General features: G+C 36.5%; 1 protein-coding gene and 1 pseudogene across 2 annotated transcripts in view; one reads left to right on the top strand and one right to left on the bottom strand.

The window, feature by feature from the left end:
- Positions 1-23,874, bottom strand: part of LOC144252945 (1-phosphatidylinositol 3-phosphate 5-kinase-like) — a 28,353-nt gene extending 4,479 nt beyond the window's left edge. Inside the window, 8 exon segments of the mRNA XM_077794961.1 lie at positions 656-794; positions 8,432-8,521; positions 9,826-9,997; positions 10,000-10,032; positions 16,472-16,643; positions 17,565-17,683; positions 22,222-22,373; positions 23,705-23,874. Of these exon segments, the coding sequence (XP_077651087.1) occupies positions 656-794; positions 8,432-8,521; positions 9,826-9,997; positions 10,000-10,032; positions 16,472-16,643; positions 17,565-17,683; positions 22,222-22,373; positions 23,705-23,874 (1,047 nt within the window).
- Positions 23,875-35,140: 11,266 nt separating this feature from the next.
- On the top strand, positions 35,141-52,861 carry LOC144252943 (isocitrate dehydrogenase [NADP] cytoplasmic-like; annotated as a pseudogene). The gene is made up of 10 exons (XR_013343084.1): positions 35,141-35,273; positions 36,340-36,409; positions 38,817-38,954; positions 41,382-41,674; positions 44,470-44,575; positions 46,163-46,340; positions 47,476-47,627; positions 50,100-50,240; positions 51,053-51,215; positions 52,771-52,861. The product of XR_013343084.1 is annotated as an isocitrate dehydrogenase [NADP] cytoplasmic-like (transcript).
- The last annotated feature ends 19,228 nt before the right edge of the window (positions 52,862-72,089 follow it).

The following is a 72,089-nucleotide window of genomic DNA, read 5'->3' as shown; positions in this document are numbered from 1 at the left end:
CATTAAAAACATTTCTATTGATTTGATTTCTACCTCCTGAATTAAAAGTTGAGGATAGAAGCCATATCTTTCATTTCTTTGAATCACTCTGTGGATTGAACACATGATTTTATATATAAGCAAATGGAAGAAACTAAATATTATCTCACATAAACTGAATAAACTGTCTCAAAGGCTTCTCCATGTGTATAAGAAACTTGTTTCAGGGGGCTGGGGATGTGGCTCAAGCGGTAACGCGCTCACCTGGCATGTGCAGGGCGCTGGGTTCAATCCTCAGCACCACATAAAAATAAAAGATGTTGTGTCCACCGAAAACTGAAAAATAAATATTAAAAAAAATTCTCTCTATAAAAAAAAGTTAAAAAAATAATGCTTCAAATTTTAAACAGCAAGCTTAACCTAAGAGTTAAGCTCTCTTATATTATGTAGGAAACTGAATTCTGATCTTGCCAGAAGAAAGGGGTAAAAAAAATATTAATGCAATAAGTAGAGAAAGAATACTGACCAGTTTCTCAGGTGATCTGAGTAAAAAGTTAAGCTAATCATTTCTGTTTAACTGATATGCTATTTCATTTATGTTTCTTTAAAAAAAATCAATGAAATAGACATCCTTATGATCAAAACTAGCAATGGGTCAAAGACAGTGTACTAGTACCAGAAGAATTTTGCGTTCATCCTCAGTGGTCTCTGTCCTAACATATGTTCGGTTAGCCTGGGGACTGACAGATGTCTCATATGAAGGTACCATAGGAGAACCAGATCGATCCAATGACAGGTTAGTAATGCTGGCTGATCTGGAAACAAACAAACAAACAAACAAAAAGTAAAATAGCAGTTGTAAATTCATCTATAAATAGAATACAGTAAACATTCATATTTAAATAAATGCTTACTTGCCAATGTTAAGGGCAATTTCATTTTTTATTGATTCTTTTTAGTTATGTATACAAGACAGTAGAATTTATATTGATATAATTATACAAGCATGGAATATATCTTGTTCTAATTAGGACCCCATTCTTATGGATGTACATAATGTGAGATTCACTGTGGTATGGTCATATACGTATATAATAAAGTTATGTCAGATTCATTCCACTGTCTTTCTTTTTCCTATCCTTCATTCCTCTTTGTCTAATCCAATGAAATTCTATTCTTCCCCTACTCTCTCCTTGTTGTGGCTTATCATCCACATATCAAAGAACTTTGGTTTTGGGGAATAGGTTATTTCAATTAGCATGATAGTGACCAGATGAATCCATTTACTGGCAAATGTCATAAAGTCATTCTTCTTTATGGCTGAGTAATATTCCATTATGTACATGTATCATATTTTCTTTATCCATTCATCTGTTGAAGAGCACATAGGTCGGCTCCATAACTTAGCTATTGTGAACTGTGCTTCTATAAACATTAATGTAGCTGCGTCACTATAGTATGCTGATTTTAAGTCCTTTGGGTATAAACCAAGGAGTGAAATAACTGGGTCAAATGATGGTTCCATTTCTGAGGAATCTTCACACTGCTTTCCAGAGTGTGTGCACCAATTTGCAGTTCCACCATCAATGTGGGAGTATATCCTTTTCCCACACCGTTGTCAACATTCATTGTTACTTGAATTCTTGATAACTGCCATTCTTCCTAGAGTTTACTGTATTCTCAGTGTAGTTTTAAGGTGCTAGAGATGTTAAACATTTTTTTCATATATTTGTTGACCATTCATATTTCTTCTTCTGTGAAATGTCTATTCAGTTTTTTGCCCATTTATTAATTGGGTTATTTGATTTTTTGGTATTAAGTTTTTTTGAATTCTTTGTATATCCAGGAAATTAACACCCTGAGGTGCAGGTGACAAAGATTTTCTCCCATTCTATACGCTCCCTCTTCATGCTCTTGATTGTTTCCTTTGCTGTGAAGAAGCTTTTTAGTTTGATTCCATCTCATTTATGGGTGTGAGGACAATCCAGCTGTGACATCTGTTAACCCATTGATTGCCAGAGCTGATTCAGCTGATTTGGCTGCCTAGGTGGGTGCCCCCTTACTCGCTCACCACTTCTTGTATGTCCTCCCCACTGTGTGCTCAATTGAAGAGGATGACCTTCTCCAATAGTGGAGGACTGTTCTTTAGTCAAGGGTATATTAGTAGCTGCATTGCCCTCCTAGAACCTCCAAATAAGCTCTCAAAGGCACTTTTAAAAGTAGTTATGATGATTATGTACAATGTCATTATTGGGAAAAACTAGGTGAAAGATACTCAGAAATTGTACTATCTGTGCAATTTCTATGTGAGTCTAAAATCATTTAGAAGTAAGTTTAAAAGAAAGTAGAAAGTAATTATGGAAATATTACAGAAAAATAATTATATAGTTATATATCAGTAATATTTCAAAGGAAGTAGATATAAACACTTGTTAAAAATATTAAAAATTAGGAGGTTTTATAGAGAAATATAAAAAATGGTAAATAAACATAGAAATAATATTACAAATCAGGAAGGAAAAAACTATAGTTCAGAGGTCAAATCCATCCTGTTTTTGTATAGCTCAAGGAACACCAATTCTGAACCCCAACTAAGTGAAATGTTATGTTCAAAAAAAGAATTCCTCTTTTCTTATTAGCAGACCTACATTTAAAATATTGTCCCCAGTTATTATTAAATTTTCATTTCATGAGTTAAAAAAACTAGTGAATATTTGTTTCTTCTGATGACAAAAGTACTTATACATGATTTACTTAAATGATTTATAAGTGTATTATCAACAGCATCAAGCAAGCTATTTAAAAAAAATATGTAGCTAAAAATTTACTTTGCTTCTACCTAGGAAAAATGAAACCGAATTTTAGCTTCCAAACAAAGGATAAAAGGCAGAAGCATCTCTGTGTTAGATACTATGTAACCCATTCATTAGGGCAACACACACACACACACATACCTTATTTAATCCTCACTGTATTCTTTAGAGTAGGTATTTATAGTTCCATGTTATAGATAATGAAAGCCAGAATTAGAGCTTTAGTTAATTTTAGGGCAACTCAGTTAATAAGCATGAGGGCTGCCATTCAAAATTAGGTTTCAGCCGGGTACAGTGGCACACTCCTGTAATCCCAGCAGCTCAGGAGGCTGAGACAGGAGGATCGTGAGTTCAAAGCCAGCCTCAGAAAAAAGTGAGGTGCTAAACAACTCAGTGTAGACCCTGTCTCCAAATAAAATACAAAAAATAGGGCTGGGAATGTGACTTAGTGGTTCAGTGCCCCTGAGTACAATTCCTGGAACCCACCCCCCCCAACCAAAAAAAGAAACTAGGTCTCAAATGAAAATCATCTTCTTTCCAATATAAAGATTTAAAAATATTTTTAAATAATTTAAGAAATTATTCAGAGATTTAGCAGAAAGTCACTATTAATGATTAATATATCAAATAACCTTTAAGCAATATTTTTAAAAATAATCAGCTATTCATTTCTTGGCATATTCTTTCAGTTCAAAGATTGCCACTATGTCTTACTCAATTAAAATCTCTTTTCCAGTTGGAGCATTAGTTCATGCATTCTGCTTTGTCTAATGTTCTAACCATCCTGCATTTATGCTATTACAGTGGCAGTAAGAAAAAAGCAAATTGGTTAATTTTGTTGTCAAAAGCGCTAATGAATATGCTAGTGGCAAGAATGCTGATGAAAATTATAAGCATAGGGCTGCCATTCATTGAATAAATTACATCTCTCCTAAAGACCTTCATCAATCTTAGAATTACTTGAAAACACATGAAGATATATTGTAAACACAGCTATCTCTTTGAGTACATGCCCACAGGAATACTACAATTTATCTTATTTTTTAAAAACTTTCCACATCCCTCTGCTGTATTTCCTTCCTTCTCTTTATAGCAAAACTCCCATTTCCAATTATTCCTCCATCCTATTTTAAACCCCAACCAACCCACTGAAATTACCTAGTATGCTTTAACTCATCTTACTTAACATTTCAGCATTTTAATTCCATGAAAACCTTTCTTCACTTGTCTAGTAAGGCAAACACACCTGGCCTGGTTGGCCCCTCCATCTCCTTCTTTATTGGGTCCTCTTCACTTCCCCAATCTCAGTCCTTGGTCCTATCTCCTCTTTTCACACTCACTCTGCTGACGATCCCCATCCAGGTTTATAACCTTAAATACCATTCACATAATAATGAAACCCAAGTTTATATTTCCAGCCTGTACCTCTTCCCTAAATTCTGGACTCATATATCCAACTGTCTATTTGACATCTTCCTTGGATCTCTAGAAGGTGTCTAATTCAGCTTGACACCTGTTAGTCAGAACTGCATATGCCTATAATCCCAGCAACTCCAGAGGCTAAGGCAGAAAGATCACAAGTCCAAGGTCAGCCTCAGCAATTTAGTGAGACCATGTCTCAAAATAAAAAGGGCTAGGAATGTAGCTCAGTGGTAAAGTACCCCTGGGTTCAATCCCCAGTACCAAAATAAATAAATAAAATCAAACTGTTACTCCCTGTCTTCCTCCATCTCAATTAATGGCGATTGCAATTGCTCAAGTCAAAAACCTGAGTCATCTTTGAATTTTCTTCCTGTTGTGGCCTACATTCAATTGACTAGCAAATGTCATTATGTCTATACTCAAAATGTATACAAAGATCATTATTAGGAACATTGATAAAAACCAGAATACATACAACACATCAGATGACAGAAATTTCTTACCATTATAATTTCCAGAATTTATACATGATTATGTAAGGGACCTTAATTTTTTGTTCTAAGGGAACACACTTAAATATTAATAAGTAAAAAATAAGACTTCCTGTTTCTGGCCTGACATGTAAGAATCTTAGAAATTTTTACTCTGTCCTAACAACCAAAAAGCTAAAAAAACTGAAAAGTCAGCAATTCTTCATAGATCTGTCAGACAAATGAGATCACAGGACAAACTGCTACTTCAATCATAAGAATGAGACAGGTGCGTACAAAGAATAACAATTTACTGGAGCAGAAACTCACAAGTAGAAACCTCCCTGAAAAACAACTCATTTTAGGTAGAAAAACCTGAACTATAATTGACAAATTACAGATAGCTCAGTGTGAATAAGCCTGAAAACTCTAGGTGGGCCAAGTATTGGGGAGTGGGGCATGTATTTGTGAGTTTCATTTTCAGGAGTGCTACCAGGTCCTAGTGGTGAATGTCAAAGAAAAAGGCCCTCCAGCTCCCCACCAAGGGAGGAAAAAAATATAATTTTGAATATGCCAGATCTTTTTAATAAGGCCTTCCCCGAGAAGAAACTATTTTATTAGAGCCTAACCTAGTAAAATAGCAGAGCTAAACACTCCCCCCTCCCCAGGGGAAGAGAAATACCCAATACCAGCCCCCTCTAAACCAACCATGTAGGGGAGGAGAAATACACAACTCTAGCCTCTTCCAACCATCCTGTCCCACCTAAGGAGGGCAAAGGAGTGGGGACAAGGACAGAGGGATAGGGAAGTACTTAAAAAGTTTATAGTCCCATGGCACAGGCTCACCAAAAAACTGAGACTTAACCAAAGGAGTCTGAAGATACTTCCCCTCATCCATGCCTTATCATTACATGACTAAAGAAAGGCCTATTTACTGCAGTTTCTTTCACCTACTATATCATGTCTAGTTACCAACCCAGAAGGCATACTAAAAGGAAAAAAAACAGTTTGGAGATATAGAACAAATATAAGAAAAAATTGGGTACGGCACAAATGTTGGAATTAACAGTGCAAGAATGTTTAAGAATGTTTAACAAAACTTGTATGAGATCTAAATGAGGAAAACTACAACACATGAATAAAATAAAGAATAAATAGATATTTCATGAATAGGAAAACTCAATATTGTCAAGATGTCAAGTTTCTCCAAACTTGATCTGATTCATTGCAATACCAATCAAAAACCAGCAAGTTACTTTGTAGACATCAAAAAAGTAACTCTAAAGAATATAAGAGGCAGCAAAACATCCCAAATAGTCAACACACTATAAAAGGAGAAAAAGTTGGGGAACTGATACAACCTGACTTTAAGATTTACTATAAAGTCACAATAATCAAGGCAATGGTATTGGTAAAAGAATAGCCAAATACGTCAACAAAACATAAAAGAGCCCAGGAATAGACTCACATAAATTGTCAACTGACCTTTGACAAAGGAATAAAAGTAAAACAAAGGAGCAATTAATCTTTCCAAATAAGTTTCCAATCTGAAAACTCAACTGTCCATCCACATATTAAAAAATAAATAAATCTAGAAAAGAACTGATACCCTTCACAAATTAACTCAAAATGGATCACAGACATAATTGTAAAAGGCAAAACTCCTAGAAAATAACATAACAGAAAATCTAGATGATCCTGGATATGGTAATGAGTTTAAAAATATGACACTCAGGTCACAGTGCATGAAAGAAATAATTGATCATCTGGACTTCATTAAATTCTTCTGCTCTGCAAAAGACAATGTCAAGAAAATGAAAAGACAAGCCATACACTGGGAGAGAATATTTGCAAAAGACACATCTGATAAAGGACTATGATCTAAAACACAACAATATGCTAGGTGTGGTAGTACATGCCTCTAATTCCACCAACACAGGAGGCTGAGGCAGGAGGACACACGTTAGTGAGACTGTCTCAAAATAAAGAATGGAAAAACAGTGGGCATGGGGGCTGATGTTATAACTCAGCAGGAAGGCACCTCAGGAGTCAATGTTCAATGTGAGTAATGCCAAAAAAATTTTCTTTTAATTAACAATGAGAATTAAAAAACAATAAAGTTTTTTGCTGTATTAAAAAAAAATAAAACAAAAGTTTTTAAAACTCAATGATGAGAAAATAAACAAACTGATTACAGATGATTAAAGATTTTGACATCTCACCAAAGAAGATATACAAACCACAAGGCAGATAAAAAAGATGTTCAACATCGTATGTCATTAAGAAATGGCAAATTAAAACAATAATGAGATACCAATATACATCTATAACATTGGCCCAAATCCAAAATACTGGAAACACCAATGCTGGTATCATGAGGAGCAAGAGAAACTCTTGCTGGTAGGAATGAAAAATGATATAGACACTTTGAAGAACAGTTCGAAAATATCTTACAAAAATGTTTCTTACCAAATGATCAAGCAATCATGCTCCTTGGTATTTATCTGAATAAAGTGAAAATTACTTGTACACAGGTATTTATAGTAATCTTACTCTTTCAATTGCTAAAACTTGGAAGCAATCAAGATGCCCTTCAGTAGGTAAACAGATACTGTACAACTGGACAATGGAACATTATTCTGCACTAAAAATATCAAGTCATAAAAGATAAAGTGAAAACTTTAATGCCCATTACCAAGTGAAAGAAGCCAATCTTAAAAATCTACATATATTCAGTGAATATAATTCTGGTAAAAAGGAAAACTACAGAGACAATTAAAAAAATCAATGATTATCATGGGTTAGAGGGAGGGATGAACAGACAAAACACAGCAGATTTTTAAGGCAGTGAAACTACTACTCTGTATAGTACAGTGGTAGATACATGTCATTTTGCATTTGTCCAAATCCATACAACCTACAATACCAGTAGACCCTAATGGAAACTACAAACTTTGAATGATAATGTGTCAGTGTAGGTTCTATAATAAATATACCACCATGGTCCCAGATATTCACAGTAGTGAAGGGTTGAGCATATGGAGAACAATGGAAAAGGGCCTCTGTACTTTCTCCTCAATTTTGTTATCACCCTAAAATTGCCATGTAAAATAAATCTGATGAACTAAAGAAATAAAAGATAACAATGCGTGAAACATACTCTCAAATGGTTCAGGAAAAAAAATGTATGTGCATGTGTAAAATGACAGAATAAGCAAAAACATAAATAAGTAAATCTTAATGAATATATGGATACTTATTTTCCTATTCTTGCAAATCTTCTGCAAGTTTGAAAGTTTTTTAAAACAATTAAAAATTCAAGAAAAAAACACTCTCCCCATCTCATTCAGAGTAAAAGTCCTGACAATTAACTGTAAAACTGATCTACTTCAGACTCACGGGATTGTTTCTTATTAGTTGCTGGGAACTTGTCATTCCTGTTTTCTTGGTACACTCTTATACAAAAGGTCCACAAGGTTTCATTCTCTCACATCCTTCAGGTCTTTTTACTAAACTAGAAGACAGAGGATGGTGTAGGTCCCAATATCTTAAGCCATTGATGAATACTGGAAAGAGCTACTCAAAGAATGAAAGCAAGAGCTGACCAACAAAAAGAAAATGATAGTTTAATTCAGCTTTTAGAACTGGGATTATAACAAGCAATCACCCTTTTTAATGCTTGTTGTTATTACCATGACAGGAAATAAAAAACAGACACAGAATACAGTGTTTCCATTTAGCATTTACCTATTTCGAGCGGGGGATTTCCCAGCATCCTCCTGAACAGATACAAGTCTTGTTGACAGAGTAGTGTTGGAGGAGTCTGGATGAATCAAACTACAAAGAAAATAGGAAAATATTGAGATCGCTTGGAACAGTAAAAGACAAACCCAATTCCAATGAGATATTTTAACATTTAAAAGCAAATTAAATCTTTTCCCCTGAAATTGGGGGATTATGGGTCACTTTTGCACTTGCTTGGATTAAGGTGAAAACTGTGTGATTATCATATCAAATGTCAAAAGAATGATAAAGTTTTTTAAGTGTACCAAACATTAAGAACACCAATAGTCAAACACGGTGGTGCATGCCGGTAATTCCAGCAACTCAGGAGGCTGTGACAGGAGGACTGTGAGTTCAAAGCCTCAGCAATAGTGAGAAGCTAAGCAATTTAATACAACCCTGCCTCTAAATAAAATATAAAAATAGGGCTGGGGATGCGATTCAGTGGCCATGTGCCCCTGAGTTCAATCCCAAGTACACCCCCCGCAAAATAACAATAAAATAATGAAATTGGTTGGGTCAGTGACTTACATGATAATTTCCCAAATCACATATAAGATGTAAATGATTTGGGAAATATGAGTTCTAAAACTTTACTCTCTGTCCCCACAGCCCACTGGAATAGCAAAATAAAAAGCAAACCTAGGTCTAAGAGCAGGTTCCACCTCTTACTAGCTGTGTGACCAAATTCATTATTTAATCTTTCTGAACTTCAGCATCTGCATCTGTCAAAAGGAAAAAACAGTGCCTACCAAAGGGGTATAATGAATAAAAGAGAATGAATATTAAATAATTAGCACAAAGTCTAAAACTATTATTCTACCTTTGACATCTATCAAACACCTCTCAGGAAGCTATCATACCTGGTTTGTTTTATAAAATTTGTTTTATTAAATTGTACCTGCCAATTAAGGGCTCATATAGCCAGATCATACACAATTAAAAGATATTACTAATTAAAATAAAAAATCTAATTTCATTTAGAAATATGAATACAAATCTCATTAGTATTATCCCTAAAAAGACTTCATTAGGAATTATTAATCTCAGTGACTTCTATTGCCTATTCATCAAATATCATGAAGTTTATATACATGCCATGTGCTATTCTTGGTGCCAACAGTAAAACAGTGAGTGAACAATAAAGATATAGTCTCTCGTCTTACTGAGATTATACTCTAATTGGTCAATAACCTCACTACCCATAAACATCTATGATCCTGCTGGAGGTGAACCAAAGAGAAAGGAGAAAATGGTGAATTTGAAATAATTTGAATAAAAGTCAACCGAAAGCACTTATAAGTCAAGAAACTTAGTATTTCTCAAGTTTAAATAAAATTATATTCAAGTGCCAGTACCTTTGCCAGGCCAAATCATCCTCTAAGAATATGTTACGACTGGCTTTTCTACTCCCAACAGGTGTTCGGGGTTCACTGGGATCAAGTACAGACACAGAGCAAGCAGAATCTGAAAGAGCACTCAAATCTTCCCCAATGGAATTACTGTCTGTGGAATGAGCATAACTTAAGCTATTTTTCTACAAAAGGTGCAAGCTCGGAGGTCTCCTGGGAGGAAAAAAAATTCAATAAGTAAATAAACCAATGTAAATGTAAACAACACAATTTCCCTAGGCAACAAGTGAGGAAATTAAAGTTTCTATTATGAAGCCCTGAAGAGTGGCCTCTAGAAGGGTACACAATTTTGAAATAAACTAATAAAATGGCCTAAACACAATATGATATATTGAGATAAACTTTGCTGAAATTCTTATAACGAACAGTTAAAATAGAAATGAAATGTACTTGGGAGAACAAACAAGATTACTTAATACTTCTATTTTTTTTTTTTTTTTTAGGATGTAGTCCTGCGCAAAAATAAGTGTTAATTTCTACCTTGTTTTTCTAAAACATTGGTTTGTGATTCCGTAACAATTTGGTGTATTAAAAATGGAGGTGAAATAGTCATATGCCACATAATATTTTGGTTAACAAGATCACATAATACAATAATTGTCACATAATGGAGCCGAAAAACTCCATTTTGTTCCCCCCACCTGCAGTACTGCGGATCAAACCCAGGGCCTCACACTTCTGAGGCAAGAATACTACCACTTATCTGTAGCTCTGGCCCTTGAAAAATTCTTATCACCTGGTGATGTTGTAGCCATCATAATGTTGTAGGGCAACACATTTCTAATGTTTGTGATGCTGTTATAAATAAATCTACTACTCTGTAGATCTTATAAAAGCATAGCACATACAATTACATATATTACATAAAAGTTGGTAATGATGATAAATGACTATGTCACTGACTTATGTCATTATGATCTACACTTTTTATCATTATTTTAGAATGAACAACCTTTTACTTATAAAAAAATTTACCATAAAACAGTATACCATGTTGGATCAGTAGCAGTCTCTCAATTGTTCAAAATGCTATGTTGATACCCAGAAGGCTAGATAGAAGGAACACCTGAGGCCAGAAGTTCAAAACCAGCCTGGGCAACTGCAAGACCCCAAAAACCCAATCCACCCTACCAAAAAAAAAGGGGGGCCATAGGGATCTATTAACCAGCACCATCCAGGTTGGTTTAAGTATATTCCATAATGTTCACACAAAGATAAACTCACCTAAGTGATGCACTTCTCAGAACTTACCCATCATTAAGCAACACAAGACTATATTTAACTTTACATGTAATTTAACAATTCTACCTTAATTATTTATTACCACTACTACTAAAAATCTGAAGTGACAGAAAAGATTTCTAAAAGTTCACTGTACTGCTTTTGCCATAATTTCACCAACTATAATAATACCTCTGTTTTATTTTAAAACTACTATTATATAATACTTAATTTTATTAAACTATACATGTATCTTAATCAAAATAAAATGTCAGTTGTTGATATACTAATTTCTGTCATCACAATTTAAAAGATAAAATCTATTAAAACTATTAAGAAAAATAGATCTGCATCCACTTCAATCAGGACCCCAGAAAACAGTAACAACAAAGTGAACACCAGTCTAGGATAATCAAAGCACTAGGATAATTACCATCAACTGACCAAGGCAGAATTTCAGTGAGGATGTGAAATTACTTCCTTCCTGAAAGACCTACAGTTTACCATTACAAAAGCGGGTTTGTTTCTTACACTATTAAAGGAAATCTCCCTGAACCAGTCAGCTCTCAAAACTAAAGTTATCAAACCAATAAAGACAGTCAAGCCTGACCAGGAAAGTTTCATTTCATTAGAGCATTCATCAGCAAAGGCCACTACACATATAAGTGTATTATATGATGGAAAAATTAAGGCTGATGAGACACAGTCCTGCCACCAGAGAACTCACAGTATACTGGAGATGATGGACATATATAATTTAAAATGCTACATGATGAATGCATAGATATTACTTTTACTATTACCATAATAATTGCTTAATATTCATGGATCCTTTGATATGTGCCAGACATTGTTCCAGGTATTCTACATTTATTCAGCATCTCAATGTGCAATTGTGCACTAAATATATTATTCCCATTTGTGATGGTTAATCTCGGGTCAACTTGGCTAGACAAGGGGTTTGGTCAAGTAATCTAAACAGTTATCTGGGGTTGAGGGGTGCAGGGAGTATGATTAATATTTACAAATACTGAAGTAAAGCAAATTATTCTCCACAAGGTAGTGAGTCTCATCCAATCAGTTAAAGGTCTGAGGAGGTAAGACTAAAGTTTCCAGAATAAAAAGGAAATACTGCAAGGCAGAAATCCTATAGAAGTTTTCAGCCTGCTAGCCTCCTTGAGAATTTCAGACTTGCCAGCCCTTCACAATCATTAAATCACTTGAGCTGATTCCTTAAAATACAGATAAACTTCTCTCACTCATTTGCTCAGTGTGTGTGCATAACTCCATTCATTCTGTTTCTTTAAAGAATTCTCACTAATGCAGATTTTGGTACTGTTATATTTGAATATGAGATGTCCCTCAAAAGCTCCTGTAGTAATGCAGTAATAAGGTGAAATGACTGGATTGTGAGAGCTGTAACCTGATCAGTCTAGCCTAGTTTAAATGGACCTCCTGGTATCTGTAGGTAACTTGTATGTGGCTGAAGGAGGTGGGTCATTAGGTTCATGTCTTTCCTCTCTGCTTCCTGACCCCACCATAAACTAAGCAGCTTTCCTTCACCACTCCCTTCTGCCATGAAGCTCCATCTCATCTCAGGCCCAGAGCAGTGGACTCAATTGACCATGGATTAAACTTCTGGAACCAGGAGCCAAAATAAACTTTCCCTCCTCTATATTGTTTTTGTCAGGTATTTTTTGTCACCAGACACACAAACATAACTAAAACTGGTAAAAAGAATGGTTCCAAAGGAAAAGAATTTTAAGGATAAGGTTCCTGAATGGGCTTTCATGTTTCTAGAACTGGTTCTCTGATTGGACTGAAAGGCACTAATGATTTTATTTCTAACAGCAAAGAGAATATTGATAATCTATGGTGTGCTTAGCAATACAAACATGCAAAATATCACCTATGTATGGATACTCCTAATCAAATACTTATAAGAAGCAAGATTATGAGTTACTATGTATTTAATCTTTGAACATTTTTGTCAAACTAATAAGTATATTAAGATAAACTTATTGTTCCTAATTGCACTACACAAAGTAGAGAAATAAAAGAATAACCTCAGGATTCAAATTCCCAGTTCAAGAACTGAGCTAATTAAAAGTTTCTGTCTTCCCTGAAAGAATCCCTTATCTCCTATGGCCTCAGTGCTAAGATTGCTGAATATCTAACCAATTCTCAAAATACAAGTGGCTGAATTAATACACATAACAACAAAGACAGAGACAGGAGTGATGGTTCTGTTCACAAGCCAAAGAACATGAAGAACTACCAGCAACCACCGGAAAATAGGAGAGAAGCCTGGATGAATTCTCCCTTGGAGCCTCCAGAAGGAAGTAAGACTGCCAACACTTTGATTCCAAGCTTTTGGCCCCCAGAAATGCAGAAATGGGAGAACAAATTTCAGTTGTTTAAAAAAAATACCAAACCCATAACTTCAATTACCAATCTTGCAGTATGTCTGCTAATAAAGTGAGGACACTGATTAGGAAGAAATGGGATCCTGAAAATTAGAATGAAGATATATGGGAAAAGCCAAAAGAAGCTAAGGATATTAAACCCCCAAATCTGAACCTCCTGTCGGAAGTAGCCTTTCCAAGTCATCCGAAATTAACTCTGCTTTGCTTCAGGAATTTGTAATGCCCTCCCTCGAGTTAGGTGCCTTGCAAGACACTTCTAATTCCCCTCAAGATCTATTCCTAGTACCTCCAACCCATAGTCAAGTCCTGTCAGGTCTTAAAGGTAAGGTACAAAGTAAGACCAATGAGGATGTATGTGGTATACCCGAAGAACCAAATGACTATTCCAATTAATATAGACAAAAACCCAAGGAATGTGTGAGATGGCTATTGAGGGTATAGGATAAGAGTGGATAGAAAATTGGCCCAAGTTGAATTTACTGATATGGGTCCATTAAATAGAGATTCCATATTTAATCTTGCAGCTTGAGAAGTTAAAAGAAGCTCTTAACTCTATTTAGTTGACTTGCTAAAAAATACGAATCTTTAAAAGGTGGCTTATATTAAAAATGAAGATAAAATGCCTGAACTTCCCTAATATACTACAGAGCAAGGAATACATGAGCTTAGGAAACAGGAATGAGTCAATTTTGCACATACATAACCACACTCCCTCTCTCTTATTATGTGATGCTCTGCATGACCTTTGGGCTCTGCTAGCAAGAAAGACATCACCAGAGGAGTACCCTAGACCTTGTACCTCTACAATCAACAAAAACAGGTATTTGTTTTTTTTTTTCCTGATGCCAATTATGAAACAGGGATTGGTATGTACTGGTTTGGCTAACGTAGCCAAACCTGCAGAGGAATTCAGTACAGCTCAATTCATTGTTCAACAGCTACTGGGTTTATTTGGTCAAGATACTCGTAATATGGAAGCAGAAGCTTCTCATACTTGTTGTATTTGGAGCTATCACCAGGAACTAAAAGCTAAAGTAAACAAAAGATTTTCTTCCTGATAACTTGAATAATCTGGATGTAGACAAAACCACTGGGACCTAGTTATGATTTGATTATTTATAAAGTAATGCTAATTGTGCTAATACTTGGAAAGCATAAAAAATCTAGTTGTAAGTGATAGTAGTGTTTGATTTGACAGAAAACTAAAGTAAACTTTTAATAATAGTCTCTCTTTACATATGACTTAAGGAATTTATCTATGGATATTAGTAACCTTTTTCTATGATTTGCCTATAATAAATCATACTTGGTCACACACATAAAATAGAGTGGATTTGCCATATAAAACCTGCTCCCTTATCCCTGAAAGATATACCTTTCAGCACAACCATGAAACATAAATTTGTGAGGGGAGACTCAGAATCCCTGAAGGGCTCTGGCTGCTATTGCTTTTCTTTTTAGATAAGAAATTACTGCTACCACTGAACCAAGAAAACCAAATGCAATTGGGATAACTGGATCCTCAGGTATCAGGGGCCAAAGGGATTTATGGCCTTTGAATACTGTGACTATACAATTAAAGCAAGGAAACAGTCAACTTTTTCAGGGATTACCAGCACTAACTCTAAACTGAAACTAATTCCAAGGACTCAAACATCACTGTTGTTCACCAGTCACAGCAGAGGCTTAGGGAGGCATGGCAACTGATGGGAGTTTTAGCTCAGGTACATGTGACAGTGAGTTTAGTGGATCCCCAAAGCCCATTCTGTGGTTATTTCATCAGTTCTAGAATATATAATTGATATAGACATATTCAGCAACTGGTAAAATCCATACATTGATTCCTTAACCTCTATTATGGTGCTTCTGGCCTCCAGAACTGTAAGACAATAAATTTCTATTGTTCTAAGCCATTCAGCCAGTACTTTGTTATGGTAGTCCTAAGAGACTAAAATGCCAGCCAGGCATGGAACACACACCTAAAATCCCAGTGACACAGGAGGCTGAGGCAGGATGATCACAAGTTCAAGGCCAGCCTCAGCAATTCAGCAAGTCCCTCTTTCAAAATTAAAAAAAAAAAGACCAGGGATCTAGCTCAGTGGTTAAGTGCCTCAATAAAAAGGAAAGAAATCAATCCTAACCGTATGAGATAGATTTTATCCTAAGGGTAATGGTAGCTCTGAAAAGGTATTTATCCTAAGAGTACTAAGCAGGGAAATAACCTGACATGATCAATTGGCATTCTACAAATACTGACTTGAATATGAAAAATGAATTCAAGATAGGGAAAAACTAGGAGTAAGAAAATCTCTTAAAAGCTCTAGTCAATCTGGATGAAAGATAATGAACTCTGTAGCAATTTTAGTTTCTTTTTTTTTTCAAGTGAATGAAAGCAAAAGGAAAATCTATACAATAACAAAAATAACATGAAAGAAGTCAAGAGCATTTTCTTGAGTAATTTTGGTCCACCTTCCACTCCAAATCACTGCATAAATCCACACACCATTGTCAGCTTTCTTCTGTTTCAACAAATAACTTGAATTTTCAGTATTGCTAAAATTTGACTATGTTCCTTATGGAAGAATAAGAGTAAGATACAATTTGCCAAAACATAGTGTCATATAAGTCAAGAAAAAACTTTAAAAATAAGAACTCTCATAATAATATAAATTAGAAATCTACTCTAACCATCTTGTCTGATAACTTTTAACATCCCTAGAGCTTTCTGCTAGTATCTATGATACACTGTCTTTTATTCTAGTTATTTTTTAACTTTCCATCTACTTTATCACTTGACTGTGAAGTGCTGTCGCCCTCACTATTGCATCCCCACGCCTTACACACAAGGCCCAAAATAAAAATTGGCTTATTGTTGGTCCTGTATTATAATTATTTTATACTTATGACCTTTAAAAATTGTAATACTGTCAATAAAATGCATTTACCTATATAGCCCATAAATTTTCCAGGGATTTCTTGATTACAGCAATGACTGCAGAAAATCTGCCCACATAGTTGGCAATGGTGTCTGCGCCTAAAGGTTGTGAATTTTTCACTACAGTCACAGCACTCTTCACATTGGCTATCTGGCATCCAGTATTGCTTCAGGTCACTATCCTATAACAATAAAAATGTGTGAAGACTTCTTGAAAATACTGATTTTTATATTGTAATGGCAAATAAAATCCTTGAAGATTTTTTTTACAGAAATGAGAAGTTAATTCTAAAATTCATAATAAATGCAAAAGACCAAAATGACCAAGAACAATCCTGAAGAATAAAACAGGATTTACATTACCATCCTTCAAGACTTATTCAAAAGCTATATAATTTTAAATAGTACTGGTGCAAGGACAAAAAAAATGGAGATATGGAACAGAAAAAAGTAGCTGAGCATACACTAATGTGTACATGATTTTTGTGATAAGATTTACAGCACAATCAATGACAGATGGTCTTTCAAAAACTATGGTGCTATCCTCATGTCCATTATATCCAAATAGACATGAAAATAAAAGGAAACTTGACCCTATTTATTCACACAAATAATAAAGCTTCTTAAAAAGAATCATAGGGGTATATCTACAGATCCTGGCCTGAAACTAGCCTTAAAAGGAGAAAAAAACACTAGCCTTAAAAGGAGAAAAAAAACTGATACAATTAACCACATTAAAGTTAAGAACTTACGTTAAAAAAATTGTGGTTTTCACAACTGAAATAAATAATAAATATACTATCATTTTATTCTTTATTTTTGGTACCAGGGATTGAAACCAGGGCACTCAACCTCTGAACCACATCCCCAGCCCTTTCTTATATTTCATTTAGAGATAGAGTCTCACTAAGTTGCTGAGGCTGGCTTTGAACTCAAGATTCTACTGCCTCAGCCTCCCAAGCCTCTGGTATTACAGGTCTGCACCACCACACCCAGCTTAACAAATACATTTTCATTCAAGTCATATTATGTCATTTTTCAGTGGGAATGGTATGATCCCAAAAAGTATGTAAGAAGAAATCTTCCAAAGCACTAATTATTACCTGGCTTTTTCCCTCCATGATTTCTTTGAGACGTTTTAATACTGTGCTGAGGCTTCGAAGCTGAACAGCTGTACGAGGATCATGACCTCCAAAGGTAGGTTCTGCCTTCCTTCTTGTATCTGAGTCATATTAAAAAAAAGAGAGAACAACAAAGGCAATCTTGTTAACGGTTCCTTGTGTCTATATAAAACACTGCATCTATGTGATGTGAAGTGCTTTTATTACTTGTATTCTCCCAACCAGTGACATAGGTTGAGAGTTAAGGGTGGTCTTTATAAGGGTAACAGACTGTTGAAAGTATTTCTTATTGCCATGTAAAATACTATTTCACAAGCAAGTAAAAGCCATCTAAGACAAGAACTATCTGAGCTGATGGTTTGGAGGCCTAAAACAGCAGCATTATCTACATGGTCAGAATTCAGTAATGATTTCTTTTGCTCTTTGGTCCCAACCTATAATAAATACCTGCTGGACATTTAACAGAAGAAAAAGCAACTCCAGAGGATTAAACACTAGCCATAAAAGGAGCAAAAAAAAAAAAAAAAAGAAAAAAAAAAAAAAAAAACTAATAAACCACATTAAAGTTAAGAATTTAGGTTAAAAAAATGTGGTTAGTTTAGCTTAGTCTCTATAGTCAAATAGGTAAGCAATAGGATCAAATGGTTCACTTCTGGGGCTAATCATCAAAAAGAAATAACTCACCCCTAAAGATTCTGATAGAGGGCTGGGGTTGTGGGTCATCGATAGAGCACTCACCTAGCATGTTTGATCCTCAGCACCACATAAAAATAAATAAAACAAAGGTATTGTGTCTAGCTACAACTAAAAAATAAATATATTTTTAAAAAAAAGATTCTGATAGAATTCAAAACATCTAAGAGAGTAGATTTGACCATGATAAAAATCTGACAAATGTCCAAGCATATTATAACTGCCAAAGAATTGCTAAAACTCTAGTCCTATCCTTCTCTATTGCACCCAACCCAATCCTGTAGTTCCAAACTGAAAGGGTCAGGTATTTTGGTCATAGTGACAAAAAGTTAAGATACTCCAGCTGTTTCAAAACCTAAGGGTGAACAGGAGGTGATCTGACAAAAAAAGATGAGTTATCTAACTATGGACTGACAACTCTGTAACCATGAACCCAAAATAAACTTTTCTTACAAGTTGTTCCTCTCAGGTATTTTGGTCATACTGACAAAAAGTTAAGACACTCCAGCTGTTTCACTGAAATGGCAATACTAAACATAAATCTATCTATAATAAAACAAGCCCAGATTCTAGCTTTGTAACCAGAATGGTAGATGCCCACCAAAAGTGCCACTAGTAGGTAACTGTACTTTTCTTGTGGACCAAAACTACTGCAGTTTCTATTCCTGGATTAGTGTTATGGTTTTGATATGAGGTGTTCCTGAAAAACTCAAATTAGTTAATACACGAATATTCAGAGATGAAATGTTTAGGCTATGGACACTATAATCTTATCAGTGAATCAATCAATTTAATGGATTAATAATCTGAGTGGATTACTGGGTGGTAATTATAGGCAGCTGGGACATGACTGGAAGAAGGAGGCCAGTAGGGGTATATCCTTAGGCCTTATATTTTGTTCCTAGCTACTCACTCTCTCTACTTCCTAACTGCCAAGAGCTGAGCAGCTTTCCTCTACCATGTCCTTCTATTCTAATATTCTGCCTTGCCTCAGGCCCAGTGTAATGGAGTTGGCTGACTATGGAGTGAAACTTCTGAAACCATGAACCCAAAGTAAACTTTTCTTAAAAGTTGTTCCTATCAGGTATTTCGGTCATAGTGACAAAAAGTTAAGACACTCCAGCTGTTTCAAAATCTAAGGGTGAATAGGAGGTGATTTGACAAAAAAGATGAACATCCAATTAGCTTAAACACTCTAGTCTTATAACCCATGGAGCTCCCACTAACCTAAACAGACTGCAGTTATTTCCAAGGTTTCAAGTACCCACAGGCAACTGCAGTCTAAAATTTTAACATTTGTCTTCATTCTTTCAAGAGAAAGAGACAACAATCACATGATTTTTAACATATTTATTGTCATATTTATTTTTGTTACTCTCTTTCTATGCCTAATTTACAAGTTAAACTTTATCACAGATGTGTACATATGGGGATAAAAAACATAGGGTCTGGTACTATCTGTGGTTTCAAGCCTCTACTGGTACAGAAAAGAAAGGAGGTTTAGAGTATATCCCTGCAGATAATGGGAACTACTATAAAATGGAAAATCTGGGGCTGGGGTTGTAGCTCAGTGGTAAAGCACTTGCCTAGCATGCATCAGACACTGAGCTCGATTCTGAGCACCACAAACAGATAAATAAAATAAAGGTCCATCAACAACAACAACAACAAAATAATAATGATTTAAAAAATAAAATGGAAAATCTGCCTCAAACTCACTATTTGCCAGATTTATATTAGGTGTGCTTTGTTTTAGTTGGGTGGGAAATAAAAGATTGCAAAGAAATGAGAGGTTGATATCTAAATCCAAATTTACAAAGAATTACCTAAAACAATTTAATGAAATAATCACTGTATCTAAACTGCACTTATTTTTAAACACTTTGAAAACTTTTTATCTTAATTTAGCATTAGTAATACCTCAGAGGTGGTACTAAAATGTAAGTATTAGAACGACCAAATTATTCTTGAGTCTCAAAATATAAAGCAACTATCCATGAATTATAAGTTGAAAAAGGAGACAAAGCTGTGAGAATTACAATGGCAATGCTCCGCATACTGGCAATAACAAACTGTGAAGCCCCTTGCATTTAGCTACTTAGAAATACAAGATAGTATTAATAACATCATCCACTGGAAAAGGATGAGTGAGTCTCTTCCTAGAACCATGAGCACTAGTGCCCTTGAATTAAGATGAACAGACACTGAGAAAATCTAGTCTAGCTCTTTGCTCTTAGGCAAATAATCTTAGCTGCTTCTTATAAAAGAGATACCAGGAAATTAAATTATTTTCCTAAGGTCTAAAGCCAGTACATAATTACAGTTCTTTAGTGAAGAAAGGAACTTATTTGGCCAAACAGTCCCAGGCTTTTGAAGTTCGAATGCATCTAAGGTAGAATCCAAGAATAAAGACAATAAAAAAAGGTAGAGGGGCTGGGGTTGTAGCTCAGTGGTAGAGCACTTGCCTGGCACATGTGGGACACTGGGTTCGATCTTTAGCACCACATAAAAAAAAAACTAAATTAGTAAAATAAAGATATTTTAAATTTTTTTTTAATATAGAAACTGCAACAAATGAGACATTAGAAGCTCCATCTAAAAATATTTAAATTCAATTGTATCATAACACGACAGGCAAAGTTAGGCAGTCTGTCACTACTAAAAGATGAGTTTCTACTCCAACTCTTCAACTGAACAAGTGAGGAAATCCTATGCTTAAAATGGAGACTGCTGCTCTCCTTGGTCTCCTTTTCTTCTTTCTGTAGCTAAGGAAAGCGTGGTATTTTGAAAAACTAAGATCAATAATTCTGCAAAGAAAAGGTGGTAGGTGAAATTTTCAGACAATAATGTCTTCATTCAATATTATTTAGTCAGAAGGGCTCCCTCAACAAAAACAGGCTGTTGGCCATGGGCCAGGTATAAGAGCTAAGGTTAAAGGTTAAAGTGGAGATGTTTTAAAATAAAAGGAGAGCTCCTTTATTTCTCTTCCCTTGCCCACCTTCCAATTCTTAACCAGGGGTTAAAGCTCACTGCCTTAGAAGTCCTGTAAAGATGACACAGCCAGCTCTGATCCAGTTCTTCAGCAGTACTTCTTCTTGATTTCTCTTGCCTCTTCCAATAAACCAAATCTCAGCTAGAAATAAAATATCCTTCTGCCAAACACCATTGCTTTCATCTATTTTTCATTCTCATGGGGAAGACTGGCCAGGGCCCACAGGATCTGGTATTCAGGGACACTTGATTTCTCAATGCTGTATCCCTTTGCCTCTATTACACCACTTCCCACTGCCTTCTTCTATCACCTTGATAGATGGTTGGGCAAACCATTCTACTGAGTTTAGCAATCTACCAGAAATAAAGCATAAAATATTTACTCTCTCCAGTTTCTTCACTTCACTGATGCCTAGCACGCACTCATTAGAAGAGCATGAAAATGAAGGAGGTGACTGTGTAATAAACCAGGATGGAGAATAAACAGGCAAGAAGAGCTCCGCTTATACAGCCACACTGATAGTTTGCACCCCACAAAGGACACAGGCCAAGAGCAAGTGGCAGCCCAGCAATGGAGTTGAAGAATTCTGCAGCCAGAGGCATGCACATCACATTTCACTAGCACCCAAATACATACACAGAATTCATTCACAAGACTGAAACTAACCTGTGTTCTCCTGGGGATGCTGCAAATTGTTCTCTGCTGAAACTCAAGCAAGTAATTAATCAAAAAGCAGCCAAGAGGTCTGTTGTTTGCCTAAATCAAAGTTTAGTGACATGTTTAAGAGCTTTTATTCAGATATCAACAAATTCTTTCACTAATTAAGTAATAGTTTTATTTATTCTGGAGAGTACCTGACTATTCCAAACAACAAGAAAGTTAAGTCAGTAAATAACTTGGGAAACAATGACTGTGGAAAAATCTTAGAAGAATGAAATAAGAACACTCTTTTACCTAACACTGAAGAGCGTCGCTGAAGTTCCTCATTAAGCTGTTTTTTATAAGGAACAGGTGACCTCACTGATTGTGTCCTTGAAGGGAGCTGAGGGCTGGACCAAATTCCACTGGGAGAAGGGTGCTCTCCTTGGCTCCCTTCTCCTCTCTCTGTAGAGCAAAAGAAAGGTTGACATTATTTGAAAAATTGAGACACAAGAATTCAGCAAAGAGAAAACATGAAATTTTCCAGACAACTATATTATATATATACATACATACACACACACATACATATATATACTTATATATATGTATGTATATATTACATGCATAATTTAAAATTAGGCTTTTGGATTTTTTTAAAAGAAAGAAATCCAAAGAGTAGAGCAAAATTATAAGCCAATAATCACACCCTTGGTATATGTGATTTTCTGTTTTACTTTTCATTTGAAATTTGAGGAAACAGAATGCAAGCTTTTTACACAAAGGCCCAGATTTTTTGCTGTGTTTATGGAAGAGATTCCTTGTACTATTGAAACAGCACCCAATATAGTAGCTGCTCAATAAACGTTTACTAAATAAATAGAGTATTATCTTATAAAGAGACTACATAATATAATATCTTAGATGGAATCTTATAACAATAAAAGGACATTATGTAAAAATTTTAAAACTCTGAATAAAATACATACAGTAGTTAGTGAAAATTGTAAAATCTTTACATTAGTGCAGTAATACTGATAGTATAGTAATACTAACCTAAGATGTTAATAATAGCAGAAACTGAATGTAAGGGTAAACTAAGTGCTCTGCATTATCTTTCCAATTTTTCTATAAATCTAATAAAACTGTTTTAAAAATTAAAGCTTATTTTTTAAAAATTATCATCTTAAAAATGTACCAAGTTTTTACAGTACTTTAAACCTAACCATTAATAAACTTAATTAGAACTATCAAAATTTCTACTGAGGGGCTGGGGTTGTGGCTCAGTGATAAAGTGTTTGCCTCCCACATGTGAGGCACTGGGTTCGATCCTCAGCACTACATAAAAACAAGTTAAACAAAATAAAGGTGTTGTATCCACCTACAACTAAAAACAATATTTTAAAAAAAATTCTACCTAGTCTGGGCTCAATGGCACACAATCCCAGCAGCTCAGGAGGCTGACACAGGAAGATCACAAGTTCAAAGCCAGCCTCAGGAAATTAGTGACACTGTAAGCAACTCAGCAAGACAAGCTCTTGCCCTGTCTTTAAATAAAATATAAAACAGGGCTGGGGATGTGTTCAGTGGTTAAGCACCCCTGGGTTCAACAGTACCTCCCCCCCCAAAAAAAAGAAATCTAGCTTTTTCTTCTTAAGCAGAAAAATCTGGTGATATATGAATTAAGCATCTTATTAATATTTCACTTTTTCACAAAGATACAACATGAAAGTTGAATAAGGGAACTATAAAGAATCAAAACTGTAAGTTTTCTGATGCTTAAGAGTAAGTCTTCCCTTTGTTAAATCGAAAAAGATTTACAAAAGAACTATATGCTGATTTAAAAGAAGGTTCATCCTGGTCAGGAGTCAAAGGTTTAAAGTGTATAAGATGAGAATGACTGGTAGGAGGTCGAGGCAAATCATTAGCAGAGTCCAGTGTTGAGGAAGTCTTATCATCTGTGGCCATTTCATGAGTCTGCAAAAGAAAAAAAAAAGTTACTGTTTCAGAAGCCAAAAGTTAATTTCAAACAATATGCATACATCTGGAAGATCCTATTCTGTGAGAGTTTTTACCTATGAAAACCAAAGAGTCAGTGAATTTAGCTTAGCATACTCAAGTGAAGGTTTAAAAACACTGCTGTCTAAATCAAACCTCAACACCTAAAACTGATGGTCAACCTAATTTCAAACATTACTATTAAAATCATTTTAAAATTTTTAAATTAAAAAATTTGCAGGTAAGGCATAAATGTGAGCAGGCAAAGAAGAAAAATATTTTCGTATCTGTAAAAATTTTGGGAAAAAAGGTACTTAATATTTTTTTAAAGTTATAGGGGGAAACTGGTTTTATGCCAACATATAAATTCCTCCATCTTACTTATTTCAGCTTTTCCCTCTAAAAATATAACAAAAAATTATCTACCTAAAGAAAGGAAATAAAATAGTCATCCTTTAAACATTTCTATATAAACTCAATAATTAGCTCAAGTTACACCTTATTTGAATATTGACAACTATTCAAATCAATAAGCTATGCTCCATCATGTTTCCTCCCAGGAACATGAACTTGCTATTTTCCCCTTTAACCCTATATAAATATTAAGATAAAGATCTTCCTAAAGGACTTTTTCCCCTAAATTACCAAAAATCATAATTCAGCCAAAGCAGTAAATCTCCACATCAGAGTTTACCAAAAAAGCACCGATTTATATTTTGCTATTCGGAGTTATATTTCAACCAGAAGAACCATGCATACCTCTAGTTAGTCATTAAAATGCTTTAGTTTCTAATATAATTTACACTTTTAAAAAGAGGACATTACACTCTTGTAAATGCTTTGCTTCTCTGAAATCATATGCACCATCTCATTTTATTTTTACAATCCTGGAAGGTACATAAAGCAGTCCTCATTACATTTTTATCTTCAAGGCAACCAAGGTACTCTGAATCTAAAATAACTTTCCTGGGGGGAGGTCACAAAGATAGTTTGGGAACCTGCATCTAATCTCACCACAAAATTCTTTAGATTGAAATTATTTTTGTAGCTTTTAACAGACCTCCAAGTCTAGCCTATAAGCTATTTTCTAGCTACTCAAGACTACTCAAGACTTTGCTTTATTTATAATTTAATTGACTTTTAATTAAAGCACAAATGAAACCACTAACTTAAACAGAATTTTGGCAATAAATATTTATTAGAAGCTGGGGCAGGGAGGAAAAGAAAAAGAGTAAGGGGGGAAAGTGAGAGAAGAGGAGGAGGAAGGAAAAAGGGAAAAGTCTTTAATATCATCTTCTATTGGGGAAAGTAGTTAATAATCCTTCCAAAGTATCATGACACTCCATATTCCAGCTTCAAGACTTAGAAAATAAGATGGTGACTGATTAAGTACAAACTCAAATTTTTGTCCTGTATTTTTTAAAAGAGTACTAGAGATGAAGGACATGATGACAATAGCAACCTCAGACCTCAGAAAACAACCTATATTCTACTTTCACAAAAGTAATATCAGAAGCAGAGTTAAAAACCTGCATAAAGAGCCTTAGAATTACCTTGAATTACTTCTAAAGATCAACTAAACATGAAACTTTTATTAGGTTTTGGAGATATGAAGATAAAAAATTACAATATTAAAATATAGCAAGTATTGTCTCTACAACATAAATACAATCACATGGAGTTATCAATAATAATTACATGATATTGGGATCCTGAAAAAACTACATTACAACTCTAATTTTTTGACAACTCAATAACTGCTTATTATAAAAACTAGGACTCCTTCCTGACAGGTAATTAGAAGTATTTATCTACTTACTCAAAGACCTCTGATGTATCACCAGCACTCCACCTCTTTCCATTTCAAGGTTAGTGTAGTATACGCATATTACCTTGTTAGTAAAGCTAATCAGTAGGCTATGGGGTATTAAACGTAGGAAATAAGTTGCTCTATCAGCCAATATCAAAATTTTAGTTAGAATATCCAAGTATCAGCCTAGTCATCTCTAAGTCGTTTTTTTTTAAAAAATACTCAAATTTTATCTAATAATGCAGGACAGTTTAATACTAGTAGTGTTGGCTTCCACCAACAAAGAGTTTTGTTGTTGTTGTTGTTCAATTTTTGCCAACAAAAATACTAAAGGAATACCAAAACTGATCCATATTACTCTTTCCAGAAAGAAAGAGGCAGTTCCCAGGAAATTAGTCTTGCCTCTCAGAGGAGTCAACCTGCCCAAACTCAAGAAAAAGAAAACTAAGAATATTTTTTGTAAGAATGACAGAGTAGGACCTTTTGGAGAGGCAGAAAATGAGATTCAAATAAATCCGAAATAAAATACTGCAAATATGCCAAAATACTATCTGTATTGTCATTGTACTAATTTTTACTAAATGAATGCACGGAATTAACATCTTAATAATTTAACATATTATACACAGATACACAGAAATAACCGATTCTGCTTGATACAGAATTCTAGCATTTTTCATATTTCTTGAATGTCTTAATAACAACAAACTCTAAACTAGGCAGAAGACCCCATATTCCTAAAAGTATCCACCCACTTCATTCTCATCCTTTTGTTGAGAACATTCTTTAAGAAAGGGAAGTACTAATTTGGAAACCAAGTCTTCCCAAAACACTTTGAGTTGAAATAAAATCGCCTTTAATGGCAGAAACAAGCTTTTAAGGAGATATACGCATATTTGAAAGCCCAATGTTGTTACCAGTTCTGTAGCTTATGAACTTTCTTTTCCAGCCTAATGATGTACCTCTGACACATGGACCAGAGCTCGTCCACTCAAAGGGAAGAGGAGTGGGCATTCCTCCTCCTAAATAAGTTCGGGCATGAAGGTTAAAAGAGGTGCAAGGGAACTTCAAATGTTTCAAGGAACCCTCTTCAAGAAGTGCCCTACTCGGCTCCCGTTCCACTCGCCAGACTTAGGGCAGCCTGGAATTAGGAAGACCAGCTAATGCTTGGGACAGGTTCTTGGCCTTTCCTGGCCCAGCCCAGCGAAGGAGCCCCATCTCTCGCCCTCACCTCAGCTTTCCCCCACCGCTCTGGCCCGCACAGCACCCAAGCCGGCCTTCTTCCCACTATCAGCCCCAGCTGGCCACACTCCAGGCCTCTCCTTTATCTGGGCCTCCCGCCCCGGCCCCGCCGGCCTCCCTCCACCCCAACCCCAGCTTCACCCCGCTCAGGTGCAGGGAGCCCGCCCCGGAGCGCAGCGAAGGAGTACTCCATTGCTGGCTGTTGTGGCAGGAAGCGAAGATGCTTACACGGTAGATGCGGCGTCTCCCTTCCCCCCCAAGGCTCCGCCCCCCCTTTCCTCCTCCCCACCAATCCGCAATCTTTCCTGGGGGCCGACTCCGCCCCCTCCTCCCCGCCCGCACGACGTTCGGATCAGACGCTCAGGCAGAAAGAGTCCAGCCCAGAGAGTGTCGTCTTGGACCACTTGGCCAAAGGTAGGCCTCCTCCGCCTTTTTTGAGGAAGCCAGGATCAGGGCGCACTTGAGCGTCAGACGTGTGGGTCACTGGATGCGTGCTTGGTGTCCTGGGCACCAGACGGGTGCTGGCTGGGCCTCAGTTACCGTATGTGTTCGACACCGTGAGCACTCTTAATGGGTTACAGTGCTCGGCGTTCTCGTGACCCGGACTTTGACTTATGTAGCGCTGATCAGTGGGTGAGAGCAAAGACGCCGGTGTCAGACTTGCAGGACTCCGACCATAGCTAGGCATATTCCCGTAGATAAATTGCTAACTTCTTCAGGCCTCAGACCTCTGGTGTGTAAAATGGAGTTAATAATAGCAGTACCCACTTCACATACTTCTTTTTTTAAGATTATGTAAAGCAGTTCATGAAAAGCGGTTGGCAGAGTGCCTGACCCAGAGTTAGTGATGTTGGCTCTAAGCTTTTCATTCAGGTTTTGAGTTGCAGATGCTAAGGCTAGCTGGATCGTCACTTTGGTTCGGTAGAAAACATACCAAAACCTGCTGACTGAAATTGTGGGGCTTGGCAGAGGAGCACAGAAAGGAAAGAAATATAAAGGGAGGTTCTATTTTTATTCAATTCTGGGGATTCTTTTCCTCAGAGAGTTTTGGCAAATCCTCATTCAAGCTTTCTTTGAGATGGTCTTTTCAGCTGCTAGAGAGTACCACAGAAATCTGTCCTAGTACAAAACCTGGTCACTACCCTCAACTGGGCCCTTCAGCAATCATTCTAGAGAGTATATTCAGCTTCCCCTTGTCATTCTTCATTACTGCGGTGCCACACACACACACACACACACACACACACACATTACCTTGACTAGCATTCTTTAGAGAATCTTATCTAACCAAGTGAAAAAGCCAAGGTTACTTTGGGTGCAATCCTTAACAACCTAACCTCCCCTGCCACAGCTTTTTCCTGCATCCACATACCCACTTCTACCCTGGCCTACCTGGATCCCTCCTCTCTGGTAGAGAGAGGTCTGCTCTTTCCCAGTTCAATCCTCCTGGCACCCAATCTACTCTCCTGTTCCTGGTATCTTGCACTGTATCTTCAACCAATCTTTTCCCAGTGACTCTTTGTTCTCAGCCTATGAACATGCTCAAGTCTCTGCCTTCTAGGAAGAAAAACAAAAAAACTTTCTTAAATCAGTCCACCATATATTAATATTTCATAAACCTAAAATAAAGTACAAAATAGACCCAGAGAGCATATGAATAAAGTAGTCATTCTAGACAAGAACACCTTAATGTATATAGAAACTCCATGTATGATTAAAAAAAATAATAAAACATCTATTCAACAAACTGTTTTTCCCCAGCATAGGGGTGCTTTACCACTGAGCTACATCCCTAGTCTTTTAATGTTTTTTTTTTTTTTTTAATTCTGAGATAGGAGCTCACTAAGTTGCCCAGACTGGACTCATTTTCCATCCTTCCACCTCAGCCTCCCAAATACCTAGAATTCTAGGCATGTGCCTCCAGACCCTGTAACAAACATTTTTGAGTCACCAACAATGTGTGTTGTTAAGTAGGCACTACTCTAGGGATCAAACTATGAACATGATTATAGTCCATGACCTCAATAAGTTTTTCAGTCCAATATCTGTATTCACTTACAGTTTAATCTGTGGGGAAAAAAAGATGAAAAACTGGTTACCATTTGGTGGTGGGGAGAGAAATCAGTTTAGATTCTGACCTCATACTAAACATCCAAAGTCATTCCAGATGAATTTTATCTGTAGAGAGATGATTTGTGTAAATATCCTCCCAGAAAACTCATCTGAGCCTCCATTTATAATTCTTGCGAAATTGACTATTGTTATAGTACTATATTTATATTTCTCCCCATATATTAGTTGCATTTTGCTGAAAATACCTTTTTCTTTATATTGATTACTATCAATATGGATGCTAATCAATTTTCTGTGCCTGACTCATTCCACTTAATGTCCTCCAGGTTCATCTTTATTATCACAAAGATTTTTTTAAGACTCACTGATATTCCATTATGCATATATACCACATTTTTTCTTTATCCATCCCTGCCTGATGAACACTTGGATTGATATCAATTTGGGTCATTGTAAATCATGCTACAGTTAACATAGGAATGCAGATATATCTTTGATACACTGATTTCATATACCCCAAAGTGGGGTTGCTGAATCATATGGTAGTTCTATGTTAAATTTTTTGAAGTACTTCCATACTGTTTTCCATAATGAGTGTACTAATTTGCATTCACATTAGTAATATGCAAGCTTCCCTTTTTTACTCATACTCTGCAATGCTTCTTATCTTTTGATAATAGTCATTCTAACAGGTGCAAGGTGGTATCTCTCACTGTGGTTATAATTTGTATTTTTTCTGATAGCTAGTTATATTGAGCATTTTTTTAAAGATTTTATTAGTTGTTGATGTCCCTTTATTTATTTTTATGTGGTGCTGAGAATCAAACCTAGTGCCTCACACATGATAGGCAAGTGCTCTACCACTGAGCCACATCCCCAGCCCCAATATTGAGCATTTTTCATATCTATGGGCCATTTGTATGCTATCTTAGGAAAATTCTATTCACATACATTCCCCATTTTATAGTTGTGTTTTTCATTTTTTTATTATTAAGTTGTTTAAGTTCCTTGTATATTTTGGATAATAGCACCTTATTGGATGCAAGGTTGCAAATATCCTCTCATTCCGTAGCTTGTCTTTTTGTTCTGTTGATTGTTTGCCTAGCTTTGCAGAAGCATTTTGGTTTCATATGTTGCTCATTTGTCTATGTTGCTTTTGTTGCCTAAACTTTGAGGTCATAACCAAAAAAAATATTGCCCAGGCCAATGACATGGACCTTTTCCCATACATTTACTGCTAGTAGTTTTACATTTTCAGATCTTATATTTGGATATTTAATCCACTTGGCCTACTTTCATTCTTGTGCATATGGACCTCCAGTTTTCCCAATACCATTTATTGAAGACACTGCCCTTTTCCCATAGTGTGTTCTTGGTAACTTTCTGAATAACCCATTTACCATAAATAATACTAAACATCCAAAGTCATATATTTCTGGTCTACCTATTCTGTTCCATTGGTCTTGTGTCTGCTCCTTTGCCAGTATTATGCTGTTTTGTTACTGCAACTCTGTAGTGTATTTTGAAGTCAGGTAGTGTGAAGCTTCCAGTTTTGTTCTTTTTGCTCAAGATGACTGGCTATTCAGAGCCTTTATGGTTCCATGTTCAATACAAATTTTAGCATTGCTTTGTTTTTCTATTTTTGTTTTTTAAAAAAGTCATCAAAATTTTGACTGATATAGATTGACTCTATAGATCACTTTAAGTAATATGCACATTTTAACAATATTAAAATCTTTCAATCCATGAACATGGAATGTCTTTCCATTTATTTGTGTCTTCTTTAATTTCTTTCATCAATGTTTTGTAGTTTTCAGTGTGCAGGCCCTTCATCTTCTTAAGTAAATTCATTCCTAAGTATTTAATTTTTTGTAGCTGTCATAAATGAGACTATTTAAATTTTCTTTTCAGGAGGGTTTGTTGTTAGTAAATAGAAACGCTAATGATCATTGTATGTTGATGTATCCTACAATATTGTCAAATTTGTTCATAATTCCTAACAGTTTTTTAATGTCATCTTTAGGGTTTTCTACATGTAAAATCAAGTCATCTGCAAAGAAGGACAATTTAAGTCTTCATTTCCAATTTGGGTGCCTTTTATTCCTTTTTCTTGCCTAATTGCTCTATCATATTATGTTGAATAGAAGTGGCAAGAGTAGGCATTCTTGCTTGATCTTAGAAGAAAAGGTTTGAACTTTCCACCATTGAGTATGATGTCAGCTGTTGTTTGTCATTGAAAGCACTTCCTAATTTTTGACCAGTAGGCTTATCTTGAACTTCCCTGTCCAGTGGCCTGGAGTCGGTCAGTTCTGTACAAAGAGCTCTAACTCACTTCAATAGGTAATGCAAAGATGTTTTTGTTGTTTTTTTGCAGTACTAGGGGTTGAACCTGGAGCCTTGTGCATGCCGGGGAAGTGCAATCATTGAGCTACATCCCCAGCTCTATTTATAATATTTATTTGTTTGTTTGTTTGTTTTGGGGAGGGCTGAGAAAGGAGAATTGCAAGTTCAAACCCAGCCTCAGCAAAAAGCAAGGCACTAAGCAATTCAATGGGACCCTGTCTCTTTTTATTTTTTTAAATTTTGAGATAGGGTCCCCATAAATTGCAGAGACTGATCTCAAACTTGGGATCCTCCTTCCTCAGCCTCCCAAGTCACTGGGATCACAGGCATGCACCATGGCACCTAGCTGCAAAGATGTTTTTTTAAAATTATGAAATTCAGTTCTGGCTAGGATATAATAAAATTAGCTCCCTTTTACCCTTTATATAACTATATAAATTGTTATATCCCTCCTATAGAATGATTTGGTAGATCTAACAAGCCTTAAAAATTCCTTTATCCATTCATTCCAATTCTAGCAATGTAGCCTAAAGAAATGATTCAACTGTTTTTAAAAAGGTAAGTTAAAGATATCTGTCATAGTTATTTAAACAATAAAATGAAGAAATAAAAGGAAACAACACAACTAACATAAATGACAAGAAATTAAGATGATCTAATCTGTTCTAACCAAGACAAATGATATGTAAGTAATATAGGTAACAGAAAATTATGTTTACTAAAACTTTATAAAGCATTTTGAATAGAAGTGGCACAATCAACTTCCTTGAAAAGTTTTTTGTGTCTCCTTTTTTATACCTCCCATTCATACTTTAAACTCTTTTATTATGATTTCTATCAAAATCACTCTTAGAATCATTCTACTAAATGTGCATTCATGAGGTCCTTCTGCTTGCCAAAATTATTCTCAGACTGTCTTATCTCTTTGTGGTATTTCCTGCTTTTTGCAAACATTGCATGACATGAAAACCTCTGCTGATTCTCTTACTGCCCCCCAGATTTTTCTTCCCATTTACTTTGGGAACTCCTTTTCTTCTATATGGCCCTTAAAAATGTGAGTATTCCTCACAGTTCTCACTGAGATAGGCTTTCTTCTGATTCTGTACTCCTGAATGATCTCATATGCTGTTTTCAGCTATTATCAGTATATGCTAAAGATTAACAGATTTCCTTCCCTCTTCAACTCAGACATCCCTCCTGAACTCCAGATACAGATGACTGCCTCCTAGACATCAACATGTTGCTGTCCCACAGGCATTTCAAATTCAAGAAACTTTAAACTTAACTCATTATATTGGTCATCAAATCTATAACTCTATCTTTATTTCTTCCTTGTTGAAGGGTATCCTGTCACCCAAACTCTAAATCAGGAAGTCACCTTCACTGTTGTCTCTCCCTTAATCTTCATGAATAAGCAGTGATCAAGCCCTACTCATATTCAGATTCTCTAAGATCAGCAAAATGAAAAAATAACAGCTTTTGAATATTTACGAGAATCTCATTATCTTAATGATAGTCTCATAACCAAATCCTAACAGAGATTTCATGACGCAGATTTCAGTTTGTATTTATGACAGTATTTGGCATTAGATATTATTAAAATATTTAGATTCTTTTATTGATCAAATGAAAGGCAAATGATGTCAAAGTATGCAATAATAACCAAATTGGGGAAAGTGGTGGGTTAAATTAATCATAATGTGGCATCCAATAGAATAGGCCAGTTCAATTCAAAAGAGCCTGCATGTAAGCAGGGAGCTTCAAATTCACATTTCTATCAGCAATCTAATTTCAGTCAAACATCCATTGTTAAATTTAATTGATTTTATTAATGGTAATTTATTGTTTCATAGTTTTATTTCTAACCATTTTGTCTATAGAGTTATTATTTTAAAGTTGTGTAAGAATTATCAGCATATGGTGCATTACATTTAATTTTTTTCAATATATATTTAATAATATTTTAATGTAAGTCAAACTGAAATCTACAAGAAAATAATATTTAAAGTCAACCTGAAATCTACTCATTCCTATATTAGTGGCCTAAGAAACACTGTTTTATGAGATTTCCATGTCATCTTTCCTATCACATTGACTTTGAGACAAATTTGCAGCCCTTCTCTAGCAAATGTTTATGATTTAATGGACTATTTTTATGATTAAACTCACCGTGGTTTTGAATAATATCCTATATTTATTTTATTTTTACCTCATTTTTCTCATATGTTACCAACATTTTTTTAGATACCTTTATTTTTATTTATTTATTTTAAAGAGAGAGAGAGAGAGAGGATTTTTTAATATTTATTTTTCATTTTTCGGTGGACACAACATTTAATTTTTTTTATGTGGTGCTGAGGATGAACCCAGGGCCCCACTCATGCCAGGAGAGCGCATTACTGCTTGAGCCACATCCCCAGCCCTGTTTATTTTTATGTGGTGCTGAGGATGGAACCCAGGGCTTCATGCGTGAGAGGCAAGCACTCTACCACTAAGCCACAACCCCAGCCCATTACCAACATTTTTTATGAAACTATATTTTAGGTAACTTGAAGGATGCCCTGAATAAGAATGGGTATGATTGCTTACTTTTAATAATCAGCAAGGGATAATAAACCACGTGAACCAGATGTGATATGGAGTAAAATTTACAATCTCAGGTGACCAAAGACCTGAGATTTGAGATGCAGATACACCCTTACACTCTTCTATAACCATTTTTTTTCAGGAATAAGTAGACGTGGATGCTAATATCCGTTAATCCATATTAAAAAACTAATAAATTGGCTGGGTTTTTGTTTCTTCTCCCTTTTCTCGTGGGAAAAATGCTAGTGCCCTCTAGCGTCCAAAATGCACCTTGAGCATTTTGCCCTGCTTGTCAATTATAATCCAATGAAAGATTATTTTAAAAAATAAAATTTCGAACATTGACTCTTGATCATGCTATTATCCTACAAATAGCAATATAAAATACTGTTTTCCCATGTTTTCTAGACTAAGAAATACACATACAAAAATGAATCTCTGGAGGAAATGGAATTTTTAAAAAAATCCACTGTTTTCTAAGGCTTCACATCTTTAGAGCAGCTACCTTGGAACCCGGATAATCATCTTTTTCATTATGTTTTAATGCAAATTGTAAATTCGGCTTATTATAGTATATGATAATAACTGAAATTATAGGTGCATAAAACCCTAAAGATCTCGTTATTGGTTGTGGTGGAAATTATTTACTGAGGCAGGCAGGGTTGCTTTTATATCTGTTGCATCCTTTGCATTCTGGCATCCCCAAAGCAACCCCATGTTGGCTGGAACACTCTCCTTCCAAAGGCACATTACAATCTACAGACCAACCGGCAGCAGCGGGTAGGGAACCCGCCAAGGTGCTGGTCTGGGTGCCTTTACTGCGGACCTGAAAACACGCTTCACAGTGCTCAAGATTGGTACATGGCCGGGCTGCTGCAGCCTCAGCGCGGCCAGCTCCCCCGCCTGCAGGTGGCATTCACGTTCCTCGGCAGCTGGGCTTGGAGAGGAATCCCGGCTGCAAGGAAGCCCCTTCCCCCACCAGGAGGACACGGAGGTCGCCCCAAGTACTGAGCCCCAGCTTCTCTGGGCCCGCCCCTAGGCCCTGGCCCCGCCAAACCCGAGGAGTCGGCAGGCGGCGATTGGAGACAGGGGCGGGGCCCCGGGAGGTGAGCTGAGGAGGTGGGGCTTGGGAGGGGACAAAAGTCGGGAAGAGGAAAAGCCCTGACCCGCCCACTGGTCCCTGGATCTGTACAGAGGTGGTGTCACAGGCTGAAACAGCTGGGCCCAGTGAGGATTACCTGTGTGTGCGTGTGAGTTTGAGCGTGTGAATAACTGTGGCGCCTCCGGCTGCTCGCCAACGTACCTTCCCCTGCAGGTAACCTCAGGCTTTGAGGGGCGGCCCAGGTCCCTGGGTTCTGTGGGAGGCTTTAATTCATAAAAGGCTGGAATGTGGAAAAGAAAGAAAGCTCGGGTCTTGGCTATGGAGGGAGTAACTTAGCGGCAAGGCCTAAGTTCAAGTAGGGACAAATCCAGGTATTCAGCATGGGAAAGGGAAAAAAGGAAGAAGAGGGTGCTGGAGGTAGGGAAACCTGCTCTTGGGCATGGGAGAAAGAAATTGGGCGCTGAGGAAGTTGGATGCAGTGACAAGTGGAAGACCAGATCTGCATACGGAAAGGAAAATCTTGCTGTAGGAGGTTTCAAAGATGCTTAGAAGACCGTCTTGGATATAATAGGAAGAAAACATGCGACAGTGGGGAACTGGGTGCAAAGAAGGGTGTAAGCTGAGGACTTGGGCGTGGACAGCGAACTCAGGCTGCGAGGGACTGGCAGTGGCACATAGGCTGCGTCCGCCTGGGGGCGCGAGGGGGCGGAGCTCTGGTTTGAATTCAAAGACTGTTCCCTAGGACACCCCGGGGCGCGGTGGGGGTCGGGAAAGCATTCCTCCCTTGAGACGGGATTTCAAGTTCTAGGAGGGCGTTACTCCGCCAGCTCCAAGTGTCTGGGTGTTAAGGTCCGGGCACCCGATAGGGAACATCAAGAGTGGAAATCTGGAAAGAGGAACCCGTCCAGATTCCGTTGGAGCCATCTTGCACAACGTCCACAGGGACATCTGCAAGCTCACAGCGTCACCCGAGGACTTACAAACCCCTAGGCCAGCTAACAGACTACGGACCAGGGACACACCCTCGGACGCATCCTCAGATGTGTGCACGTAGAAAGATTTGTACTCCCTCGACCTTTATTTGGAAGGTGGACATGGACCCAAAGCTGCCCTTTGCTCCTCTGGATACTCAGCACTGTACTTTAAACCAGATAAATCAGGCAGCCTGACTGGTATTAAAAACAGCTAAATCCTCCTGACGTGTGTGTGTGTGTGTGTGTGTGTGTGTGTGTGTGTGTGTGTTTTAAGACTTTCTATTCCCGGTTTTGTTGTGTTTTAGGAGATAAACTGCAGTTGAGTCCACAAGATTGAGAGGAGTTGGTGTGACTAGAAGTCCGTTCACTGTAAAGGTGAGAATTCATAATTTCTCTTCTTCTGTACTTTCTTTGATGTGGCGATCCTGCCTTTAATTAGTTTTGAGGGCAAGCTAAGATACTGCAATGGAATGAGTCAAGAATATTTCCAATGATAAATTGAAACCGCTTTATTTCTTTTAGCCTAGCGTCTTCTCTGATCTGCAAGAGACTATATTTGGCCAGCAATTATTGTAGTTCTTAAACATAGCCTTTAAAAATTGGCTAAAAATTTGAGGTTAACAAAAATAAAATAGAGCAAGTGGCTCTTTTTACTTGAACTACCCTGTATTATTATTCCAAGTTTGTTTTCTGGAATTACACCAGTATGTCAGGAGATTGGAATTCAACTACCTTCAGATTCAATAAATGAACTGGTGGCTGTTCATTTATTGGGCTTGAAACAGCCCTTCTTTCAGAAGTTGGGGTTGGATGGAGACAGAAAACCAGAGAGGTATAAGAATTCAGTGAATCCAGTGAGATCTAAAGCCCAGGGCATTAAAATCAAATCCAGAAGAAACACACTAATGCCTTACATTGTAGTAACAATAATTCTTTGTTGTTGTTGTTGTTGTTGTTGTTGAAAGATGGTAAAAATTTAATAGATAATTAATGCAGGGAAAACTTAAATTGTTCAGTAATGCATTATAACACATAGAAAAATTATTGCAGAGAGTATGTTTGCATTCACTGAGAAGGAAACTAAAAAAAAAAAAACTGTTACTTAGTTTTGACATTTTAAGTACAGAGTCTGATCTATTAACTGTATTTGCCATTAAGGAAAAATAGCCCAGTCTTAACTATTGCATAATACTGTGTAAGATCATGGCCATGAAAATGTACTATCAAAACCAAGATAAGCTTGCCGCTGCTTTTATTTGTTATGTTTTAAAGCAAAGACAGGTATGAAAGTAGGATTAAGCATGACAGATTCATACACTTAAAGCTATACTATAAAATGTTCTTGAAATTACTGATAGAAGTAATTAACTCATCCACAAGTTTGCTCATTTCTTTTATTCTAGTTGAGTTCTAAGTTCCCTGGTAAGATATAGGGAGCCTCCTGAATACTAATAAACAGGAATCTAGAACTACAAATTTGAGAAGTGAAAGTGCGCCTGGGGTTGGGATTATATCCTCATTTATCACAAGAAACTAAGGTTTACAGCTTACTAAGTATTAAAATTTTTTATTTAAAGGCCAGAATGCTTTAGCTCAACTGTTCAAGAGAGACTGTTTTTCAGCTTCTGATCTAATCTTCTTATTTATTTTTGTATTTATTTTTTTTTTTCAATTGATTTCTCCTGACTTTTCAGTTCTCATTCTAACTTAAGGGGTTAAAAGTAATTTGCAGTTGTGTTGCTGGGCAAAGTTTCTATTAAAGTGTCATGAGAAGGAACAGATTCTTTTAGCAGGCTCAAGGCCTGTGTCTCTTCGGGAATAAGCGTAAACCATGGTCTTCTTTGAAGGCTCACAGTTTCATTTCTTCCAAAGGATCCAGCTTTGTTCTTTATGGAATTAGATTAATTGGTATTTTGTACCCCCACATGCCATTTTTTAAAGGGCCATGCCTCCCTAAAACAATGCTGTTTCCCCCATCCCACCCACTAGTAGCTTATCCTCGCCTGTGAAGGGCCAGAGGAACCATGGAGGAGTTAGGATACTGAAGAACAAGACAGGGACATGCTTGGATCCTAGGCAGGGGACCTTTCCTATTCAGATTTCTCTAATTGAGAAGTCACTTTTGTATTTAGCTTCACATCTCTGAAGCCTGTGTTGTCTCTAGGAAAGCAGAGTTCTACCAGGAATTCTTTATCTTGCACAGTTCCACCAGGAATTCTTTGTCTTGCACTTCTGAAGTTATCTGGAATATGGGTCATAAGAACCAGTTGAATCTCCTCAATGGTATTTTCACCAAAATAGCCTTTTAGGAGAAATACTAGCACTTGCTGTTCTGCTCATCTTATGGGCCCAATAAAATGAGGAATTGAATTGGATAAATATGTTCAACTAGGATGATATTGTGAAAATAATCTCATTTCATAAGACAAACCAATAGTTGAGAATAGTGATTGCATTATTAAGGACATGTACAAGGTCAGACACCCCTACCCTTTAGCAAGGTGGCCTTGGGCAAAGCTAGTTTTCTCTAAAGGTAAAATGGTTAAACAATTTCCATCTTATAGGGCTAATAGGGCTGACACAAACCACATATAAAGAACACAACACAATGCTTTATACAGAGAAAATTCTCGATTCTGATGGTAAATATAATTGTTATTTGCTTTGCATGTAAGAACTATTATGAACTGTTCTTTTAGTAGTCACGTGATTGTTTATATTTCATTTCCACTTTATAATGAAATAATGACAAGGCATATATCCAATCTGTTCTTCTTTTTAGATTTATTGAAGTAAAAATGTCCCAAAAAATCCATGATGGTTCTGTGGTAGAGATGCAAGGAGATGAAATGACACGAATCATTTGGGAACTGATTAAAAAAAAACTCATTTTTCCTTATGCGGAATTGGATCTGCATAGGTAAATGAATTAATCGTCCATGAAGCTAGCAGATTCAGAAAGTTTAATCTAAGTTATTTCAGGGTGCAATTGGCTTTTAAAAATAGATGTAGCCATGTTTTGTGATCAGGCTTAAATATACCTAATGAACCTTCTAATTTAACATTCTAGTAGAAAAACTGGATTTATCATTATCTAGAACTCAAGAATCATAAGGGGAACAAATTTTGAGGGCTTTCTTACCTTGATTCCAGTGATGGTTTTATTTGTAATAAATCAGTGCCCATGAGTAGCACAATGTATTACTTGTGGAAGAGAAAAAAACGAGAGGATGTAAAAAATAGTAAAGTAAATTTTATCCTTTCAATCTCAATTTTCTATCATTCTCTTAATCAGTCAGTGGATGTTTCCTTTTCATTCTTGACCTTTCACCCTTTCATACAGCTGCTGCACTGAAAGAACCCTCATGGTTCTCTGAGACACCCACCTCAAGCCCCAGTTCCCTTAGGTCATCTTTGTCTCTTTGCCCCGTCTTTACAGTGTTTGGGGGCAGATGTGAAAGTATGTTCGTAATTCTCTCATTTTTTCCTTGTGTCTTTTATAAGCAGCTCTTGTTTTTGAGCATTCAAACTAAGTAGAGGCAGAATGTTTAAAAAGGTGAAGTGGCTGAAGCCTGGTAGAGTACAATATAGAGCAACACGTTTCAGACAAATTGTTGGCAACAATTAAGTGTCTGCCTCCATCCAGAAGTATTCAGAATGTGTCCTGAGGACCCGTTAACTTGCTTTGGTTTAGACTTTCAGTTCTCATGCTGTCATTAGACGCCCTTTTTAATTGTTCTAAAATTAAGGTGCTGATAATGTCTGTATTGCAGCCACTATGTGGTGTAAAGACTGTGCTTGTAGGAGTCCACAAAACATACAGGGAACAGAGCATAAAAACAGTTTCCAAGTGGGTTGAAGAAGCATTTCACAAACTCTCTCCTTTTTCAGAACTTTGCATGACATTATGTGAACTTGCAGGGGTTTACAGGTTCCAGAATAATAATGCTAGCCTCTTTAGTATAGACTCATAAGGCCTTTTAAAGGGGTGTCTTTATGCCTAGGCAGAAAAAAAAGTCAGTGGCTACAAACTAAAGAATTCTTGCAAGTTCAAATAAGTTTTAAGTTGTTCCAAACTTGCTGTTATTTCTGCTTCTTTTTGAAAGAAGTGTAGTGATTGATTGTTTTTGATTTTGTTTTTTGATTTTTGGTTTTGTTTTTGTTGTTGTTGTTTTTATGAAGACTCAGTAGTGGTCCTGGCTATTTATTTCTTCTTTTCTTTTAGAAATGTTAAGGGAAGCAGGAAATCCACTAATTTTCTGGTAGATTCTTCTGATGAGAATCATACTTAGGAACATGAAAACTGTGGCCATCCATCTTGTGGAGTTGGGATTAGACGTTGTCTATATTCAGCATTTTCTATGCAGGAAGATAAGAAAGTATGTGGCTTTGTTAGATTTATGTGAATTATCTAAAGTTGAAGCATTAGACATTTTTTTTATTTGCGAATCAATCAAGATTGCTATTTCTGTGTTTGCATCAGCAATTGGGATATCTAAGGAAAGAAGATGTGAAAACTAAGAACAGAAATCTAGCGACTATTTGGTTTAGCAATTTTTGAGAGCTGAAAAACTTTAAATTCTTAGAGAACAAAATAAGTTATTCTATTATTTTGTTTTTACTACTTTCCATAAAATCATGTTTTTGTGTTCCATGAACAGCCAACATTCATTCAGCTCGGCATGACCTGCAGTATGGGTGTTGGTGTACGTTGAGCTAAAACTTTCTGGTGCATATGAAACTGTTGATGGGTTCTACTACTTATCCAATAAACTGCAGGCTTGTTTCCAGAACATAGAGACTTGCCCAAGAATTAGGGGAAGGTTCACCTTATGACTAACTGGCATAAATGAAGCAGTCATTAGTATTTTTTGCACAACAGTAATCTATATACCCTTCACCACTTTAATGTCAGAATACAAAACATCCTTTAAGCCTTCCACCCCTTTATTTTTCAAGCACAATATTTACTAAGGGAAAATTAGGTAGTGCTTAGGTTTAACTTGTATGCTAATTATATAGAGGGAAGCCATGCCAAAGGGTTGTTCATGTGTTGTTATTGCCTCAAGATGGTGAAAAATAGGGGGCAATTTGGCAGAGTTCATTGTTTTCCATTCAGTTTCTGGATAGACAGCTGCCCACTAGCCTAGTTCTCTTGACTCTTTACTTCCTTCTTGAATTGTCAGTCATCTTCTATGTTTAGGATACATCAGTGCTAAAACTTGACAGATTTAGGTGTCTTTGAGGCCTTTATGTTCTGCATAGCAACCTCTGACTGTCACCAGTGGGGTCATGGATTATAACTTATTTATTTTCCTGAAGTATTAATACATTTTTCCCTTTCTAGCTATGACTTAGGCATAGAGAATCGTGATGCCACCAATGACCAGGTCACCAAGGATGCTGCAGAAGCTATAAAGAAGTATAATGTTGGCATCAAATGTGCTACTATCACCCCTGACGAGAAGAGGGTTGAGGAGTTCAAGTTGAAGCAAATGTGGAAATCACCAAATGGCACTATCCGAAATATTCTGGGTGGCACTGTCTTCAGGGAAGCAATTATCTGCAAAAATATCCCACGACTTGTGAGTGGAATGGATAAAACCCATCATCATAGGCCGTCATGCTTATGGGGACCAAGTAAGTCATTTGGGCATAATTTTCCATATATTTTTACATGACCCAGCAATTCTGATTTATATGGGTTTTTATCCTTATCTTTTGGTGTCTACACCCATTAAGCAAAGTTGCAAAATTTAGAAATTCTAATATGTATAGCTGTATATTTACCCACATTTAGGTAGAGGTAAATACAGATAAACTTACTGTAGATACCCATCTCAACACATGATTTTTGCCAAACATGTTTTTTTCTTTCTTTATCCTTTTGTTAGTTATATCACACAAATGGCCAATTGTTTTTTATTTTTTTTATTTTTTAGTAGTATCATATGATCCAACCAGATCAGTGGTTTTCAATGCTGGCTGCATAATAAGATCCACTTATGAATGATTCATTGGTTTGGTTAGGTTTAGCTTTACCTTTTTGGTTTTTGTCTAATATCTGAGTCCCATCTCCACCAGCTGAAATCTGAATTCAGGCTTTTGAATCAGTTCCACAAGTGATTCTAATGTACAGATAGGGTTGAGAACCACCAAATATGATATTAAACATGATAACTGGCTTAGTATTCAAAAGCAATCTAGTTAGAACATTTTTTCCTACTTGAAAACCAAAAATGGATTCTGTATTTCTATACAAATAGACTCATTGCCAAGTTAAGCAGAAAAGCTGGCAATTAAACAAATTCCAAATTGTGCTGAGGCAGGTTTCAGATTTTCATAGAAAGAAGCTTATGTCTTACAAGAACCTTAAAAACAGGAATTCCCTAATGCTAAAATCCAAAATCCGCACTTCTATGTAGTCATCCCTGTAAACGGTGTGGCCAGGGAAGATATTTCTGGGGACAGGGTTGCCAGCTCAGTCCCCAAGGAGTTGGTTAACTTTGTTCCACCCTGTGGTTCATACTGTCCCTTCATCCTGGCCAGGCCCCACACAGGTACCAGAGTCCCAAGCAAGGATGCATAGGTGGCAGTTCTTACCAATTCAGTCTGTCTTTTTTTTTAATTGTAGCATCAGTCATTTGTAATAATGGACATTCTGTTGTTTAAAGTCAAGATTAAAATTTTCAAATGCCAGGTTGATTTGCTGTGTAAATGTGCATAAACCCTATGCAAAGCATTTATAGTGCCTTGATGTCTCAGTTCTTCCTTTTGAGAAATGGAAACAAATCAGCAACCCATAGTGAATGACTTTATATGTCATAAGTGTTCTTTGTAGAATAGATATTTAATCTTTTTTTGTTATCTGAATGCTCTTTTACCTACTGTTAGTATTACTATAAACCTATAGGTGTGGCTGGTGCTTGTTAATTCCTAACTCCAAGTCTCCCAATTAACCCAAGTCTTTGAGTAAGTTTCGGTGCACGAATGACTTGTGAACACTTCAGGTGTACCAGGCACATTTCTCCACTGGAATGGCTTATGCTCATGAGGGAGGTGAACAGGATTTGGGGGGGGGGGTCATCAACTGTCACAGCAGCTTCCAGATGATTTTTTTTTCATGTGGACAAGTGATAACTGGAACGACTGAGCCCTGAAAGTCTAAGTAATGATCCCAAGTCTCTGGACTCAGGATGCATTATTTTCATTATATCACACTGACATCTTTGTAAGATTGATGTGAGAATCAAATGACATCATCTTAAAGCATTTGATACATAGTAAGGACAAAGCATCAGCTCTATCATCATTTTCAGCACAAGTAGTATTATAATCCTCCCTGCAGCACAGCTTCCTCAGCCCATGGGCCAGGTCGTATCTCTTCATCACCCTGTGTGGTGAGCCGTTTCTGTGAACTGTGGCCGCCATTACAAGATGGCGCTGGTTTCCCCTGTAGTCTGTGACAAACAACTCCTTATCAGAATGAGTTGGCACGCTGTGACTTGGCATCCTATGACAAAAGTCCACGTGGCAGTTGTGCATTGGGGCTTTATCTGCTTTATTAAGGCTGGGGCACACGGGAGTAGTAGTAGTGGCAGTAGGAGTAGCAGTAGTAGTGGCAGTAGGAGTAGCAGTAGAAGTAGTAGTAGGAGTAGCAGTAGAAGCTAAAAGACATGTCAAAACAAAGGCATGAATAAACAGCTGAAAGAAGAAAAAGTATCAAGGACCTGAATAAACTGCTGAAAGAAGATTCCTGAGTTGCGTCTTCCTTGCGGGCAAGGGGTCGCGACAACCCTGCAGCGTTTTTATTGATTTATAGGTTTATGACTCTTTCTGACATTTGAAAACTCTCTGTCACTTCTCACTTAGTATTGTCTTTATTAGGTTGGTAAGCTTCCTAAAGAAAGTATCTTGTGTTATTCTCTGTGTTCTCTGTATCAGTGCCCATAAAACTGTCACATACATGGTAACCTTCTAATAAATACTGACTGACTTTTTAATGTGCATTACCACTAACTAGAGGAACTCTGGACTATCTTCGTTTCTATCTCTTTAAAGATCTGCCAGATGTGGTAGCCTGTAATCCCAGCAACTCAGGAAGCTAAGGCAGGAGGATCCCAAGTTCAAGGCCAGCCTCAGCAACTTGGGAGACCCTGTCTCAGAGTAATTAAATAAAAAAGACTGGGAATGTAGTTCAGTGGTTATGCACCCTGAATTCAATCCCTAATAACAACAAAAAAAAAAAGGACAAGCTATATTCTCTTGTTTATCTTGGTGTGCTCTTGTGCTCATGTGTGTTTCTCTATCTCTCTGTCTCTCTCTCAGATATATATATATATATATATATATATATATATATATATATATATATTTCCTTATAATTCCTATTGGGATATTTTTCTTTTCTTAATACCTTTTTCCTACTTATATAGTACAGAGCAACTGATTTTGTCATTCCTGGGCCTGGAAAAGTAGAGATAACCTACACACCAAGTGATGGAACCCAGAAGGTGACATACCTGGTACATAACTTTGAAGGTATGTATGAGTCCATCATAAGCTACATCTTCTTTTTTTTAAAAAACAAATGATTTAGAAACATTATTACTGTTTTTTTTTCAAAATTAGTATGTGACTGCCTAAAAATATAACCCAATTCTACACTTCTACGGACCAAAAATCTAACTTAAAAAGTAGTTGGTTCCATACCCTCCCATGCCATGAATAAGGCATGAAGGGGTTAGTCACTTAACTGGAAATGCATATAGGCAATGACAAGGAGACATTTATGCATTTGTCTTAAAATATGGAGGGAAGATTTGCAGGAATATCTTATGCACAAATGGTATAAATTAAACATTAATAGCCCCAAATCATCTGTCATGCAATCCTGCCCTTTGCTCTGGTGGGGTTTGTATTTAGAAATGGTTGCATTATTTGCTAAGATTTTCTCCTTGCCCTTCTGGGAATTTATCCTGTGAAAGTGAAACATTTGTTTTTTTTTTTTTTTTCTTCCCTGGCAGCTTCAAAGTTTCATTAGGGCAATCCCACCCAAAGGTTGCTGAAAGTACTCATTGAAACAAACAAATTTAAAAAATTTAAACAAACAATTTTTTTAAAAAGATAACACCTATATATCTTTTTTTTTCTTTTTTTCTTTTTTTTTTTAAAGAGAGAGTGAGAGAGGAGAGAGAGAGAGAGAGAATTTTTAATATTTATTTTTTAGTTCTCGGCGGACACAACATCTTTGTTGGTATGTGGTGCTGAGGATCGAACCCGGGCCGCACGCATGCCAGGCGAGCGCGCTACCGCTTGAGCCACATCCCCAGCCCTCTTTTTTTTTCCTTACCTCCTTTAAATAATGTCATCTTAATAGAATCTACTTCTGTGAGTTTCAGCACCCTGGGAGTTGGTATGGGTTCAAGTTTCAGTAATAACAGAGTTCAACTAATAAAAGTTGTGAAACATGAATAATTACATGTAGCGTAATTATTTCCACCAATTGCAGTAGGCATGCTCAGTATCCTTCTGGAAATTACAAGAATTTTCATTTCGTATTTAAAATGCAAATCTTTCTCAATAATTATGGGCTGAGTACACCCTTAAGTTCAAAATACATGTTGGAAATTGTTAAAGTACATAAAAAACAAATTCAAAATTATTTGCCCATTTGTGAGTATATTTCTGTCACATTAGCAGGTTTTTTAAAATATTTTTTTAGTTGTTGTTAGACTTTTATTTTATTTATTTTTATATGCAGTGTTGAGAATCGAACCCAGTGTCTCACACATGCCAGGCAAGTGTGCTACCGCTGAGCCATAGCCACAGCCCCCATATTAGTAGTTTTTGGTATTTCAGTATCTTTGGGATCCTGAAGACCATATGTTTTTCTTATTTCCGTGGTCCTTCCAAAACAAGTTAGACTATTCTTATCTAGAACTGATTTTCATCCTATCCTGTCCCTTGAAAACTCCTGAACTGTTCAGTTTGGAAGACTGCCAGGGACTTGAAGTCTAGGCTCAGCCAGGGGAGCCAAGAATTGGTATTTTGGTTGTGGAGATTCCTTTAACCTCGTTCCAGCTATCCCACGTTTACTTTCTTTTTTTCTCTCATTGCTCCCTGCAGTGGGTGGTGGAGTTGCCATGGGAATGTACAATGAAGACAAGTCAATTGAAGATTTTGCACACAGTTCCTTCCAAATGGCTCTGTCTAAGGGTTGGCCTTTGTATCCGAGCACCAAAAACACTATTCTGAAGAAATATGATGGGTGCTTTAAAGACATCTTTCAGGAGATATATGTCAAGTAACTGCCATTCTTTATTCCTTTTTCTTTCTTTTGTTTCCAAGTAAGCTGGCATTTGTGGTATAGAATTTGCATTTCCTTATCCCTTTGATTCTGTGACAAATCAAGTGAAAATCTTCAATAATCCTTAAATTAGATAAGAGCAAAACTAAGATTTAGCAGGAGTGAAATAAAACCACTCTAAATTGCTTTTGGAAAATAAACATGTTCTAAAACAGGGCCCATCCTTAATTTTTCAGAGCCAGGATTGTTTAGTATTTGACTAAAGAACCCTGTTAGTGATAGAAAGTTCTGATTTGACAAATATGTCAGTTTATGAGTCAGGCCCATTTTCGTCCTTCTAAAAATCATTGTAATGATTGAAACTCTACCTTACATGGTCTTTTGAACTTAAGTATAAATTTATAACAACCTCGGGCCCAACAACCTGTGAGGTGAGCCTGTGTTAACTCTTCAGTTCAGATGCAGTTTTTCTGGGTAAAAAAAATCTTTCCAAAGGCATTTTGATTCCCTCTTCCAACTATCCATCTGTACTAAGCCTAGAAACTGTCCCATAGTACATCTAGTTTCCTGAATGATATCATGTCATTGGAATATCTTTTATTCCCTTTGTTATATTATTTTTTCTTTTCAGCACCAAGATTGAACCCAAGGGTGCTTTACTAATAACCTATACCCCAGCCCTTTTTATTTTTTATTTTGAGACAAGGTCTTGCTAAGTTGCTGAGGGTCTTGCTAAATTGCTGAGAAGTTGCAATCCTCCTGCCTAAGCCTCCTGGGTTGCTAGAATTATAGGAATAGACCACTATACTCAGCTTCCTTTGCTACATTCTTAAAAGACTCTAAGTCTCAAGAATATGATCAGTACTATATTGAAAATTAGAAATTAAAGCAATAGTTGGGTCAGCCTACTGTATCACACCTTTCCTGCAAGGTGTGACAGGTGGCCAAATTGGGGTTTCATAGCCAGAGAATGCTTGAGCAGAGATTTAGCCTGTGTTAGAGTCCCACATTTGTGCTCTGTCTACTGAAAAGGCTGCTCCCTGTCCCCTTCTAAGCCTTTGGGAGAAGCAGATGACAGCCCTGAAAAGCCAACTTCTTTTTTAATTGTTCTAATTTTTCTCTTTTTTCTTAGGCAGTACAAATCCCAATTTGAAACCCAAAAGATCTGGTATGAGCATAGGCTCATCGATGACATGGTGGCTCAAGCTATGAAATCAGAGGGAGGCTTCATCTGAGCCTGTAAAAACTATGATGGTGATGTGCAGTCAGACTCCGTGGCCCAAGGTAAGGAGCCAGAGCAGCAGGTGAAGGTAGATGGAGCCTGCTAGCCCTGAGGTCATTCCATGGTAGATCTATAGTTTGGGAAGAGGGATTTCGTAGTCCTTAGTTGTAAAACTATGAAATGGTAGTGCTACAAAGCACCCGGATCCATCATTCATTTTCTGACACATAAAGAAATTAAGTTTAGATGGGGAAGTGGATTATTCAAGGTCACAGAGGAAATAAGCAGGGGTTTAACACTGCTGGCTCCAGTCTTAGGTTAAACTCACCTCATCCTTTTTTTCCTTGAAGTTTTAAAATGTCCAACAGGTAGCCAACTACCTGGTCCAGAAGTCACCCCCTTTTCCTGCATTCATTTTCCCTCCGGTGATATTATGAAAACCGAGTGTACTCAGGCAAGAAGGAACAATAAAATGAGTGGCCTGGGTTGTCGGGCAACTGTGAGCAGTATCTCCAGGAGCTCATTCACCTGGCAACAGGTCCTGATCATGCCCCTACTGCCAGCCTTGAATCAGGCTGCTTTGTTACTGTGTGTGTGTGTGTGTGTGTATAAATATATATGTGTATGTGTTTATGTCTGTGTGTGTGTGTGTGTGTGTGTGTGTGTATATATATATATATATATATATATATATATATTTTTTTTTTTTAATTTAAGCTTACTGCTTAGCTTTTAACAAAGGGGATTGTACAAAGAAATATTGAGCAAAGAAGTCCAGGGCCATTCACAGAAATTCCAGGAACCAGGTACTTCATGCCAGGGGAATTGGCCAAATCAACAGAAATTCCCCTTTCCCTGTTTTCCTCAGCACCAAGTTGCTGCTCAGTTTCAGTTACTCTTGGTAGCTGTAGGAACTTGATTCTCCCCAGATGAATTTTTGCATAGGCTTTAATTATGTTTATTTTCTCTCAGGAAGTACTACTTTTTCTCTTTGAAAGTTAAACATCTCTAATCAGTTTGAAAATCAGTAGACCAGACCCAAGATTACTTTTATATCAGATAACTGAATTACACAACTCTTTACCACCACCACTCCCACCTCCTCTGTCTCCAGATCCTTGGTGGTTGGTACTAAGTACATACAGAAAGGTGCACTGCTTAGTGGTGACTCCACAGAAGATGAGGAGAGCTATTCCTTGTCATCGGAGTTCTGGGAGAGGGACCCAAAGTTATTCCATGTTTAAAGGTTCTCATGGCAATAAAAAGAGAGTATCAAAAGAAATATTTCAGATGTAAATGACAAGTTATAAAAGTTTAAAGGACTATGAAGCAAGAGATCTGAAGTACCATGGGCCCTGGTAAAAGACCTACTCAAGACCAGAGTCTGGTAGATCAGGTGATCTCAGCTAAATGGATGAAAACCAGCCCAGCTATCTTTTTGTTCATTCTTCTCAAGAGACACAAACTACTTCAGACTCAGGCCATTTCATTTATGTCCTCAGTTTTGACAATCGCATAAGCTTATATCCTAATATTAATAAATAGACAAATTCCCCATGGTAGGGTCCTGAATTCTCTATTCAACTTAATTTGAGTATCTATGAAGCCTCAAAGAAATACAGGGATATGGAAGAAACTATTAATTCCACACAGAAATTTCTTAACTGGGCTTAAAGATGACCAAAAACTAAAATGAAATTAGAGTAGATCCACTTGATCTCTGCCCACACAAAAGTAACCATTTGTTTATTTATTGGCAGTTTACATTATTAACTTAATGAGAACTCATAGGTGGTGGCACAAATGTGGAAAGGGTCCCTTGAATTCAAGTGAAAAAGTGTACATTAAAAAAAATAAGTGAATTAACTTAACTGCTAGAATATGGTTCTCTGAATAGGAAACCATGGAAAAGAATTGTTTTGTTGAGGGTATTACAGAGAACAAGGAAGAGCAATTAGAATGTTCTTGGATCTAACTCATCCTGTATTTATGAGCCTTTTTCCCATCCCCATGAGTTTATAGTAAATTGAAGGCAGGAGACAACTCTTTAATCCTTATTCCCTCAGAATAGCAGAGTATCTGCATATAATAACAACAAGATATTGAGCTCTTACTGTGCAGATATTTTTCTAAGAAATATGAATATATATTCACAAATTATATGTATATTCATCTAATCCCACAACAACACAGTAAAGTAGGTCCTTTTATTATTCTCATTTTATAGGTAGGAAAACTGAGTCACAGCAGATATGAAGTCACAGAATAGGGTGAAAAACAGGCAGTCAGACCCCAAACCCTCCATCATGAAGCAGGTACCAGAGATAAATGAGAAACAGCTCAGGTTCTCAAGATCCTTTGACTCTGAAATCTGGATACTTCATTTTCTGAAATGCAAAGGAGCTACCAATGACTCCATGTGCTCATGCTTACTTTGCTTACCAAGACCTGACAAGATTGAGTCTTTTGCTCTCAATGCTGAGAGACCAGTCTTCTCGCAGATGGACCAGTACTTAATGCTCTGCCACCTACAGGTTATGGCTCCCTTGGCATGATGACTAGTGTGCTGATTTGTCCAGATGGCAAGACAGTAGAAGCAGAGGCTGCCCATGGGACAGTAACACGCCACTACCGCATGTACCAGAAAGGACAGGAGATGTCCACCAATCTTATTGGTAAGATGGTGTCTACTCCTACATCGATTTCTGACAAGAGAGTGTTCTCCAAAGGAGATCTCCAGAGGAACTCAGGCACATTCCTTAGGCTACTCAGTGTTTTGTGTGAAAAGTCATCAGCAAGTAGCTAATGAATTCTACTAATAGGAGCTATTTTAACATGCTTAATAATGTTCTCAAAATGTGCTTTTCTATTTTGTAGAAGAGTATACATTACAGAAAAGAATATTATCAACAAGTGTATCAACTGTCCCTAGAGCAGTGAAATGTCACTGGAGGCTACACATCTAAAAGTCACATGGATAGATGCCTCCAACAAGGTGTCAAGGTCAGCACTTTAAAAAGAGATAGCAGCCTAAAAAGAGGAGACCAATGTAGACATGTAGACAAAAGATATAGAGACCTTTTCTAAGACAGAAATGCCTTAAACATCAAGCTCTAGTACCATACCATTAAAATGTAGGTGTTTTTTCCCACACTTTTTCTTAGTGCATTATAGTTGCATAATGGTGGGGTTTGTTGTTACATATTGTACGTGCACAAAATATAACAACAAAACTTGGCCAATATCACTTCATAGCACATTCCCCCTCTCTCCTCCCACCACCCCCTGGTCCCTTTCCTCTGGGGTTTGGGGTATTGGGGGGGTAGTTTCTATTTGGGAAAGTATTTCCAGCTTTCCTAAAACTTCTGCCCTATATGGATATCATCTAATAAAACCCACAACCTAATTTTTTTTAAATGTTCTGTTTGGGGGAATTGTGAAAGATTTGGGAATTCTTAGACCTGGGATGGCTGTTTCTCTTTTTTAGCTTCCATTTTTGCTTGGACCAGAGGGTTAGCCCACAGGGCAAAGCTGGATAACAATAATGAACTTGGCATCTTTGCAAAGGTTTTGGAAGAAGTCTGCATTGAGACCATTGAGGCTGGCTTTATGACCAAGGACTTGGCTGCTTGCATTAAAGGTCTACCCAAGTAAGTATAAGATGCCCTGAACTCTGTGGTCAGATTGCCATTTACCCTCACCAGCATCAAAACACCAGTGTTTTTTGTAATTATGTAAATTGATATTCATCATCCTTTTTAGGGGTCACTAGACATTATCTATGTAGTGTCAGACAGTAAACATTTCAGATTGTGTATGTGTATGTGTGTGGGGGGGTTCTGGTGATTGAACTCAAGAATGCTCCATCATTGAGCTATATCTTTAGGATTTTTTTTTGGCAGGGTCTTACTAAGTTGCCCAGGCTAGCCTTGAATTTGTGATCCTCCTGCCTCAATCTTCTGGTAGCTGGGCTTACAAGCATATGCCACCAAGCCCAGCTACATTTTAGCTTGTGGGACATACAGTCTTTTGGGAACTATGCAAATACTAAACTTGGCATCTACTGTTGTGGCAGGAAGGTGGTCATAGATAATACAAAGATGCATAGATACAGCAACTTGCCAATTATACTTTTGTGTACAAAACCAGACTACAGGCTAAATTTATTCTATGGCTGGGCTATAATTTGCTGATCTAGTTAACAGTAATTGAATGAACAACTTATTTAATTTTAAGAAAATGATAGTCAATTAGGAAAAAAGGGAACTCAGAGTCTAGCTAATTCCATCCCATTATTTTCTTTAATTTACAAATGAGACAAATAAGTAGCGCAAGTATAAGATGTTCATTGATTACTATCACTTCCTTAAGTTCCACTAACCTTCAGTACAGTGGAACTTACTGTGCATTGATTGCCTTGGGCTTTTCTGAGGACATGGTAACCAGTATTCCATTGCATTAGCTGCTAATCAGATAACTCTCTCAAAGTCAGAGTTAGTTACCAGGACTCATCTTAAGAAATTTTAGAAAAAATTAACACTAATACCAAGTCCCAACTGGTATATCCTCAGAGATTTCAGTACACCCAAATAAAGTGCATATACTCAATCACTGCAAATTTCTTAACTTGAATTTCCATCGAGAATACAATGTTTGAAATGTTCCAATCTGTATAGTGTATGTAGTATCTATAGGATCTTTGCAGCCTATTTGATGGGCATGTACCAGCAGGATTATGTCAGTTAATCCATTCTTTTTTGTTTTTCTTAAATAAAACACTGATAGAAACAAGAGAATTTAAGCTTTTTTAAGAACATGTAACGGTGAATGAGAATGTAGGTAAAGGCATGGCTATACTCTCAACAGGTTTTATTATTTCTAAGAATTAAGGAGTAGGATGAGTCTGCTCTCATTGGATTAGTCTAAACTGAAACTTTTGATAGTTTCAACCTCAAAGCTACATGGCATGGAACCTACTGTGAATGTTTTTGAGCCTCCACTGCAGGATGCCCAAGACTGGGTCAGCCCTATGAACTGGAAACATAGCCATTGTCTGTATTCTTGTAGCTTGGTAATATTAATCGGTTGACTTCTAGAAATAGATAGAATACTATGTTAAATAGTGTTTTTAGGAATTTTTTCTCTACCTCCTACAATATTAGAAACAAACTAAATTTCCATCTTTCCTTTTTTCTCTCCTTTTAGCGTACAGCGTTCTGACTACTTGAATACCTTTGAGTTCATGGACAAACTTGGAGAAAACTTGAAGATAATACTAGCTCAAGTCTGGGCTTAGGAGGATAAGTGGTCTTGGTAACTAGGTCCACAAGTTTACATTTTTTTTTGTATCACACTCACAGGTTAAAACAAAATCAATTTTATAATTTGTTTGTAAGCTGGAGTTGATCTTTTCTATAAGTATACACCCTTTTTCTTATATATACAGTAATTGCCACCTTCCTGAACGTGGCAGGGAACTCTTTTTAAATTGTGTTTTATTTTCTAGAAGCAGCCTAGGAGTTACTTTCATATTCAATGTTATTCCTTCACATGTTCCAATATAAATGACCAAAATCAAGAGTGCTCAAAAGGGTTAACAATAGCCACAGTATTGTTCCCTAAAATCTGTATAATATAGTACTTTACTCCCTTCCCCTATTGTCCATGACTGTGGGCACTGGGAATTTTGGTGTTACAGATGTCCCAGTATGTGAGGTAGCTACACATTGAACGTGCACATGTCTAGAACAAAGAATGTAAGTGTAACTAAAACATGTTGAAGTCACTGCAGTCATTTTATTTCAAGAGCATAGTGAATGTGTCCAAAGTGCTAAATACTTTTGAGGACACTGGAGAGTTCAGAATGCAAAATAAATACTTCCTAGGGGTTTATCTTCTGTATTTGTCTTTTCTTCCTCCTCCTCTGGCCTGAGGATTTTGCTACCCTAAATAGCATTTTATCCACGTGCAATAATGTAAACTGTACCTTTTTTGGACTTCTCCTGGCCTGTTTCATTTGTTTTATATAAATGTGATTTCTCAGAGGTTGATATTAAACACTATTCTAGTCCAGTCTTCATCTGAACTGTTAATTTTAATTAAAATCAAGTGCTAATGACTCTTTTCTGGGTTTTTATTTATGCTTATGCCCAGCACATTCTGCCTCCTTGCCATAGGGATTTGATCTGGGGTTGGGGGGTGGGGAAAATCTCTGCTCTCAAGAATTAACTGGGGGGGAGGGGGGATGGATAAGTAAACAGTGAGAGGTGGATCCCACTACATCGAGAGGAATGAGAATGGCCAAAGGTCATTACTAAAGGAGTAATTAGACAATAGATTCTGTCCATGCACCGCTGAGGAGTTCAGGCATTATCTTAAAGGTTAGTAGGGAGCCAATGAAGCCTTTTAAGAAGGAAGGGACATGATTATATTTTCATTTTTAAAAGTAGCACTTAGGGCAGCTCTTTAAAAAAATAGGTGATGAGGGGTAGAATGGTGGGCACATAGAGAGAGGAAAACCTTCTAGGAGGCTGTTGGATTACTGCAGGCAGGAAACAGTTAAGGCCCAGCTGGAGCAGTGGCACTGAGAACTGGATGAATCCCTTAGATAAGTTGAATGAATGGGTACTGGCAGGGCACATGGGGGCTGAGGGAGAAAAACAAGTAGAGGAGGCTTCCCTAGCTTACCATACTTAGAGAAAGGCTGTCCATATCCTAGCATCTTTGAGAGGGAGGCCCTGTGAGGTTTTGCACTCTCATGCCTTAGAATTCAGTAAGCTGGGGTGGATATCTCTTGGCTATTTCCTGACAAGCTTGGAGTCAGGCCACAGACACTTCCTTAGCATACCGTAAGCCCAATAACACAAGGAGTTTTTCAGACTCCTGTGGGGTAGAGCTAACTCAAGATGTTTGTTTGGCTTTGAGAGCATTGTAAACTGGTAAGTTATTTTTTGGCTAGTATTTGTTCCAATATAAAGATATATCAACAAATCAATTTTAACATTAACGCTTCTAAATCTTTTTTGTTTAATAGTATAAATTTGGATTAGAAGGACAAGGACAAGGAACATCAGTTCTTTTACATAATTCTCTACTTGCATTTAATTCTCACTGAAGTCTTAAGAGATTGTACAACTGTTTTTAATTAGAAACCAGAAAATTAGACTGATTAACTTAGAGTTGGAGCTGATATTCCCTTAAAGCCCCTTGATGTCCAAAAAACTGGTGAAACTTAAGTTCCTTCATATTATTGAACCTTTGGCCTTTCAAATTACTTCAACATTTAAAGTTTACATCTAAAAAAATTGTCAAATAAAATATATTTTCACTCTTCTCATCTAAGCCATCATAACTATTAGAGGACCCAGTTCCCCTTCCACTGATATGATTTGAATTAATTTAAAAAGCAGGACTGGGGATGCAACTTAATGGTACAGAGGTTGCCTAGCTTGCATGAGGCTTGGGTTTGATCCTCTATTATCCCTTTGCTCTACATAGCAGCCCATGTTTGTTCAGCGTTTCATGGGGAAGGTAAATGGGGCCTTTGATCAAGATTGCAAAATATATTGATAGCCACTAGTGCTCAGGAATCTATAACAGATCGGGCTCTTTCCACCATCTGCCTGTTTCAGGTTTGGGTAAAAGAAGAAAATATCGAATGTTTTCTTTTGCCAACAAATGATAGCATGGGATTGGATGATCTTTAAGTCCCTCCATCACTCACAGATCCTGGGAGTTCATGAGTGCTGCTCCATTGGCCACCAGGATCAGCATCTTCCAAAAATACTTAATGTTCTAAAATAATCAGATGAGCAGATGCTGACCAATACCTCCACAGGGTAATGGTTTATTCTGAAACAACTAGAGAGTCCAAATAGTTGACCTGGAAAATGTGCTCTTTAGCAAAACATTGATGGTAGGAAGATCCAGGGACAGAAATGAAGAGAGTTCCAGACTTTGAAATTCTCTAAATGTTGCAGATACTGTTCCTTAGGAGGAATTTTTTACTGAAAATATTTAAGTGTTAATCTTAACAATTAGAATCACAGCTATCCCCTGTGTTCTACATGAAATTTTTCTAAGACACCAACTCATGACTTCCTATTTCCCACTTCAACATTTTTATATAATAAAAATTTCCCTGAAATTAAGAGTTTGGATAAAGAGAGAGGATTAGAAGCTAATCTAAAAATAATAATGAAATCTTGATATTATGTCAACACTCAGTAAAATTGCTATAGACCTATCACTCCTCTCATATTGGAGGTTTTATTCCATAGTCCCTATTTTTTTAATGTTAAGGAAAATAACTTCTGAATTGCTGATTGCTCTGGAAAAAGAAACAACTTTGAATTTCCATGATATCTCAGGCTCTGCAGGAGTAGAAATTCGCAGGCATTGTAGCATTGTTTATAACTTTTAGTTTTGATGCTGTTCCAAACTTACAGAAAAATTCCAAGAATAGTATGAGGACATTTTTACTATTCCACCATTTGATATATCATATTCTCTCCACTGCCCCATGCATGCAAATATGCTCTCCCCCTCCTCCCCCACACTCCCTGAGCTACTTTAGAGTAGTTTGAAGATATTTTAATCATTTGCTCCTAAATACTTCAGTGTGTATTTTTAAAAAAAAACACAAGGATATTCTCTTATACAAACACAGTGAAATTATCCAAATTAGGAAATCTAACATTAATACAATGCAATACAGTATTAATACAATATTAAAATCTCAACAACTGCCCCAGTGATATTTCTGGCTTCCCCTGTTCACCTTCAGGATCATACGTTGCATGTAGTTGTCATGCTTCTAGTCTATCAATTCAAAACCAGAAACTAAAGAATACTTTATTTTGGATCTTAGAATCTGCAATTTGGAAAACAGCTCAGACAGTTCTAAATCATGGTTTCAAAGAAGTAGGGGAAGCAAGGAGCTTTCCTGGGCAAACAGTTCTGAATTATGACACAATGGCAAAAAAATTTTACACAGGAAACTTCTATTGAATACTGGGAAAGAACGGGCGCTGTTAGATAGGTAGAAGATAGAGAAAAGAACATATGTGCTTAGTAAGAATATCTGTGAAACTAGAGCTCAATAACCTCTTAACCCACATCTTGAGTCTCTGAACATGATATAATTATCTGGTCATTTCAGATGCCTGCACTCAAAGAGTGGAGGTGGCCAAAATTGACATTCCCAGGTTCTCAGGCATAATCTGGAGATGCACATGAGTGCTACTTCCTTAATGGTGTGTGCAAACTCGTGTGTTTTGCAGTACTCGGGACTGAACCCTGGACTTCCCATGCTAGGCAAGCTCTACTACTAAGCTACAACCCCAGCCTTCCCTCCACTCCATTTTCAAAAACTCTTCTGGTGTTGCTTTCACCTGATTTTCCTTTTTATTTTCACACTCCACTTGTCTTAAATAGGTCCTCAGCCTTTCTTTGTCTTCCTAAACCTTGACATTTTTTTAATAACATAGGCTAGTGTATGGTGAAGGAAAATTTTCTCTCTCCTCTTTGAAATTTCACTGAAATAAACAGAAAAAGACAGATTAAATAGGAGAAAAGGCATGCAAACTTGTTAACTTACAAAAGGAGAAAAATCACAGGAATGAGATAAACAACTCGTCCATTATTCAGAAACTTTCCATTATTCAGAAACTTATATACTCCCCTTGTTCTGGTATATAAGGTGATGGAGGTGAAGAATGGGTGATAGTGAAACATCTTTAAAAATCCATGGGCTTAGAGAACATGCAATATCCTGGGACCTAGTCCCTTGGCCCTGCAGAACAGACAATGGGTTGTAAATGATTCTCTGTGGGTCCAAAGTAGAGGACAATGCAGTGTGACAGAAGTCTGCCCAAGTGTGTTGACAGACTTTAATCTTTATACCCACCATATGTGTTTAGTTTTTTCTGGTTAATATTTCTGTAAAAGGACTGAAGACAATTATTGTGCTCTTCTTTTGGATGATCAGGTGAGGTAGATAAAGGAACTTTCAGAGTGCACCAAAGCAATATTGCACCCTTAGTGTGTAATAGTGGGGAGAAAGGGGGAAGTGTGCATGGTGTTGGTTTGCACCAATACTGGTGAAGTTATCTTTGCTCGATTGGTTAAGGTAGTTCTTATTTCCTCCACTGTGGATGGACTGTTTTCCCCTTTGTAAACACATAGTAGGCAGAGATGCCATGCATGCATCATCAAACTTCACTCATAATTTACATATGATATAATTATAATCAGTGTTTATATTCCACTGTAATGAACAGATTTTTCTTCCTCTATTTATCCATTTATTCCTTCATTGACATTAGTGTGTACTCACAGATTCTTATTTTATTCCATGGACTATAATCCATCACCATCATTATATATTTTGATGTTTCAATTGCCTCAGAGTTGGCCAGGTGTGAATTTCATCAAGTAGGGTCCTGAGAGAACTGTAACATTAAGTTTTTTGTAAGCAGTTAATTTGACAAGAGAAAAATACTTTCTGTATATATTAGAGCACCTAACATCACCAACCACTTTCTTAATTGACACTTCTTCTGAAAGGGGCTATCACACACAATCTTCTTTTTCTACCAGTAAAATGTCTCTGTCCTTGCCTTCTTTCTAGATCTGACCTCCCACCAGCCCCACCCCAGTGGCTCAGCAAAAATTGTTGTTGGGAGATTGCCATTTTCAAGATGGGATCTCCAGACTACAGACTTAAAAACTTAAAGGTAGCATTAAAAGTCAGGTCTGGATTAGAAACATAAGAGGATACTAAGGTGCTGGGACCACCAGTTCCTAACCCTTTGGAGAGATGTGGAATCTACTTTTTGTTGTTGTTGTTGGTACTGAGAATTGAACCCAGGAGTGCTTAACCACTTAATTATATCTCCATCCCTTTTTATATTTTATTTAGAGACAGGGTCTCATTGAGTTGCTAAGTGCTTTGCTAAGTTGCTGAGGGTGGCGTGATTCTCCTGCCTCAGCTTCCCAAGCCCCTGGTATTACAGGTGTGCACCGCCATGCCAGGCTTGGAATCCACTTTGAAAGTTCTATTTTTAAGAATGAATTAGAGGAGCTAGAGTTGTGGCTCAGTGGCAGAGCGCTTGCCTACCATGTGTGAGGCACTGGGTTTGATTCTCAGCACTGCAGATAAATAAATAAAACAAAGGTCAACTGACAACTAAAAATATTTAAAAAGAAGAGGAGGAAGACAAAGACGAAGAGGAAGAAGAAGGAGGAGGAGGAGGAGGAGGAGGAGGAGGAGGAGGAGGAGAAGGAGAAGGAGAAGGAGAAGAAGAAGAAGAAGAAGAAGAAGAAGAAGAAGAAGAAGAAGAAGAAGAAGAAGAAGAAGAAACAACTAACATCTGTGGGCTACATGATTAGATGATAATCCATGGAGCAGGGCAAAGTAGGATTGGGACGGGCCCTGGGGGGCTTCAGGGCAGCTATCAGTGTTCTATTTCTTGACAAGGGTCATGATTCCTGGAGTGCCTTGTAGTAATTTACTAAGTTCTACCTTTATTTTGTGTGGTTTACTGTATCTCTTTCTTTTGAACATGAAAAGTTTTTAAAAATGTACCAGGAAACCTATTCTGAATCCCTTTGAGTTAGCTGGCATATGATCATGTTCTCCTGGAACAAAGCCCAGAGCCTTCGCCCCAGCGCTGGCTTACCTTCCTGACAAACCTTTACTTTGCTATCAAGAAAGTGACATCATTTATTTCAGTCACATCATCCTCAATCTTTTCAAACATAAGTCAGAAAGTTGCTCTCTAAGAAAATGTTCTGCCATCCAACTGGAATATTCCCTAATCTTGATTGGACCATACACCAAGTATTATTTCTAGGGACCTCTGGGGCTTCTTAGTTGGTTTTATGGACCTTGATTTCCTCACCTTGGGGAAGCCTTGATGCTTTCTTGTTAGAAACATTAGGGGTTAAATCTTTCGTTTGGTTTCTGAATAAGAATAATTGTTTTCCTGGTTGGCCTTGCTTTGTTTTGTCTGGAAAAAAATTGTCTTGAACATTATTTATATGTTCAGAGGTTAAGCTTTAAGATATACTCTAACTGAACTGAATTTTCCTATTTTTCAAGACATGAAATTTTTAGATTGCAAATTTTTCTCATGCTTTTCCTACTACAAGAATTTTTGAGTCCTACATGGTTTCAATGCTAAAAATGTCCCAGGTACACTACAAAATGTCTAAACTATATGACAGAAACTGATAATTTGCATTTTTGTTCTGGTGTCCTAGAGCAGCTCTTGCCTATTTAAAAATTTCCATGGTTTCCAGTTGCAACTCCTTTTAGTAGAATTACTCAGTGAGTTCTTTTGGTCATATATCTACTGTTTCTTTTGGTCATATATCTATTTGTATTTACATGGACATTGGTGACTTATTTCCTGCAAATTAGTTGCCCTATCCTTGTACTATTCCATGAAGACTTATAACTTGGATCTCAGCCAAACTTTTGAGTATGTTTTTTTCCATCTTTATGGGATGCCCCGACCGGCAGGACACATCAACGTGGGCAGCGAACCTAGATGGGGAGGAATGAAGGGACAAGAGTCACGAAGGGTGACAGCAAGACAAAAGTTCTGATCAAGCTGCAAACTTTTATTGTTCACCCAGGGGTATTTATGGGCTGGGGATGGGGGGAGCTCTCTTATCGGCAGTTGCTAGAAGTCTTCACAAGGTGAGATAGCACAGGATGTTTCAGGAAGACAGATGGCCGCAGGATGTCTCAGGGAGATGGATGGCTGCAGGGTGTCTCCCAGGCGAGATGTCTCCTAGGGGGCTGTTTCTTGTAACTGTCAGGCTATTCTTTGAAGGAGAACTCCCTTTTGGTCCCTGGCACTGTCAGGCTATTCTTTGAGGGAGAACTCCCTTTTGGTCCCTGGCACAAATGTTAGGAATAAAAACCTTCATATTATAATATATGATAAAAATTGTTCAAAGATAAACATTAAAATAAAAAAAAAACATGATATTAAACACTGGATGGGATTGAACTATGTTTTTAAATAATCTGGTCTTATGGAACAGGGATGTAGCTCAGTGGTAAAGCACTTGTCCATCAGCATAAGACTGTGGATTTGACCCAAAGACCACACACACACACACACACAAAATTATTATGTAGAATCCACATAATAATTCTAAAAACTCAAAGTTTGCTAAGACATAAAGTAAAAATAATCCATGCTTTATAGAACAACTATTTGTGACTTCACTTTCTAATTGTAGTGTTTTATGTCAAATATGAAAAAAATAGTTCTTTTGAACTAGACAGAAAAATTTAAATTAATGAAAATCATTTCCTCAGGGAAAAGTACTCAACACATGATATAAAACCTGTCCCATCATTCCTGAAATGAAGCACCCTGTAATGTGCATCATACATGTCTAAGTGGGAGGGTGGACCAATAATCAATAGAGGACTCCTACCTTGTGATCTTCTCCTCAACCTATACAGCTTTCTCCTGCTCTATTACTAGCGTTCCTTGCTTTGGATTAGTTGAAATACATGCCTTTTGTGTTTTGTGACAATCCCATCTTTTTGTTAAAAAATGCCTCTCTATATCTAAACATGTATATATAATGTGTGTGTGTGTGTGTGTGTGTGTGTGTGTGTGTGTGTGTGAGAGAGAGAGAGAGAGAGAGAGAGAGAGAGAGAGAGATCTTCTTTTCCCAAGGAAATATTGAGAGTCTTCATTGAGATTTACATGAATTTAGAAAATTTAGTGTTGTCTGAGATTTCCTACAATCTATTGTATCCTCCTGAGCTGACCATAGTAAAGAGCAAGACGATATCTAACAAGAAGTTTCACATGGTCAAGGATGCATCAGGATCTCAATAGTGATATGCAGTATTATTGAATGAGCCTCCTCTTTGCAACGATAAAAGTTCATGGCTACCAAGCAATTCTTTATATTTTTAAGGCAGCAGTGCAACAGTAAAAGCATCTGCTAGTTCTGTGTTAGCTAGATTGACATTCCATTCAAAATTAAGCTGGGAAATCTGAGCCTTTACTCTGCTCTTTGTGTTCTCCATCAGAAATAGTAATTGTGAACAATTATCTTGAGTGAAAGTGAAACTTTATGTAAGGTCACTTTGCAAACTGCCCACAAAGGGCAATCATGCTTCCTCTGCTCTAAAGTATTTTGGGTCCAAATCTCAAAGCAATTTGAGAATGTCAGAGTATCATATGCTAACCTTTGGGGAACTGGAGGTTTGGAGCTAGTCCTGGGGGTTCACAGGGGCCAGATGCCAGTTCTACTCCTGGTAGAGTATACCCACTGGGCAACTAATGAGAGCCTCACTATCAACAGCCTTACCTCACGGTGGTCATGAGCATGATACAGAACAACACACAAAGAGGAAATGATACCCATCAATACTCAATTTGTTGTTCTTTTATCTCACTTCCCTACTAAGAATAAACCCAATTTTGCTAAATCTCTTATTAAAGTAGTATAGGCACTACCTCTTCAAATTTGTTTCTCACTGACTTGACTGCCCATTCGTGCCACATAACCTATCCTCTAATCAAACTTAATTCCTAAAATATGCCTATCTTATAGTATAATTTTCTATTATTTAATTTCTATTATTTTTATTATGTAGTTTCTTTTGCTAAGACACTCTCCCTGAAATGTCAACTTTATCCCTATTTTACCCATTCTTCCTCATTTGTACAAAATCTACTATTCAAGGAATTTCTTATTTCCAGAAAGATATGAATCTTTCCCCTCTGTTTATAGAAATGTTTTCTATTTCTTTGGAACAATTTTCACATAATAGGTCATGCTGATGCTATTTTTTTTTAAATTTTTAATTTAAGGACAGGTTTATTTTAATCTTCTACCGTAGATACCTTTGGTTGATATTCAAAAAAAAAAAAAGGTGTCTGGGGTAACACTATGTGAAATAAGAACTAAAAACTGTCAGGCATTTCAACCAATATTTATAAAACAAGCAGATACTTAAAGAGCTCCAGAGTATAAAGAATTTGAAAGCCAATGCTTTTTTCTACTTAAATAAGAAGCTAAAGTGTTCTGTGCTAATGTGCCCTTGTCAGAAAAAGGCCAAAAGTATGAAAGTACTAAAATACAAGTATAAAAGTACTAAGAACAACTTTTTGTTCCTGTAACTTTTGCAAATTATTTATCCCTTGAGTCTTTTTATGTAATATTTGATTGCCTTCCTCGTAAAAGAACTTATCTCTCTCTCTTTCCCTGTCCTGCTTATTAAAAATTTTTCCCACACACAAAAAATTCACTGCATGTCCTTGATGCTGTTCTTAACTTGACTGATAAAAGACATAAAGGTGTCATTTTGACAATTGGATTAAATTTAATTAAAATTATCACATACTGTATTATTATTATCTTCTTTAATTTCTGTTCACATTGTAGCAGAAACACGGAGATTAATTGTAAAACTTGATTTCTTCCAGTGCAGTCTTTACCCGAGTTAGTCCTCGTAAGTATATATCAGTTCTATTTCCTTTTACAACTAAAACTATTTCATATCTAATTTTATTTTCTCACAATCACACATGTCTAACTATTCCTTCTGTTGTTAACATATGTGCTCTGACTTTACTAACAGGGCTGATCTTGCTTGATTTTCTATTGAACTCATATCCTTGAGTTTTCTCCATAGATTGTTGGCCTTCTTAAGTCATTTATCAATTCTTATTAGCATAAATGTAGAAGTAATTGAAATTCTGGGTTATCACCAACTAAAGTGACATGAATTCTTCCCTTTGACACTTCTCTCTTTTTATTGTACAATGACTTTTGTCTGGTAATTTATGCATACTTTGAATAATCCAGTTCAGTTTTTTTGTGATATGAAGCACAAGACAGATTTCTGCAATGCAGCTACAAAATATTTTATATTAAGGAAGTATAATATATGATATCCTTTATACTTAGATGTGCTCCGATGTGTGGAATGTAAGATCATGGAGAGACTGAATAGAAAAGATTCACATTTATCTCTTTCTCTGCCTAAAAATGGAAAAAATGCGTCTAGCTAAACTTACCAAAATATATACCACATGGTATTTTATAGGCATGTTAGGCCTGTCACAGGCATAATAATTCAGTAACAAATAAAACAGAAGAGTTTTTCTCAGTTCAGCAAAAATTTCCTTATACATCCAGGATTTGTACTTCTAAGTACTTTTTCTCTCCTTCTCATCACTCATATAGAAATCATTACGCTTGGGGTTCTGAAGTCTTTAAATGTTGGATTTTCAAGTCCATTTAATTTGATATTATCACAACTTGGGTAGGCCTTTACAAAGAATAAGGGAAAGTTATGTTTATACGTTAGTCTCTTTGAGCTCATGTGTATCTTCTGCACTGCTCATTGGCTAGTTTAGCAGACAACAGAGTAAACACAAATTTAATCCCTATACAATATCTACATTATACTCACCAGTTTGTACATAAGCTGCATCTTTTACCTATATTAGCTCACTCAAAATGTACACTATTTTTCAAATATATGACATTTCATTACACCAAATCATAAAACTAAATAATTTTGAATCTCCTCTATTTTCAGGCATTACTGTTCTCTCAGTCTGTATTCACAAACTCTATCCTAGATAATTACAAGAGCCTACTGACTGTCTCCTCATTCTTATGCCACATGCTTCTGGACTAATGTTTATAAAAGAAAATCTCAGTAATGTAACTTTCATATCTAATGTGTTTAAATGATTCCCCACTAACCACAAATAAGTCCATACTCCATAACATCTCATACATTTTCTTGATTAGAATAACTGTTTTCAGATTCATTTCTTTTTACCACCCTCCTTAAAAATTACCTGCAACTGTTCTTTGTAGATCCCATAATGGAATGTTTACTCTTTAATATCCATATGCATCCAAGGCTTTCCTTCACCTACCATATGGTCAGCTTCTTACTGAAAAATATGATCCTGTTAGTCTCCAGTGTCTTAGACAAAATTAATTAATCTCACACTAAAAGCATTCATTATTATTATCTCTCCTATAACTCTAGTATATGTTTTAATGTGTTTTGAATTAGTGTCTTGAAAGCAATGGATGGTCTGTACTATCTTTGAAATCAAAATCTTGTAAAATCTCCTACACTTAGTGTATATGCCATGAAACTTGAGTGAAATCAATTTGATTTAGCAGATTTTTATGTATGGCCTACTGTAGGATAAGATTTATTTTATGAATATATTACATTTTCAAACCATGGTGTAGTATGGTTATGCAGTGTGGTTAAGAACTTTTATATATCTTGTGTATAATATCATGACATCTAATTTGTGCAGAGCAGCTAATCTCAAGAAATGTTCCCTTTTAGAAAATGCTGCTTATGCTTTAGATCTCTTACAATGGAATTCCTCAGATTTCATCCCATCTTTATCCTTCACAATTGAAGCTCTTTTTTCAGATTTCATTTCTGGCTGATGTTCCCCTTCTCAGAGTTTCTTTCCAATTACTTAATATCAAACTCCTGTTTTATTCTTAGTGTCTCCATTATCAGTTCAAATGGATAATATTAAATTATAGTTTTATTAAATGGATAGCATATTAAATTATTAATGTATTAATTATGTGGGTAATATTAAATAATGGTACCTTCTAAATTATAGTTCTTCTCACTATGAACTTTATTAATGCTTGTTGTTTGAGGAGGAAAAATCGCCTTGAACTCTATTCTTCTATTAATGAAAACATATTTCGAGGGCTGGGGATGTGGCTCAAGCGGTAGCGTGCGGCCCGGGTTCGATCCTCAGCACCACATACCAACAAAGATGTTGTGTCCGCCGAGAACTAAAAAATAAAAAAATTCTCTCTCTCTCTCTCTCTCTCTCTCTCTCTCTCTCTCTCTCTCCTCTCTCACTCTCTCTTTAAAAAAAAAAGAAAACATATTTCGAGTTCTAAACAAGTGATTCACATGAAAACTTATTATCTAAAATAATCTTTAATTCAAATATTGATTTTGCTAAAATTAATGAAGTAGAAATATATTTATAAAACATGGGAAACTGAAGATATCAGAGACCATACATTTTCAACTATGAAGTGTAAAAATAGAAAAACAAAAAATAGGATACAGGTAGGCTAAAAAAATCATGTGGGCAATTAGCAAAGTAACTAGAAAGAAAGCCTTGCTCTCACAAACTCCCAGTGTAGGGTTTTATTTAGCATCACATAGCCTTTCTCAAAAATTAACACCACTTGCAAGCCTGGGAAGGAATCTGATCTGAACTACAGCTAAAAGTGTCCTGTGTCCTAGACATTTGGATGACACCTTCATTCCCATGTGAAACTTGGAAAAAGTCTCATTGCCTCTATTTCTTAGATCTTGAGTACACCTTACCATGGAAATTAGGTTTGCTTTTGGTTATTCTGAGAAAACAAGTGTCCATTCACACTTATGTTTGTATAGCCTTTGCATATTGAGGAAACTAGATATTGCTTTTTTTAGAAATCAGTATAGTGTGATTTAAGCAATGTATGCTATTGACTTACTTAGATGCAAACTTGCTTCATGTGAATTATGCAATTGCTCTTGGCAACTATCTGAAGCTGAATTTTTATGCTCTGTTAAGCATCCAATCATCAAGACAGCTACTGCTACCCCTGCCATCAGAAAATTATATTTCCCTCTCCTTACATTTAGTGTGTGCTTTAAAACTCACATTTATTCAAGCTTGCTCAGGCCAAGTTTTATATTTCTTCTTAGTGCTGTACTGATTATTCACCCATGTAACTGCACTGAGAATTAGCATCAAAATGGAGATATGAAGACAACCGTAATAAAGATGTTATGAATACTCAAATCTTCAGATCCAAAACTTTCTACTTTAAGAGTGTAGCACATAAATGTCAGAGAAAAGCGCTAACTTTTAGATTTATGAAGAGAACTCTAATGCCATCCGGTGGGCAGTTAAGGAAAATCTCATTTTCCTTTTACTAGGACAGCTATATTTAATGACAAGACCAAAAAGAGAAAGACATATAAAAATTTCATAACTACACCTTTTCAACACAAACATTTAATATAAACAATATATAATTCATATAACAGTAGTGATTACAAAATGCATATATGTAAATGTACCTCAATGAACATATATGTTTATTCACATACATCATGTACACACCTACATAAGAGAAGAGATAGGGAAGTAAATAAAAGGATAAAGCCAAATGTTGACAGCAGTTATATATTACTAGTGGTGTTTTTAATTAAAACATGAATATGAATTACCTTTATATCAGTGAGTGAAAATATCAATTTACATGAAAAATTAGCATAACAAGTGAGGCAACTCAATAGCAACATGTTTTATTTTTTCTGCTTTTATAATAGGTAGATGAATTTGGTATATAATGATAGGTTTTTCTAGTCAAGTTAGATAATCAGGATGTTATGGTTTGGATGTGAGGTATCCCCCAAAAGCTCATGTGTGAGACAATGCAAGGTTTAGAGGAGAAATAATTGGTTTGTGAGGGTCTTAGACCAATCATTAACCCTAACTCCTAATCCCCCTATTGGAGTTAACTGAGTAAAAACTGAAGGCAGGAAGGGTGTGCTTGAAGAAAGTTGGGTATTGGGGGCATGCCTTTGGGTATATACTTTTAATCTGGTTTGTGAAGTCTCTTTCTCCACTTTCTGATCATCATTTGAGCTGCTTCCCTCTGCCGCACTATGCCATCCTGATATTCTGCCTCACCTTGAGCCCTGAGGAATGAAGTAGGATGTCTATAGACAAAGAGATCTCTAAAACCGTGAGCCCCTAAATAAACTTTTCTTCCTCTAATTGTTCTTGTAAGCTTTTTAATCACAGCAGTGAAAAAGCTGACCAAAACACAGAAAGAAAGATTTCATACTGAATAAGGACACAAGAGGTCGAAGAGATGTTTCCATGCTATACATTCTCACAGGACTAAAATATTGTCATCCCATTTAATCAGCAAGTATTTATTGGGAGCCAACAATGTGCTAGATACTCTAAACACAGAAATTAAATATACATCCATCTTCAAGAGACTCACCTATAGGGTTCAGAAACTCAGAGCAGTAAGTACCATGATGAAGATCTACACTGGATACAAGGACAGTATAGGCATAGCACCAAACTCAGGCAGGATGGGGGGGCAAAATGAGCTACTCAAGTGTCCTCATAGGATATAATTATTGAGCTGAATTTTAGAGATATAAAGGAAAATAAGTATTTAGTCACCAAATGGAAAAAGAGAATGAAGCCAAAGCCTCTTTAGGCAGAACAAATAGGCATGAACTCTCTGAAATACTCATTCCCCAACAAGATATTAATATTCTGTAAGGACAAGGTCTTCTATGACAGTCAAAGTCCCCTTTCCATATGAATTTCTGGGATAAATGGAAAGATGGCAGACCAGTTTAAATCACAGAACCATAAAGTTTTGATATCAGTGGACGATTCTGGGTTGGTCATGTCCTAGACCAAAGTCCCAAGATGAAATTATGATAAAAAATAAGATAAATTCTTCATCCTAACTATCCAATAACAATCTAATTTCAACCACCCTAATTTCACCAACTCACTCTAAATTTGAAACATTATTGAGTGAAATCAGCCTCCCAGTTAATCTGACTCTTAAAGATCATTACATCTTATATTATCTATATGCATTATATATCTTTAAGTTGAAAAAATCTGGATACTTAATTTTTTTCCATGAAGAGTAGAATCAATAGAAGAAATTTACCAGAAACATCATAACAGATGTTATATGTATTCATAGCATCTGTATTTTGGTTGGTCCTCTGAGATATTCATTCTTTACATAACTCCCTGGGGTTGTAAAAACTACTGAGATATCTAGAATACGTGTGTGTGTGTGTGTGTGTGTGTGTGTGTGTGTGTGTGTGTGATATATACACATATACATACATATATATCATATATACACACATACACATAGATATGTGTGTGTATAATTTGCAACACAGATTTGAAAAGTAGAAGAAAATGTTAGCAAAATTCTTTCACTATCTAATTTAGCTATATGAATTCATCAAGAAATTTTGTTATAAGTGGCAGAAACCCAGCTTGGAAAGGGAAACTTTATTGAATCTTTCAATAGATGGGACAATCAAGTGCAGCCTCAGAGACTCAGGGAACAAGAACTTCGGTGCTGTTGGGAATCTATATCTGTGTCTACTCTTTGCAGGTTATTCCACTCAAAACTGGATATATTTTTTCACAAAGTAAGGAATATCTGCCATGAATTGGTTCTGGGCCTGAACCTCATGCATACCACCATGTGAGAATGACAGACTCTATTACTTCCTATTTATAAAAATCACAAACAAATACAATGGACCTAGCAATAGGCAACTGGATGGTATATTATGTAAAAATTCAAGATTCAGATTAAAATTACCACTTTGAAATCTTTAAGGGGGCATGAGAGTTATTTTGGCTAAGTTACCTAATCATTCTTGTCTCAGATTCTTCATTTCTAAAACAAAGACCTCTGCCTTATTAGCACTTTGAAAATTAAAAGTCTATGCAAATGGATAATCTTGTTACTAGTATTAAATGTTACAGGGTTAAGAATTGTTAATGCTTTATGCAGTGTCCTGTCTTCCTTTCTCCAGGGAACATTCTAGAAAGTACATTTGGCCCAAAGTAGTGGAAACTTCAGACAACTAAGAAAGATACCTTGACCTTTAAGTATGTTCATATTTTCTCTAGAGGAAAATTCTTATAATGCTACATGAAAGCTTGTCTTGTGTATGGTTTGTGAAGCTAAGTTTACACACCTCAGTAGAATGGAAGCCCAAATATCTAGAACTAAACATACTGAAAAAAATATCTAAAATCTAACATGAAGACACATGTGGGCCTTTCAAGTAGCATACATATTCAGACTTATCAAATGATTCTTAAAGCCCTTTTAAATAACAATAATTAAATTATTCTTCCAAAGTAAATTTGGAATATAAAAGGAATAAAAAATTTTAAAAATGTGTGTACAATATGTATGGCAGTGAAATGTTGACTCAAAAATTAGATTTTAAAAATTTCGATAAACTGCATAGTATAGCTGTCTAGGAAACTTGAGGACCTACTATGTATCCAGTCACATTTCAGGTATGATTTACATAGAGCTGAAAATCAAAAGGCCTGTTTGGTCATAACACTGAGCCCAGCATGGAGCCCAGTGGCCAGCCCTGAACCAATATTCCAAGATGGAAAAAGGGACAGGTCACACCCAGCCTGAAAAATTCAATGATCAGGAATGGAAAGACAAAGATAATCGTAAGAGAGAGGATAACTAAAGTTTGCCCAATATCTTCTAAGCTGCAGTCCAACTAACTATGGCATCTTAAGTGATATTAACAGACATTTGTGGAAGTTTTCATTCATTTATATTTTAATATGCTACTGTGCAGTTGACTATTTTTATTTTGCACACTTTAATTTTAGGTAGCATCTGTTAATGTATCAATGAAAAACAATTTCATGTAGAGCATAATTTAAGAATTCCCCTACCAGATTTATATGAATATCATCTTAAGAGAGTCTATAATCCTTTTCTCATGTTTGAATCTGTCTGGATATTGCAGAGGTGAGATTATGTAGTAACAGGCAAATGGTAGGTCTAACAGGAAGGAAATAATAATATTATGGCAGGAGTAATGAAAAGATAATTATTGATCACTGACAAGCAAGGATGAGGTTTTCTAATCAAACAATGACATAAAGATTTTAAGTATATGGAAAGGGAAGTCCTGAGGTTAATGGTTAGGAATATTTTGAAGGAAAATACAAGCAGCAGAGTACAACAAGGCAGTTTAGATATCTTCTGGGTGTTTATAATTGTGGTACAGAGTGAGATAGATGTGATGGCCAAGGCTGTTTCATGTATAATGCTGTTCAGCCATGTTCCTGGTAGTGACCAACCCCTGGTCCACTTTGGCTTACTTTCTCTCACTGTCACCAAGTAGCAGCAGATGTGCTTTGGTACAAGGGAGTCATTGTTCATCCTCTATAAAATGTGAATACAGGCATTTGTGACTACAAATCATATGTAGTTGAAGTCCCTAAATCAGGATTGTACACATTAGAAATCAATTAAATTTTAGCCTCTCCTAGGCTTTACTAACATGTTTGCCTGCCTTTCCTTTTCCCCATGGAGTTTTCCATAAATGAACATAACACACAGCATAATTATTATACGTGTGTATGTGTGTACATACTATAGACTGGGCCAATAGGTGAATAAAGCAGAGTCTCTGAAATACTGAACTTCTTAATGTTAATTTGGAATATTCATTCTCAGGACAGATGTCCTAAACTATGAGGATACACAGACTATACCCACCAAACTAGAGGTAACCACTATCTTGATACTATAGTAACTGTGTTCCTTTGTAGTTTAGCTGCCTAATAATATATTTTTAAACATTTAATTTATTTTTCTCTATTTGAATTTAATAAAAAATGATTTAATCTCTGTGTTATTCTCTTCTCCTTATTCTTGTTTTAATATGCATAGAATAGGAAGACTAATTAGTTAATACATGTTATTACTTTATAGGAAAACTTTGTAAATAGAAACTCAGTATAGAAAAAAAAGACTGCCCTTGCCAAATGGATGAGATTATGTTGGTCTTTTTTTCGTACTACATTAATCTTCCAAATCAGAGTACAGTCTACTTCTACATGGTAGTTGGCTTGAACAGCCCAAATGTCCTTTTCCCTTTTTGTTATCCTTTGAGGATCAAGGCTATATATTTCAGGGCTCGTACTGCCAGCTGGCTTTTAGTACAAATCACTGGCAAGAATGAACACCATGGAACATAAGCCTAGAAACAAACTTTGAAGTAGGTCTCCTTGCTCTGGAGGGCAAATATCAAAGCTGATTTGGTTGGCAACCCAAAGACAGAAAATTTCACATAAGGGTGAGTTCTACTCTATTTGATGTCTAGGATTTCCTCATTTTATCTGAGAAACAGGAGACGGTCAGCAGTAAGTGCTATTAGTAAATTGATGTTAATGTTTGTAAAACTTTGAGTTAAAATATAAATATTTCAGATCTTTGCTCTCATAAGCCCCCAGGAGGTCTCAGTTTTTATATAATAAGAAAATGGCCTATGATGTTCAGCCAGGTAAAAGACTTCCTGCTGTGAGAAAACCCATTCTATTACAAGTTCTGGATCAGTACTATAGACATACGCATACTGTGGTACAACTTTTGCTTGTCTTCTGTGATGAGTACCTCCATTAGCCTTGGGTACCTGAATAGAGAATTGGTATTGGGAGAAAATCCAATTCTACGTTTGCCCTTTGTCACGACCCCTTGCCCGCAAGGAAGACGCAACTCGGGAATCTTCTCTCAGCAGTTTATTCAGGTCCTTGATACTTTTTCTTCTCTCTCTCGGATGCCCCTCCCAGCCTTAATAAAGCACCTCAAGCCCCAATGCGAAGCTGCCACGTGGACTTTTCTCA

This window comes from Urocitellus parryii, unplaced genomic scaffold (genome assembly GCF_045843805.1).
Source record: "Urocitellus parryii isolate mUroPar1 unplaced genomic scaffold, mUroPar1.hap1 Scaffold_70, whole genome shotgun sequence".
Taxonomy (NCBI): domain Eukaryota; kingdom Metazoa; phylum Chordata; class Mammalia; order Rodentia; family Sciuridae; genus Urocitellus; species Urocitellus parryii.
This window is presented reverse-complemented; position numbering and strand designations above follow the sequence as displayed.